At 37.3% G+C, this 72089-nt stretch overlaps 1 protein-coding gene across 3 annotated transcripts in view; it reads left to right on the top strand.

Moving 5' to 3' along the window:
- The first annotated feature begins 70165 nt into the window (after positions 1 to 70165).
- The window catches only part of LOC5579127 (nephrin), a 655956-nt gene continuing 654032 nt past the window's right edge, over positions 70166 to 72089 (top strand). For all 3 annotated transcript variants that reach the window (XM_021849148.1, XM_021849147.1, XM_021849146.1), the window contains exon 1: positions 70166 to 71471. The gene's annotated coding sequence lies outside the window, so the exon portion shown is untranslated. The remainder of the gene's footprint in view (positions 71472 to 72089) is intronic.

Raw genomic sequence — 72089 nt, 5'->3', positions numbered from 1 at the left:
CTAATAGCTTCTTCGTGGGCAATATTGAACAAAAAGTTCGAAAGTGCATCTTCTTGCTTCAAGCTATCTAAGGTTACGAAGGAGGTCAACATACCATCCGCAACCCGCACACTTGATTTCGATCCATCTTACGTTGCACGAATCAGTCTAATCAGTTTTGTCGGAAAACCATGTTCTATCATTATCTGACGTAACTTATTTCTCTTTACTGAATCGTACGCCGCCTTGAAATCAATGAACAGATGGTGAGTCTGCAAGTTGTATTCAAGGAACATTCCAAGGATTTGTCGCAAGGTAAACATTTTAGCCGCCGTTGATCGGACCTCACAAAAACCAGCTTGGTATTCGCCGACGAAGGACTCCTTCAGCGGCTTCAAAGTGTTGAACAGAACACGCGACATTATTACGCTGAATTGAGGAGCGTTATTTCTCGGTTGTTGTCACACTCCAGTCTGTGTGCCTTCTTATAAAGAAGGCAGATGGTGGCCCCTTTCGCCCATATCCTTAACAGTGTACGGTGCAGTATTTCGTACAGCTGCTCACAACCGTGCTTGAAAAGTTCGGCCGGGAGCTCGTCTTTTCCAGCAGCCTCTACAATTCTTCCACTCCTTGATCGTTCTTCCAACCTCATCTCGTGTCGGGGGCTCCACAGCTTTTTTTCTGAAGGTGCTCACATCGATGATATCTGAGAAATGCCGGCCCTCCACCGGACCACGTGATCTATTTGGTTGCATAGCTCGCCATTTGGGTGCATCCAGGTATGCTTTCGGATGCCTTAGCGAGCAAAGTCGGTGCTGCAGCGAAAATTATTTGTCTTAGGCTGTTATCATTGGTGGCTGAGTGAAGTCTCACCGTGCCAATTATTGGACGGAAAAAATCCTCTCTTCCGACCTGAGCGTTGGCATCTCTGACAACAATTTTTACGTCACGTTTTGGGCACTTTTCGTAAGTCTTGTTGAGACAATCATAAACCGCATCCTTCGTGTCGTGGGATTTATCGTTTGTCAGCGTATAGATGTTGATCAGACTATTGTTGAAAAATTTGCCCCTTAGCCTCAATACGTACATTCATTAACCGTTTTCCACCTCATAAAACGTTTCATCCGTTACCCGATCACTATGAATCCGACACAACGTTCTGCCTTATCGCTGTTACTACGGTAGATGTAATATTTGAAAGCTGTGTTGGCGACGGAATCCACCGTCATGAATTCACGTTCCCCAGATCTAAGCCATCGTATTTCCTGAATAGCAGTCACGCTCACTCCAACTTTCTGCAATTCACGAGCCAAAAGGCTAACTCGCCCGGGTTCATTTAACGTTTTGAAATTCCAGGTACCGTAATTCTGGGTGTAGTTGATCAGCGGGGAGAAGTTGATCATTCCCGTACCCACATGTATAAACTGCCAAGAGAGCTGGTCTTGATGTTTCTAAATTCGGTTTGCCGATTTTTAAGGATATGTTTGTTGAACTGTTAAAGAGTTGTACTCCAAACATTCGACTATTGCCAAGGCTATATAAAGACACCATTGAAATAAACCGTTTCGATCATTTCAGATACGTTCTGTGAACCTAGTTTTAAATTTGCATTGAGGTTTAAAACTCATTTTCAAAGAAAAAAAAAATTTGTGAGCGAGTTGATAACTTCAAAGAAAATTACATCCCTTTACTACCCATAAATGCATGTCAGTCCCATGTTTGCTGGATTTCCTATTCACATGGGACAATTATACGTTTATGGGCAGTTTAGGTATGGGACAATTATGCGTTTAATGTGGTGCATTCTATAATTTACAACATTCAATTCTAAAATTGACCTATTTATCACTAAGTTGTAAGATTTTTGAGACTTGATTCGGGATCAGTGACCCCAAATTTAGTAAATAGCATATGCATATGTTTCTTTATTTTAGGAAACCTGTCGCAGTAATTGATCAACTTCACCCCGGAATCCATATGCTACTTTACCAGGGTCGCGCTACCTACACGTTGGTAGGGCTGCCACCTTAAGTGTAGCTGATGTGATACAGCATTTCATGCTCAGCCGCTGGTTACCAGAACGGACGTTGTTTGAGCCGTGCTTCCTTAGTGGACAGACGCTCGAGACGCACCTACTCGCTCTAGCTGATGTCAAAAGGCTGTACTACCAACTAAGTTCGTAATTCTTAGCTGGCGGTCTTTGTCATCGTTTGACCCGTGGAAGTGTGAAGTAGGGACTTGTAAAAACTAGAGCTATGTTGGACACTCCTTCCTGATTGTTGGCTCATCATTTCACAGCCCAATCCCTACATTACGTGTTGGAAAAATATGGATATACATCCTGGAAATAATCGAGGAATAACTTGGAGCTGAAAAAAAAATTTGGATCAAATTGCCTACATTAAACAAATGGAACTAACTTGTAATTCACGGCATTCTAGGTACAATAGCACAATAAAAAACCCAAGGGAGCTTAACTTTCACTAAAAACTAATTATTAAGATCATATTTTGAACAAATCTGATGATCGAATGGTACTTGTAACTCCTACCCTTAACGGCAAAACAGGAATAACGATTATAGCTAAACAGCCTTGAAAAGCTGCTTGCTGAATAAACCATCTAGGTGTTACTGAGTTTTCAAACAATCAATCATTTCAATATACTTAAAATAACTATTACGCGTACCAATAAAATTGGAACATATTGGTGACTTCTTCGGTATTCCACGTGATCACGAATTTTAGATTCACCGTCTTTGATATTCTGATTCTTTCTTTCAATTGCCACGTCCCAACTGGATCACAGTCTGCTACTCAGCTTACAGCTTAGTGTACTTACGTTCTTCTAAAATAACTGAGAACTTTATTTGCCAATTGACCATTTTTTCCTTGGTAGTAGAGAAAATATCCTTAAAGAAAAGATTATCGACCAGTGGGGTTCGAACTTACGACTCTCAGCTTGCTAAATAGCTGCGCATTTACCGCTACGGCTATCTGATCACCGGTAATCTAATCTATATGCGTGATTCCTTCAATTCAATTTATTTTTTTCCAAGGAACAATCCGTGACAAATCGCCATAAGATCAGAGCTCAATTGAGTCATATCTCTTTGGCCAAACAATAGATTTATCAAGGTACGTAGATTTATTCCATCAGATTGAGGTCATCAGCACAATAGCATCATTAGGCTCACCGTTGGTAACCTTCCCCCGTTCGATATGGTCACCTACCTGTTGGCAGCATCCGCGGCTAATTGATTCATTGTCAAAGTAACGACTCGTCTCAGCCGTCCGTCGTGCCGTTCGAGAGTCGTCGTCGTCGTTTGGCCTCAGCGCTGATTTACGAAGCAATTTTTCAAATCACTTCATGGCACGATGTCCACGGCGGCGGTGCGCCACGCACACGATTCGATGGCACAAGCCATAAGTACCAGCAACTAGCGAACCGGCCAACAACTGCACCGACTCCCGACTGTGCACTATGGGCCAGTAATCGGTATTTTACGACAAATGTCTAAAACACTTATACATATGAATTTCGCATTATTTGAAACATGTGTAATTCATTGAAATTCATTCATATGGGAACATTTACAGGAGGAAAACTCCAGAAACCCACTCATTGTCGTCGGTGCCAAAAGTGGGGTCATAGTACCGAACATTGCTGCATGGATACTAAATGCATGATTTATGAAGGTTCTTCTCATGCTAAGCACGTATGTCCTGTGAAGGAAGATATCAAAAAGTTATATGCGTTAATTGCAGGGCAATCATAAGTCTATCTTTTGGGATTGCCCTTCGTGCAAACGAATCGTTAAGACCCGAGCCAGGTAGATTAACGACAACGTTTCTCGTAGCCGAACTTCCCCAGTCAGAATTTCCACCAATTCTAATTTTTCATTTAACGAAACCCAAGGAAATTCCTATGGCATATTTGAGTTAATATTACTTTCGAACATTAAGAAAGTGCTTGGAATTTTGTCGCGATATTTCAATTTCCGACCCACAGTAAACTGGATGGAATGGACGACGACGAGGTGGATCACGACCATTTGAGCAAACAATCGAGAGCGCCCGAGTGGATGGCGAAGTGGGAAGTTGCAGCCGCTCAAACAACCATGTCAACGCTACTTGGCTTTGGCTTGTCTTGTGCCTTACCTGTGCTGGAGCTCGGCCGTTTCTCAAGTGCCGGGCGTTGGTTGGATGGCGTCACCTATAACTGAACGCGGGCGCAAGGCGATTATAGGCTCGTAAATACACACCATTCCGTTAAAAGGCCTCGCGCCTCCGGTTGACGACGATGGACGCCGACGCGCGAGAGTTCGCTCAACGGTGAAAGAAGAGGTGTGAAAATAAACCGCGAGCTCCTCGCTCGATTAAGGGCCGGCAGTTGGAGGGAAGTGGTACAAATTGCACTCATGGAGTAAAATGGTCCAGTTTACATTTAAGTGTTTCACTTCATTAGTAGTATGATGCAGCCCACAGACGCTCAGACGGTTTGACCAACATTGACTTTTCCACAAGTTAGTCAAACCGATTCATGTTGATGCAACCGTTTGACCGACTGTCAAAGTTCGTAGCAGCAACACGATATTTCTTTCGAGTGATCTCGGCAAGTGTAGTGGATGCATGATTATTATTTTCCCGGATTCTGTGGGGCAATAATCCTTGTAAGGAAGATCAGAACTTTCAAATTTTAAGCATGGAAGGAATGGATATTCATGAGGAATCCAGGTAAAAATTAGCACGAAACATTCCGGGGCTTTCATTAGCCGTGTGGTTAGAGTCCGCGGCTACAGAGCACAGCCATGCTGAAAGTGTCTGGATTCAATTCCCAGTCGGACCAGGATCTTTTCGTAAAGGAAATTTCCTTGACTTCCCTCTGCATAGAGTATGATCGTACCTGCCGAATGCGAAAATGACAACTTTGGCAAAGAAAGCTCTCAGTTAATAACTGTGGAAGTGCTCACAAGAACACTAAGCTGAGATGCCGGCTCTGTCCCAGTGAGGACGTAATGTAAAAAAGAAAAGAAGAAGAATAATATTCCGGCAAAGTGATAAATTATGAGGGGGCTCTGTCAGGGATTATTCTGAACAATCATCATTTGGGAATGGCTATGGGAATATCTCCAAATATTCTATCCAGAATCTTTTAGTGGTTTCCTCTAGTTATACTACTTTGGAGTTTTTCCAGGAATTCATGGGTTATACCAGGGATTCCATACAAAATTCTTCTTGAGATTCTACCAAGAATTTAATCGATAGTTTCTCTGAAAATTAATCCACAGATTCAACCAGGAATTCCTCCGAAGAATATCTTTCAAATAAACTTTTAGAAATTTATCTTGCCATTCTTCCAGAGATTCCCTCAAATGTCTTCTACAAACTATTCAGAATTATTTCATAAATCCCTCTCCAGTAATTCATCATGGATCACTCTAAGACTGTCTTCAATAACTCCTCCAGAGATTGCTGTAACAAGTTCTCCAAAGATTTCTTCAGAAATTCCTCTAAAAGTAAGATACAAGAATTCCATGCAGTGTCGTAAAAATTCAGCCGAATGATACCCGATCAGTGCGAAAACGAACAAAAACAAACTCCGCTAGCAAGAAGCCAATCTGACTTCGAGTGCGAATGCGACGAGAAAGAGTGTGGGTGCAACACACGCACACATTCAGTTTCACCCACTGCACATTGGGGAATTCCGAACTCAAAGGTGGAAAAAATTGATAACTTTCACAATAGAAAGATAAAAAATAAGTTTTATAGCTCATTCGAAAGGAAATTTTCTCAGGAATCTATTGGTGATGGTTTCATGAATGTGAGGCCACTCTAGGATAAGCTATGGTGCCCGTTTTGCCCCAATTCCTTGAAAATTTTAGATTTTCATGTTGCTTTGAGTAAAACTGTTTTATTGTGGAGATTATTTCCCATGAAATTAATCATTTCTAGTCCATTCAACAATGCATCACAGCAGTAGCGCAACCAGGATTTGGTTCTAGGGGGGGTTTCCAAGATTTTAACATACTTCTTAAGAAGATTTTTTTTTATGAAAAATTCGTGACGTGAAAGTCTGTTCTATTTGTTTGTATAGTAAAATTAATTAAGAAAGATTACCATAAATCAGAATGATGACATTCAGCCGCTCTTCTTCTGTGTTGTTCCAGAACATATGCTTCGAGTTTTTCAACAACAAGAATGAATTTGAGAATGATCTTTAAGCGCAGCAATTTGCAATATAAATCATTGCCACTATTGTTGCAGTAAGTCGATCATCATTGCAAAACTCAACTACCGATAGAAAACTAGTAGTCAAATCTTACATAATTGACAATCTAGAAAGTCGAGTCCAAAGGTCAAAAATTATTTTTGCTTTCATTGTGAAGATTTTATGTTATTGTATATTATAACACCTTATAATTTCCAATACGACCATCAAACTTTGTTTTTGGGTGACTTTGTAATCCGATTGATTTGATATTGTAAAGGGACGCTAATGCATCCATATCTCTAATGGCCAAATCCAAGTCACATTTTTCCAACATGTTTTGCATGAACGCCCCATTTTTATGATTTACTCAAAAAACAGAATGTGATTCATGATTCACTCCTACAAAATATCAAAATTATTGAAAATTCCTAATGAGGCCGAAATGCTTCCATCGGCAGCTAAATGCTTCAATAGCATTCGCAGATTTTTCTTCTCCGTAATCTTTAAAAATCAAGGAATTCGTATGCTCGGAAGGTCACAAAAATTGGGAAAATTATGAGGCATGTGCATGAAAAGGTTTCAATATACCTGAAGATTGAACAAACTGTTGACACAACGCCTTCAGTTTGTTTTTAAAAAAAGATTAGAAAATGTTGCTTTAACATTTTTAACGGGTCAAGGAAGTCACAAAATGAAAACTACATATTGGAGAACTAGTAAATAACAATTTTCAATGATTGCTAATTGTAAATTATTGATGAATCAATATAGTGCTCGTAGGGCAGATTTGATATCGATATTTTAATATCGACAGGAAGAGCGTTCCAAACAGCTACTCCGTAGTTTAGCAGACTCTTCCTTGCAGTGATTGTGTTCGTTGGCATCGTGAAATTTTGCGTTCGATCCATTTGGTTTCTGGGAAGATGTTGTTGTAAGTATTCTGGTACAGTGTTAAACCATACTTGTCTCATGAAGCAGCAAATGCGTTGTTATTTATTAGATTACTATAGTTAAAATTTGCAACAAAAATAGTTTTTATCAAGCCCTTTCAAGAGTTCAAGATTAAAAAATAAACACATTTTAGAATAATATAACAGTGAAAACTACTGACATTCCCAGTGTTAATACGGATCAAACTAAGTTGCTGCTATGTGGTTGTGTGAAGTGTGGCGTTGAATTTAAAAAATATGCTTGGCAAGCCTTATAATTTTTCGGCTCTGGGGGGGGGGGGGGGTTTGACCCCCAAAACCCCCCCTTGGTTGCGCCACTGCTTCACAGAGAACGTTATAAAAAGATGGAAATTTAGGGGATTATGGGGCCAAATGTGCAATGAAATATTTTTGAAGAGGAATTTTTGTTTAAAAATTTTTTCAACGTGTTTTTATATTGAAATAAATTTTAAAATAGTCTAATAATCATGAATATAGGTTGCAGAAATAAGTTGTATTAAGTTTTTTAGAATATGTATGATCATTATTTATGCTCTATGCAAAATATTTTGAATAATTTACCTTCTTATATCACAAATTCCAAACATTTCCAAACGATGTGCGATAGTTTGGGTAAACGATATTGATCTAAATAATCGATTGCCGTTAGCCGCATTGATAGGAGATAGTGGGAGCATATAGTTTTTTGGCTATTTTTGCCCCAATTCCCCTAAACACGATTTCTTTCGTAATTAATTCAACTTTTTTTCCCAAATCAAATGTATTGTGTACTGAATTGTTTATTCTGTATCTGATACAATATTTAAATCATAAAATCACCTATATTTTGGGGATCTTTTACACATACACTACAGAAAAAGTTATCATAAAAGTAATAATGCAGTTGTTAATAATGCTCAATTCTAGATTTTTCCAAAATCGATCATTCATTGCATTAGTATAATTTATAGTTACTATGTTTGTTATGTTGCCTCTACATTTGCTGTTGACAGATTGCTTGTTGGTTGACATCAATGTTGCTCATGGTGAACCACACTTTGTTAATATTGTAAACACTAAATATGGTTACATCTGTTTGACTGAATTTCAAGCATGTTCAAGACCCTTCTAAAATGTATAACATGAAGAAATTTAAATTAATTAACTCATTACGCGTGGTAAAGATGGACAAATTATAAGTGAAAATATGAAAAAAAAAATCCACGAGCTCGGCTGGGATTTGAACCCAGGACTCTTGTATGCTGGACGAGCGCTTTACGGGCTCGGTAGCTTAGTTCGTAAAGCGCTCGTCTAGCATACAAGAGTCCTGGGTTCAAATCCCAGCCGAGCACGTGGAATTTTTTCATAATTTCACCCATGATTTTTCCATCTTTACCACGCGTATTGAGTTAATTAATTTAATAACCATGCGGATTGGATTACCGAACAGCTCAATATAAGCGTCAATTTATTTTGAATTAAGCATTATTAACTACTACATCTTCAATCAAAATGTGCCATATTGAAATTATATGGAAGACTTTGTTTGTTTATGATCTTTTTTGAGTAGTAGGGTGCAGGCAGAGCTACTTGGGCACTTCCACGCAATTTAATTCTCATGAAATTTCTTCAGGTATGATTGTGTAACTAATTTAATTCTGAGTGATTTGTTTCAATCAGAAAAAAAGCTGCTGCTGGTTACTTAATGGATCCATTTTTGAGTGTTTTTATTTGTTTTTTTTTTTTTATTTATGTGTAAAAGATCCCCATAATCACCTATGTTTTAGGATTTGAATACTGTATCAACTACTGAATAAACAATTTAGTACATAATAAATTTAATTCGGAGATATCTGTCCAATAATTATGAAAGAAATCGTTTTTAGGGGAGTTGGGGCAAATATAGCCAAAAAACTTTATGCTCCCACTATCTCCTATCAATGCGGCTAACGGCAATCGATCATTTAGGTCAATATCGTTTACCCAAACTATCGCACATCGTTTGGAAATGTTTGGAATTTGTGATATAAGAAGGTAAATTATTCACAATATTTTGCATAGAGCATAAATAATGATCATACATATTCTAAAAATTTTAATACAATTTATTTCTGCAACCTATATTCATGATTATTAGACTATTTTAAAATTTATTTCAATATAAAAACACGTTGAAAAAATTTAAAACAAAAATTCCTCTTCAAAAATATTTCATTGCACATTTGGCCCCATAATCCCCTAAATTTCCACCTTTTTATAACGTTCTCTGTGAAGCATTGTTGAATGGACTAGAAATGATGGATTTCATGGGAAATAATCTCCACAATAAAACAGTTTTACTCAAAGCAACATGAAAATCTAAAATTTTCAAGGAATTGGGGTAAACGGGCACCATAGCTTATCCCAGAGTGGCCCCACATTCATGAAACCATCACCAATAGATTCCTGAGAAAATTTCCTTTCGAATGAGCTATAAAACTTATTTTTTATCTTTCTATTGTGAAAGTTATCAATTTTTTCCACCTTTGGGTTCGGATTTCCCCAATGTGCACTGTTGGTGTCATTTCAAAATTCAGTTTCACCTAGAAGCACTGAAATTGAAAATTGAATATAAAAAATTACAAATGAATTTTATATTACTGGTGTAAGAAAACGGCAATGTGATGCCTCCAGTTGATGAATCATGATTGTCTTTTAATGAAAAAATACAAATTTTGCAATTTGCGGATGTTTTGTGGGGTTTTCTGACGGAAATGATTTTTTTCACTAGTGAAATTGAATTTGAATGTCAGTAGTGGATGAGAATTAGTGTAGCAAAAGTAATTGAAAAACTGAATGCACGTTCTACCAGATTCGTGCATGTATTGTCAAACAAAAATTCACACAAAGAAGAATTCAACGATTACGGAGCCTACTGAGGATCGGCGTTTTTGACTGTATATTGAAATATGCAGACACTGATTCCATGACGCATTTCCTAGGAATCAATCACATAACGAATTCTTTGAAAAACTTTTTCAGAGATTCCTCAAAATAATCGCACCAGAAATTTCCTCAGGACTTTTCTCTGGGCTTCCTCCTAGGAATCCTTCTTAAATTCTACCAGATTGATTATTTCAATGCTTTCTTCAAGAATTCTACCAGTAAAACCTGTGAAGATTTATTTAAGAACTCCTCCAGCGAAACTTCAGGAATTTCAGAAAAGATTTTTTCAGGATTCTTTTTCTGTGATCCCACCGGGAATTCTTCTAGAAATTTTTAAAGAAATTTCTCATGGAAACTTTCCCAATAAATTACCTACCAAAATCTTCCAGTGATTTTTCTAATGATTTCTACAGGAATTCCTCTACAGATTTTTCCAAAAAATCCTTTAGCGATTGATCCAAACATTCTTCCAGAAATTGCTTCTAGGTTTCCTACAGGATCTCTTTAAATTCCATCAAAAATTTCTACAGAAATACATGCAGAAATTTACACCAGAAATTCTTACATTTACTTTATCCAGAATTTCTGCAAGAATTCATCAAGGAAGCTCTCAGGAATCCCACTAGGAAGGTTTCGGTTCATTTGTCCGAATGTCATTTGGCCAAATACCATTTGGCCGAATGCCATTAAGCCAAATGCCATTTGGCCGAATGCCATTTGACCAAATGCCAGTTGGCCGAAAGGGTCATTTTTTTTAATGCCATTTGGACGAATGTCGTTTGGCTGAAATAGAAAACAATAGTGAACTACAGTTAGCATGCAATTGCAATGAATTTCGATGTTGAATTTCAAAGAAAATATTCAGAATTTTCTTATAGAAGTTTAAACATCATTGGTATTGAAATAATCGGCTCTTGCATTTTAGTTCAAAAACCAATCCGTGCTGGAAGAAGAACATCCTAAATGTAAGCAATAGTTCATTTTCCTGCTAGCGGTAATAGCTGCCAGCAGAGGTATTTTTTCGCATTGTGTCGACAGTCGATAATCAGTAAGTTAATCGGTTTACAACTTATAAGTCCTTCTGCAGGACCGGGTTGCTTCGATCCATCGAATCAAATTAAGTAAATTATTTCATAATTCTAGCAACCACAAATTTTGGCTTCTTCTTTTTACCACGAAGAAACAGTGAGCTTTTTTGACGTAAGTGTTCACCGAGTCAATGGGTTTACTGCTATACACAATCAACGGTACAGAGCTCAATTCACACGTTGCAATCTTAATCTTGGAAGAGAATGACATCTCACCTAAATTAACTCTTGTGCTACAGAAAATGTTCGAATAAGACTTTTTATAAACGTTTTATGAGCCTGAATTCCAATAACTATGTTTTATTAAAAGAACAGCTTATGATCAAAAGAAGGAAAAATCTCTTATGAAAATTTTAACAAAATCGTACTACAAAAAATTTCCGATGATCCAAAGAAGGAAAAATTCACAATAAAAAATATAAGCTAAATTATTGCCAACAGTATCGAAACCAGTATAACACGAAAGAATAGCCTATGGTAAAAAAGGAAGATCTTCTGATGAATCATTTAAAATCTGGAACCGTAGCACATCGTTGGTAGGGGAACTGGGGGTAATATGCCCATAGGGGGCAAAACGCGCCACCATCGATTTGGACGAACGATGTGTTTTGGAATGCTTTTTTTCACCCTAGATCATAGAAAATTGATAAAAATGCTTAACCTAATAAGTTTTTAAGTGTTTTTCTCAACCAAATTGATAAAATCGTATAAAAACGTTTTTCACTGTTTTCGTTGCAATTTTGTGCGAAATTCAATGTCATTTTTTTAGGTCGATAAAAAACCAAATTTCTTAAAATATTGCCGAGAGCCAACTTGTGCACTGTCATAGTTTGTATTACGTGCAAAACATATGTTAAATTTGCCCTCAAAAAGCTTATTGAAGGACCTAAACTTGAATCAACTCTGGGGGCTAAACGCCCACCCCTTTTTCAAAACACCAAAACAGCCGTTTGAATTCAAATTCTACCAAATGTAATGCCATGTTGAAGTTACGCAAAATTTGGAACTTTACAAATGCACATTTTTTGCATCAGCATGTATACTATTATTGAGCAATAACATCTGAACAAACGCCCGGATGTATGCAACCTGTTAACAAGCATGATTGTGTGCGTACGTTTACAGCATGGCTAACGCCGGACTGAAGCGGGGCATTTTACCCCGCAAAACAATACATATGCAGTTAAGCAAGCATTTTTTAAAACTTAATTTATAAACCCCAGAAAAGTTAAAATGGATAGCTGTTTCTACTATTGGGTAGAAAACATGTTTGTCTATCCGACCATAATTAAAAAAGAGCATTAAATAATGTTTTTCACATCTAAAATCGCTGTTCTCCTTAACGTGGGCAAACTACCCCCAGTCCCCCTAACCCAGAGATGAAACAACCATCAGCTTAGAGTCTTGACGTGATGCGTGGAGTTCAAAATTTCGTTCCAAATAACGGGTTGGTTTTATCAATCTCTTGGAGCTATTACATAGCGACAAACATGACGTCCGATCACATCATAAAGGTCAATAAAAAAAAGTACTGAGATCAATTATTGGGCCACACCTAAGAAACATACACGTCAGCTTTGTAGCAATTTGATATTTGTTTGTTCGTGATTCGGCTAAACGACCCATTCGCATGCAATTTTTGAAGAGGTTCCTCCAGGTTATCCTCTATTGATTCTTCTAGGGAATCTTAGATAAATTCTTTTCTATACTTTTTAGCGTTTCCTTCAAATATTGTCCTATTTGAAGGAAATGCTAAAGGGACCCTATGAGACATTCTACCATAAATTCCTCCAAGGATTCCTAAAGGAATTAATTAATCAGTTTCGTCCAGTATTTTTTGCAGAATTTTGCCCCTAAAATCTCTATAAAAATCCATTTGGAACTCCTACAAGGATTGCTTGAAAAGGAATTTAGGAATTTCTCCAGAGAATTCTCTGGGAATTTCTCCAGTGGTTTCTTTGGTGAATCCTTGAAGGTTTTGTGAAGAAATTGATCTATAGATTTTGCCAGAAATTTTCCACTTAGTTCTTCCAGTTTACCTCAGTGATTCAACCTGGATGCATTCAGAGAAATATTTTGTTTAATCATCTGAGTAAAAATCAGTGGAATCCCTGGATGAGTAATATTTTGGAATTTTGTAGAAGTTTCCTGATGAAATACCTAGAACACATAAAGGAAAAATTTCTTGTACAATTGCTCGTGGAATTTTTGCTAGATTTTCTTGCGCAAACATTTTGGGTTTTCAAAAATAAAAACAAATCTTGTGCACTCTTTGGAAATCTGGATAAATTCTAAGAAGAGAAATCTTAGTGAAACCTTTGAAGTATTTTCTGGAAAAACCTCTGATGAAACTCTGGTAGAATTTTTTGGTAAAACATTCTGACCAAACTCTGAAAATGTTCTCAGTGTTAATCCTGGAAGAACTCTTTCGAAAGTTTCTTCAAAAACTCTCTCAAAAAATTACTGGTGAAATAAAAAAGAGAAACTGATTAAGTCTCTAAAAGAATTATTAATGGAATCTTTATGAAAAATTGTGGTCGAATCCCTTGAGAAATCTTGAGAGAACATCTTGGCTGAATCCTTGGATGATTTTTCATTTTCAATTATTTGGTATTACATTGTTATTAGAATAGAACTTCGTCAACTATTCCTCGCCACACAACTCGATTGCAGTTGCCTCCCTGAATCCTCGGCTGCGGCCCACACTCGCCAGATCTTGCAACCCCTGGTCGGCCTACCGTGCCCGCTGTGCTCCTCGTCTTCTTGTACCTGCCGGATCGGAAGCGAACACCATTTTTGCAGGGCTGTTGTCCGGCATTCTTACAACATGCCCCGCCCATCGCATTCTTTCAGCTTTTGCTACCTTCAGGATGCTAGGTTTGCCGTAGAATCGGGTGAGCTCATGGTTCATCCTTCGCCGCCACACACCGTTTTCCTGCACACCGCCAACGATCGTCCTAAGCACCCGAAGCACTTGAAAGTATCCCCGGCAATCGTAACGCTGATTCCTAGGCCAGCCCTGTCAAGTTCGGCTTCACCCAAAAGCATGTAGGTACTTGGTTTTCGACGCAGTCACCACCAGTCCATTCATGTTGCTTCGCGTCTCAGACGGGTGTACATTTCAAATGTTTTTCCGATTACATATATCCATGTCATCAGCAAAGCAAACAAATTGACTGGACCTTGTGAACCTGCACACCGTCCATTGCCGCTCTTGGGCATTTTTTTAAATTATCGGACAGGTTTGGGCCGGAGGTTCTCCGATTTGCATGATATTTTCACCAGAGGTAGACCTCGTGGATACATGACCAAAAGTGAAATTCAAAAAAATTATAGTGGCCTATTTTCCCGGAAAACTCTAGATGAATTTTCACGATTTCTCTATATACCTCAAACTTTGAAAATTCATATCTCCTGAACTATACATCGTAGAACAAAAGTTTTTTTGTGAAATCGAAAGGAAATTTTCTTAGCAATCTATTAAAAATATAAAAAGAAAAACATTTTTCGGAAAATTTTTCACCATGGAGAAAATTGTCGGAAAAAATGCGAAAAACCTATCGTCTGTATCATGAAAAATTTTCAAAAAAATATTTTTTGTTTCATCAATCCATACTCTAACTTTCGTCCATAGACGCCAAAGTGGTATCTTTTACCGTTTTGCCGACAGAACTGAAAAACCGATGACCACCCGCACGCTTCCCATAGGAAAATGTGTTCTATTGTGGGCCTCATAACCGTGCGCTAACGGCGGCAGTAATTTACACGCATTGTAAGTGTAACACAGTAAACCATCCTTTCCTCTCTAGTCAGAAGAAGCTTTTCGTCAATCGGACCACTCTCCATTGGTCAGTTGGGTGTTTTGTGTGCCCTTCATCAGCAACGTTATTTAGTATTAAAGCTAACAGCCTCTATGAAAGCCGCACGGGAAGTTCTTGTTACAATCAATCATTTTGGTAACGTTTGAAGGATCAAATCTCAAGATTCACTTTCTTTGAAAACTTATGAATATATTGTTAATATGTTGTTTCGGCTGAGACGTCTTTCCTACGTTGTGTCTTTTACGATACAACGGACGGCAAATCAAGCGAACGGCTTCACTTTAACAGATTTATTAATACCACTGAGAGGCAGCATGCCTAATCGGTGGAGAAACGAAAGAAACTACATTCTTACAAATTCAATGGGTGCGCCTTATATAGGCGCACGATACGGCCAGACAAAACATACAATAATTATTCATTACGCGCGTACGCTTCTCAATACAGTTTGGCGCGCTATTGGGTTGGTGCCAACTATAGAGGCTGCACGCTGACTGGCAGTGGAATATTCCACAGCAGCCATCGATGGAACAATAGATAGCGTCCCTGAGTGTTATACAGTTGATTGATATTATAAACATGCAAATACTATACTATATTCTTCCAAGGAATAATCAGAATTTATATCAAATATATCACTTAATATAGAAAACAAAACTGAAAATTTATTCGCGCGCTTTTAGTTAATTATCTAATCATTTGATAAATTGAACAAAATTTGAAAAAAGCAAGAAAATTACAAATAGCACTTTATGTATGCACTCAGTTATTGTGTTTCCCTCACTCGCTTCCACGCACAGTCGGGAGCGAGAAAGCCGTTTTTTTTAACCAAGCCGAACGTTTCAATTTCCAGTGCCCATTCTACTTCTTCGGCGAGCACTAAGCGAAACAAAAAACGGCATCTGATCAGTCGAATGCAATACCAAAATTCGGACAAAGGACAAACATTTGAAAAGGGCCCAAGAGGTCTTGAGCCTTTTTTCAGAAACGTTGCTGTTGAGCCCTTTTTAGACCGCCCACGCAAACTAACCCCACTATCAGAAAGATTGGTGTTAGCTCTTCCTGATAGTGGTATTGGTGAGCGTGATCGAGTTGAATTGGGTTCAACAGCGGCTTGCAAAGCCAATGTTTACCAATGTCGATGTGCCCTTTTGAAATGTTTGTCCAGGAATGATTGTTTACATTCTGATTCCGTTCGAATGGCATTCGGGTTTGAGTGCTAATGAGCGTTCACTGACTTGCAGTCCACACCACGGAATGATTCAGTGAGTAGGAATCCTCTCAGTCAGTTCAATGCATTCGGCGAATGGATGCTAAGTGCATTAACTCGTGCCACGCAGATACAAGTGTATTGGTATTCACTTCTCTTCGCGTTCCTTCCGATTGTCGCTTTTACACAATCGGTTTCGACGCTTTCATGCTACACTCCGCCTAGGACGGTTCAGCTATCACTGAATGTTCGATAGCAGCAGATTTGTTGCTATTTTTCATCGGTGGCGTTCGGGTGAGTGAGTGAATTTTCCCATGCTTGCTGAGGGTCAGTTCCTATTACCTATATTATTAAATGTTAGGATCGTTTTCAATTAAAGACTGTTGGCCTCAATAGTAAAGGTTACGAATACAGGACATACAAAATACCCAACAGACCAAAGGAGAGTGCTCCGATTGACGAAAAGCTTCTTCTAACTGGAAAGGAAAGGATGCGTGTAAATTACTGCCGCCGTTAGCGCACGGTTATGAGGCCCACAATAGAACACATTTTCCTATGGGAAGCGTGCGGGTGGTCATCGGTTTTTCAGTTCTGTCGGCAAAACGGTAAAAGATACCACTTTGGCGTCTATAGACGAAAGTTAGAGTATGGATTGATGAAACAAAAAATATTTTTTTGAAAATTTTTCATGATACAGACGATAGTTTTTTCGCATTTTTTTCGACAATTTTCTCCATGGTGAAAAATTTTCCGAAAAATGTTTTTCTTTTTATATTTTTAATAGATTGCTGAGAAAATTTCCTTTCGATTTCACTAAAAAACTTTTGTTCTACGATGCATAGTTCAGGAGATATGAATTTTCAAAGTTTGAGGTATGTAGAGAAATCGTGAAAATTCATCTAGAGTTTTCCGGGAAATAGGCCACTATAATTTTTTTGAATTTCACTTTTGGTCATGTATCCACGATCTCTACCTCTGGTGAAAATTTCATGCAAATCGGAGAACCTCCGGCCCAAATTGTCCGATAATAAAAAAAATCCCCTCTTATCAGTCTTGTAAGCTTCCCGGGCAAGCTGTTCTCAGAGTCCTTGATCCTCCATAGCTCTATGCGGTTGATACTGTCGTATGTCGGTTTAAAAGCAATGAACAGGTAATGCGTAGGGACCTGCTTTTCCGGCATTTTTGAAGGATTTAAAGATCTGTACTGTAAAGATCTAGTCCGTCGTCGAGTGGCCACGAAATCATTTGCTATTGGGTGATAGACGACGGAAGATGATCTGGGATAATACTTTGTTAGCGGTATTTAGAATAGTGATCGCTCGACAGTTCTCACATTCTATCTTGTCGCCCTTTTTGTAGATAGGGCATATAACCCCTTCCTTCCACTCCTCCGGTAGCTGTTTTGTTTCCCAGATTGTGCCTATCAGCCGATGCAGACAAGCGACCAACATCTCCGGGCCCATCTTAATGAGTTCCGCTGCGATACCATCCTTCCCAGCTGCCTTGTTATTCTAGAGCTGTAGAATGGCATCTTTAACTTCCCTCAAATTGGGACTTGTTTGGTTGCTATTGTCCGACATTCCGACCTGGTCATTTCCCCCGGTTCTCCAATGCCTGTACCCTTTGAGCCATTCAAATGTTCGTCGTATTGCTGCTTTCACCTTTCAATCACCTTGCGTGCATCCGACAATATGCAACCATCTTTATCCCTGGTTCGCGGTAAGAAGCTTCTGAGACATGTGTTGAGTTTCTGATAGAACATCCTCTTTTCTGGGGTGCGGTACATCAGCTCTTAAAACAGATGGGTCTGTTGTTTCCGCATCGGTCTATTACGTACCTTGCAGCATAATTACTGAATACGCTGCGTTCTTCTCTTTCAGAATCATTCTGTACTTCTCGTCGAACCAATCATTCTGTCTACTTTGTTCAACGTACCCAAAAATGTTCTCGCCTGCGTCGTTGATGGCTGCTTCTAATGTACTCCAGCAGTTCTTGAGAGAGCAAACAAATCCTGTTCTGATCTCGTTTATATTTGAATGATTCATTAAAATCATTATTTTACGTTAAATAAACTATTTTCTATGGAATAGTGTTTGACTGGGCAATATAAACTGTTGTGAACTACTGCAACACGCCACAAGTTTTTTGTAGAATTTTGTTAATTATCTGTACAAAGTGATTGAGCTTGGGTTTTAGAGTACTGACCATCAAAACGTGGTATTAACTTTGTAGACATAAGGTATGAAGATAATAAAATTTTATTCCTGTAAGTTCCGAGCCATATCTATTTTTATTTTTGCGGATCAAATGAATAGCTTATTGCTATTGGCTAGATCTTGCCAAAGCTTAAGGTGAAACAGTTTGGAATCAACTTCTAAGATTGCACTGAAACTTCAAAGGCACAAATCATTCGAAGAAAGCATCCAACTACAGTGAACTTTTTATTTTGGCTTTGTGCACTAGCAGAAAGCTTAAAATAAGAAGATCAGAAACGTTTGCCAACTATTTCTCCAGTTTAGTGGCTTTGAAAACGTGAGTAGGGGCACAAGTCGGCCATTGTGACGGCCATCTTTGGATTCCGAGATGTTTCACCTTAATATGATTTGATAGTTTGAATTCAGGCCTAAATTTGAGATCATTTTCAAATCTTATACCTCTTGAATCCACCAAGTTACCATCACTTTCAAATATCCATATCAATATATATTTGCTATTCTCGTTCGCTCGAGTTGGCATTTTGAACCATCCTCCCCTGCTACATCTACACACTGCTTTGGTGCCGCTCGTTATGTGGACCGAATGTTGGCGCTCCAGAGGCGTTGGCGGTAATGCTCGATGTAATTTCACTTCCAGTCGGGTGGCGACGAACCGTGATGATGGTTTCGTCCAGCCGCCATTCGAGTGAAGGTACATTTGGCACATCGTCAATCGTTGATGGCTTGTTGCGCTTTACCCAGAAGTTGTTGTACCGAGTTCAACCAAGGGCTCACATGTGCCCAAATAAATGACCGTCATCAAATGGTATTAGGATGACACAGGTCCAGGAAGACGGAGGAGACGACGCTTCATGAATTTTGGAAGAACCATTCGTTTCGTTTTGGCAAGACTGCCGAAATTAAGAACTGTTCATTGGTATCGAAAGCTCTGTTGGCCCCGAACGGCATCTCGATGACTTCAATGTATAGCTCGGTGGTGATGGGTTGGGGACTTATCGAAGATTTTGCCGTCCAACAGTTTGGACAGCCCGAGCAAGTAGTTTGATGGGTCTTTGCGTGGGCGCAGTCATCGGAGGCGGTTAACCCACGCGTCAGTCAGTCTCCACGGGAAACGAAAATCGACGAGCTTATGTGAAGGCCTTCCAGCTTAGAGTCTCGCCGCTGATTTGTTATTCTTGCTGATTCGAGTTTGTTTGGCTGCGGCGGCTGGGCCCCAATCGAGTCGAGATTTCATTCATAATTTCCCAGCTCAAGAACCGGTTTGATTGAGTCAAGTCTCTCCCTCTTGGAGTGTCTGATTGGCGGTTGCACGAGATTGGAATCGTTTATTGATTTAAGACCACTTCAGTCCAAACGAGCAAATAGCTTAGCTGCTTTGCCGTCGTTGAATACAAAATCGACGACTTCGGGGTGACCTCCAAGTTAACAAGCGAAACAGCGGTGAAACATGAATGCCCTAGTGAGCGACATAAATTCTAATCTACTGAATCAGCCTGGCGTTGGAGCCTTCCAGCAGAGGCCCGCCATATCCTGCTTCCGACTGGCAAACGAATGTGGTTTACGTTTGGCCCGTCGGAAAACGCGGTCTCTAGCATAATAAATAAGCAAATATACCAAATTTATGAGTCTAATAAAATTACCTTGATTACCGCAGCGCGCTGACGCTCTAAGCCGTCCCACAGTAACAATTCGAATTGTGGCATGTCGTGGCACAGTTACCGCCAACCTTATTTAACAATTGCAGCACAGCGTAATCCAACCGTCAGAATGGTTTATCGTGGAAACTGAAACCTGCTGGTGGCAACTGTCGCAAATCCATTGAAATTTTGAACAACCACTTTCGTCTAGACGTCATCTCTTCATCGTAAACTTCCACAACTGGTTTGCAATCAGAAACACTCCAACCCCTTTTCCTCAACATTATGAACCCGCATCCAACAACGGGGTGAAATCATTCGGTCAAGCCAACAATTGGGAAACTATTAATAGCCCCAGTGCTATCGGGGGGTGGCGACAGACTCGGCAACTGTTGCTTGGGGGTGTCGTCCTCCCATCGGAATGACGACGACAACGATTACGATGCTCATAAAACTGGTAGCCACCCCCTACGGTAATATCGAGCGAACAAGAAGTCAATTTATTCATCACCTGACCGCACCCGAGCATGACTGTCGATGGAGGTTTTGAAGCTTTCCGGTGAGGACCAGGGTACGAGTGATGAGTAAGGTAGATGCAGCATTGGCGTTGGTCACAAATTACACAAGGTTTAAAAAGGAAGATTGAGAACATCACAAGTGTTACCAATTATACAAAAAATGAAGTTTTCATTATTAAAGTACCAAAAACTAAAAGTGTGTGCTTTTTTTTTTATTCTGCTACATGCTTATATGAGCATTGCCGAAGGAACAGGGGGGCCTAGCCCCCTCCAGAATAAGCCAGGCCCCCTCCAGAATTTTTGATAATAATAAAAATAAAAATTAAAAAGAAATAACATGAAGCAAAATTTTCTGAATGTAATGTACATGACTCTTGTTATTGACAAAAATCTCTTCAGAGGTTACGTTATTTTAGAGAAAACTTCGCTTGTCTAACATATCATCAGCGTGTCGGTTCTGACTTCAGTCGATCGATTGGTTATTGTTAGAACTAACTACTTGTTGAATGCAACAAACGCAATTTTTCACCTTCTCCGTTGCAAAAAATACCGAGATATAAAAAAAAAGTCAATATCCTGGAAATTTTATTCCCATAATTCGTTTTTTTTTCTGAATAATCCAAAGCTTGTTGTTTCAGCATAGTCACTGTATTCTCATTTCTCATATTTTCTGGAGATACCCTGCCTGAGGTGTCCGGTGATGATGATTTCCTTATGAGAATTCACTAAAGAAATCCATACATTAACTTCAGCGCGCATAATGACCAAGAACATAATTGGAAAAATAGACAAACTTACTAAAGGAATTTCTCAGACAATACTAAGCGGGAATTTCTATCGAAAAATAAGACGTAACTTTTAAAAAACTTTGGCATGGCCAAGTTTTCTTCAGACGAATAGCAGAAATTTAACCTGGTGTGAAAAATGTAACAAAATCAATAACAGTCTTTTATTCCAGCAAAAAAATCCTCTTCTTGATTTTATTCCAAATTTTCAAGTATTTTTGCATGAATTACTTTATTGCTTAATCTATATTTTTAAAAAAACTTGTTTCATAAATTATTTGATTATTTTCCAACAAATTTGTTCCAAAATTTAAAAAAAAGCTTCTCTCTATAGAATTTTAGTGTAATCAAATTCCTCAAGGAATATTGAACGGTCGCTTCAGAGCTTTTGCAAATCTCTTGGAAATTAGTCAAACAATATAGTGGGGCTTTCAAAGCGAATTCCTTCTGGTGGTCCTCCATCCCTCTTTATTAACAAATTGATTTCGGAATATGTTCCCGGATTTACCTAAAAAATGTTAATTAATCTTTCAAAAATTCAGTTTTCCCTCGCGATTCCTTCAAAAAAAATCATTGATTCTGTCAAATCGAATACTGACTTGTTTCATTGGAAGTTCTACTAGAATTTCCACTGTGAATTTTGTTGAAAAATTTTCCCACAAATTTTATAACAAATTCTTCCGCGAAGTTCAACAAAAGTCCTTGCGAAATGTTCCAAAAGTGCATAATAAATTGCGTCAAAAATTCTTCTTTGTTTCTTTTAGAAATTTTACAAATCCTCGGATTATTTAAGAATTAGAAGTAAATTTGTTTTTAAAATGTCTTCTTCTTCTTTCTGGCGTTACTTCCCCACTGGGACAGAGCCTGCTTCTCAGATTAGTGTTCTTATGAGCACTTCCACAGTTATTAACTGAGAGCTTTCTTTGCCGATTAACCATTTTTGCATGTGTATATCGTGTGGCAGGTACGAAGATACTCTATGCCCTGGGAATCGAGAAAATTTCCTTTACGAAAAGTTCCTCGACCAGCGGGATTCGAACCCACGACCCTCAGCATGGTCTTGCTAAATAGCTGCGCGTTTACCGCTACGGCTATCTGGGCCCCTCTTGCCTGTCTCTTGCCTTCGAATCTTCTGAGAAAATGTGTTGAAAAACTTCGAAAAAACTTTTGCTTCTGAAGTTAGCATAACTATAGAGGAATCTGTAGAGAAACATTTACTGGGAATGACTGGGAAGACAGAAAGGATTTATAAAGATATTCATAAAGAATTTTGAATTGACCTTCTTTAAACATAATTTTACCAATTACTGTAAGCATCAATATTCTTGGTTTGAATCCTTGTGCGATACGAGGGTGAAATTTCTAGAAGCTTTCTGGCAGAATTCTGGAAAAACCAAAAGTCAAGAAAGGATAGATTTCAAGGATAATTTCTAAAGAAGATTCTGATGGAACTCCTTGAGAAATTTATTTTATTTGCAAATTCATTATACCGACTATAACTATTCTGTAATTAACCTCTAGAGAAAAGAATATTAATAATCTTCATAATACCATTGCACTTCTATTTCTACCTGCTTCAATTTTTTTCTCCATCCTTCGCATGACGGTTTGAGGAACTTTGTAAACAAATCTTTCCATACTACATAAAAAAGGTAAATTATAGGAGTTTAAAAATAATACTAAATTTTTATTCGTATGATTCCTGATTTGTGAAAGTCCATCAGGAATTCCTCAATAAATTTTCAAAGGAGTGCAAAAAAATCAGTGGGGGTTGTGTACAAGACACGACCGCATGACGTTAACTACGCCATTTAATTTGCTGCATTTGTATTATAGTCAAATGTCATAATTGCAACCTTCCTTTAGTTATAATCCAGAATGTAATGGTTTGTGAATTTAGAAAAGATATATATTTAAAATAAAATTTTGCGTCAGGTAATATTTGAATCATTCCTTAACAATAGAAAATATATTGCATCCCAACGGCACAGCAGCAGCGTCCTCGGAAACATCCTCAAATTGCCGTATTGTCAATTATTCGTAATAAATTTATTGTTGTATGCTGCTATGAGATGAATTAAGAAATTATAGCAAGTATGTGGTAAACACATTAGGGAATATTACACAATTACTTCTTTAAAACACATTTGTTGGCTCTGAAAAGGGCCGATTGAATTGTTGAATTTGCGTAACACGGACACATTTTGACGGCGCACTGGTAGAAATCCTCCTCGCCCGATGAGGTTTGCGGTAGCGATGACGATGGGCGCTTCAACAAGCGGCTTCAGTCGTGGCGGCGTGTTGTTGTTCCATTCGCGTTCCATTGAAAACTGAGCTGAGAATGCGAAAGGCACTCGAGACTTGCTCGCCAACCATGTTCACAGTCTGACGGCAAAAAGAAGAATGAGCGAAGAAGCAGGAATCGGTCTGCTTTTATAGTGCAAAGCGGAACGCAAAAGAAGCGTGGAAAACTGCTTACACGTGATTGGTTGCGTAAGAAAGGGGTCGACATTTTCCAAATTTTCAATAGTTTGATATTCAATAGTTTTCTCCATTCGAAGAAATTGCTGTATACATTTCCGACCGATTGGTGGGAAAATTTTTAAAATCTATCGATAAATGACTGAGTTATTAGCGCTCAAAATCTTTCATAATTTCGTGACGGTCGCAAAATTTTAGATTTTCAATTGACACCCAGTATATTGCCGTAAGACGTAGTTAACGTCAAAAGTTTGATAATAAATCTTCGAGCTGTTTAGTAGAATACCTATAAGTAGATGAAAAAACCGAATTTAGTACTATACCATTTAATTCCACTAGAGTTTGTATCCTTTGACAGATACGCGTATTTCGACCTCAACTGTAAGGCCGTCTTCAGTGTCGTGTACTAGACTCGTGTAGTCTAGTACACGACACTGAAGACGGTCTTACAGTTGAGGTCGAAATACGCGTAACTGTCAAAGGATACAAACTCTAGTGGAATTAAATGGTATAGTACTAAATTCGGTTTTTTCGTCAAAAGTTTGTTTGAAATTTAGGAAGGTACGGAAAAATGGGTTCATTCTACATCAATATGTTCACCATAGTATCATATAGCTTTGGAGTTCATATAAAATATTATCGAAGATTTCAATTACAAATAATTGCAATAAAAATTCCATCCGTTTTAACACCAATTATTTTCAACTATAAAAGACGAAGAACAAAGAACTTGAATTTTTGCAGTAAATCCTAGAAGACCACTTAAGCTTTCTGTGAGGTACATTGTCAACAAAATTGTCAAAAAATAACTAATAAAGTTCTTGCAAAGAATTTTTGTATGTGCTTTTCTAGAAATTTGATATTGAGTGATTCGTAGAGGAATCTGTAAAGCATTCCAAAAAATATTGAGATATTCCTGGAGCAGTTTATAAACCAAAAAAATAAACAGTGGTCAAATTTTTAAATGTTATTTATAGAAGAATCCTGAGATTATCATTCCGAAAAAAATTGGAATTAATTCGAGAACGTGAAAGAATACTTGATGAAGCTTCTGGAGATTATTTTTGAGAAGTTCAAGAAAGAACTGAAAAATCTTAGTAAATTTGATGAAAGTTCTTCAAAAAATTCTCAAAAAATCGTTAGTGCGGTTAAAAAATCTTAGGAAAATACTTAGATGCATTTATGGTAAATTTTTGGGAGAATTTAAGGGAGAAAATAATATGATTATCTATGAAATCCCTGAACAAATTACTCAGAAATTCTTTGAGTATTTTCGCGGAAGAGTTTTCGAAAGAACAGTTGAACTGTTCCGCTAGGAACTTTATAGGAATGATAGACTTCTCGAAACATTTCTTAGTTAAGCTCTTCCGAAAAATTAAAAAAAAATATTTTCGAGAGAGTTTTGAACGTTTTTATGCTCCTTGATTTGAGTGAAATCTCAAAAAAATAATTATCTGTGAATAAAATTCAGATAGATCTACGGAGAACTTCTTTGACAAATCATGAACATTATTTTCCTAATTGAATTCTTTTTAATTGCTCATGAAATTCTTGTGGAATATTACGAGGAACGACACCTGGAAGATTTTTTTTTTGCAGGAAGTCTGGATAAAATTGCTCCGATTGTTTAAAAACAATCCTGTAGAGAAACTTGTGGAAGAACTTCAGTGGCAAAGTTAGAAAAACTGTTGGCAAACTCTTTAATGAAATCGTGGAATGAATCCTTGCTTGGTGATCTTGAAGACGCTTTTGGTTGACTAGCATTGTTTGTACTATTTTATGGAGAATTCCTCAGTAATTCCTGAAAATCCTAAACAAATTAATGATCAAAACTGGAGGAAACATTAAACTAACAATTGAATTCTTCGAGAGATTTTCAAGCGGTTCAATAGAGCTTTTTCTAGAAATTTTCTGGTGAGATAAAATAGTCTAGGAATGATTTTTCGGGAGAATCCCAGAACTCAGGGTAAAAGAGTTCTGGAAGAAAGCACTGAAAAGTTCAAAAATAATTCATGAAGCACATTTTGTAGGAATTTTCAGAGGAATCTCTTCAAAGCACATGATTTAAAACCTTAAAAAAATGTAGAAAAATCACGAAGGACATTTTGCTTCAATTTTTGACTGCATTTCGAAAAGAATGAATCTTTTCAGTAGCGAAAATTTAAATTTATAAACTGATGTGCCGCAAAATGAGACAAAATAACAAATAAATAATATCGGTACAATCTGTTAAAACAACGAAATTAGTGAAAGACCTGATTTTTGCGACCGACATTACTTTTGTAAAACACCTCCTTTAGGCCCCCTCCAGAAAAACTATAAGGGTACATCCCTATGGGGTTGTACGAACTGGTGACGTAGGACCACGATGGTTAATTTAACTGAATGTGATGTCCTTGTTGCTCGTTTTGACTTCATACTGTTTTCAGTGCTCGAAACTTTCGTAAATATTTATGCATATAACGATTTGCAGCCAAGTGTACGTTTAATCATGTTCCAAATAAACATTATCTTTATCCGATGAATTCGTCATATTAATCTATGAAAATGTGAAATTTCACTTCAGGTTGTATGATCATTTTAAAATTATATTAGTAACCTCCTATGAAATATATGGTAGCATTGGAAAGAACAGTAATGATTGAGGTTTGTTCAGTAGGCTGAAGCAAAATCTAAGTAATTCTAATTAAAGAATATTTAACAGCAATGTGTCTATAGGAAGTTATTTAAGGATTATAATGAAAGCTTCAGTCATCGCTTTGTTGATCTTATGGTTTGAGAGAAATATTATTCGTTGCTTGGCAATGTGATAAATAAAGTCGGAAATATTACTCTGTTAACTCTCTTACACACATTTGGTGGCCCTGAAAAGAGCCAAAGGCTTTGTTAGCTCGGATGCTGTCATAGATGAATCGCACTACATGATGTTATCAGTTGATTGCCATGGTTAAACGAAGAATCCCCAACGCAAGTGTAGAAATTTGTATAGGTTCTCTGCTTATAAGACGAACCAGTTGAATGCTTCGTGGTGTGGATGGCACACATCAGCAACAGGTATTAGGTCACACGGCTGAAGCCGAAATCTGAAAACGTAGCTTAAGTTTGAAATCTTGAGCGATACCACAAGCCGGACGCTCGATTTGTCTAATAATAGTAGTAATGATGCTTAACGAGCTTGATTCTTGACTGCACCACAGATGAGTTTATCACGAGCCGAAATCTCATAAACCAGATGCTGATCAACAGCTCAGCAGGCTTCTGGCTACGAGGAGCTCCTCGCTAAGCAGGTTCGGAGGAGCTCTCACCAGCTCGAAAGCGAAAATGGAATGAAACAGAATCCGGCGAAGGAAGCATGCCAATAATGTGCCAATATGTGTTGGGCTTAGAATTACTTGAGAAATTGATCAAACATGAATAGTTGGAATGCTTGACATTTACTAAATATTCTCTAGTTAGCTATTGATAATCAATAGTTTTCTTTAGTATGAAGGTGAATTTCTGATGAATGGGTGCCAAAATGACGAAAATTGTTCAATCAGAATTTCTCTTGAAAACCATTCTAAATATGTCGCAATTTTGTTACATGTGATAATTTTCATAATCGAAGTGTTCCCATAAAATATGGCAAATCAAAGAAACTGTTGGAAATGCCACTCTAGTTAAAAATCGTTGTGAAATGTTGAACACTCACCCGACGGCACAGCAGCAGCGTCCAAGAATAGTCTCAAAATGTCGTGCCATCAATTATTCATGACAAATTAAATTTTGTACGAAACTATGAGATTGATTGAGGAATATAAGATGTAATAAGGTCGGAAATATTATTCTTTCAACTCTTTTCCACAAATTTGATGGCCCTGACAAGGGCCGATGGCTTTCTTAGCCTCGATGCGGTCACAGATCAATAGCACTGCGGGATTGATCAGTTGATTACCATGGTCCGTGGATGGCGCACAACAGCAACGGGTAGTGGATCACCGGGCACAAGGCGAAATCTGGAAACGATTCTCACTCTTGAAATCTTGAACGATTTCATAAGTCCGACGCTTGATTCGCTGCTCTTTTCTCTTCGGATCAGCTTCTGGAATTTAGCTCCTAACGGGCTTGCTTCGTGACCACCGATCACCAGACGCTGGATCGCTAGCTTGAAGGACGTCGCTGCGCAGGATCGGAGGAGCTCTTGCCAGCTCGGAAGTCGAAACGGAATGAAACCGAATCCAACGAAGGAAGCATGCTATATACCCTTAGATTAGCAGATTATACTCCTCCCATTCGTGCTCTTCTCTTTCTAATCGACCAATCTGGGAAATGCATATGTGCCAATAATGAATTGGACTTAGAATTACTTGATAATTGAGGAAAATGATAATGCGTGAGAAATTGGTCGAACATGAATGAAAGGGTTGACATTTACTAAATATTCTATAATCAAGTTTTCTTTAATATGAAGGTAAATTTCTGATCCATGGGTGCCAAAATGATGAATATTGTTCAATGGGAATTTCTTTTCAAAAGCATTCTAAACATGTCGCAATTTTGTAACATGTGATCATTTTCGTAATCGAAGTGTTCTCATAAAATATGGCAAATCAAAGACACTGTCGGAAATTCCACTCTAGTTTACAATCGTTGTGAAATGTTGAGCACTCACCCCGACGGCACTGCAGCAGCGGCCACGAATAGTCAATTATTCATGACAAATTAAATTTTGTACGAAGCTGTGAGGTCGGAAATATATTCTTTCAACTCTTTTCCACAAATTTGATGGCCCTCATAAGAGCCGATTGCAGATAAATAGCACTGCGGGATGTTATCAGTTGATTGCCATGGTCAAACGGGAAATCCTCAACGCAAACAGCAACAGCAACGGGTAGTGGATCCACGGGCACATGTCGAAATCTGGATACGATGCTCACTCTTGAAATCTCGAGCGCTTCCGACGCTCGATTAGCAGCAGCTCCTCGGATCAGCAACTCTGGGGGCTTCTGGTATCTGGTTCCAATCGGGCTTGCTTCTTGACCACCGATGCTGAATTTATCACGGGTCGAAATCTGGGAGCGCGGATAAATTTGCGGCAGCGACGACGATGACTTGGACGCTTCTCCGAGCAGCAGTAGTTTGCCGCTCGGAGAAGCGTCCAAGCCATCGTCATCGCCGCCGCAAATCAATCTTGCGTCTTCCTCTTCCGACGACACAAATTGGACTGTGACGCGGGTGCAAAAGCAAAGCGAGAATGACTCGCCCGATCGTGTTCACAGTCCGACCGCAAAAAGAAGACTGAGGGAAGAAGCAGGGACCCGTTTGCTTTTATAGTGGGAAGCGACACCGTCGAAAAGTGCTCGAACGTGATTGGTTGGATAAGAAAGGGGTCAACATTTATCAAATTTTCAATAGTTTAACAACAAAATTCACTTATCGGATATATGACTAACGATGCGTAGATACATTTCTGATCGAATGATACTAAAATCGTAATAATTGGTTCATAAACAACTGAGTTATTAACGTTCAAAATCTCCCCTAATTTCGTTACATGTCTCATTTTCCGTACTTTTAAAGTGCACCCCAATATAGAAAACAAAGACATAGTCCTACGTCAAAAAAATCCTAGCTACGACAATGCCTATGAAGCGAGTGACAGAATCAAGATGAATCGCGTCCGGTTTGCGTTGTACTAGTGCATAAAGATATTCGTGTTCAGTCAAGGACGGATCAACTGGTGAGCTCGTTTCATATTTATAATAACATATTTTTATCGTGACAACGTTATGTTTATGTAATTAACAAACAAACTATGGATGGCTCGTCACTACAAGTATTAGCATAAACATCTTATTTCTGTTTTTTTATAAACCCTTGTTTTGTTTGACTACAAATAACCTTTGAATAGTTTGATTTTATAAATTTCGACGTACTTGTTTTAATCTTCTACCAATATCTCTTCATCGCGAAAATGTAAAACTACTTTAAGTAAGAGACTTATATTTTCCTGCACAGTTAAAAATAATGAAGATTACATGTCATGTAAACTTCATTTATGCGATGTAAACATAACGTCATGTAAATTTAAGTCTTAAAACATGTAAAAATGTGTTATATGTCATGTAACCACACAGAATCCTGCTGTATTACATGACATATAATTGAAGTTTACATGGCATATCATGTAAATATCCATGGTATTCCACGCTCCAATTATGTGCATTATAAGTCTCAGAAATTTACACGTTTCGTTCGAACTGTGTGCTTATCCATGGATCGCATCTACGACCAAATGGGGTTTCTTTTCTCTCCCTCAATAATAAACACTCTTCTCATGATGATTGTGGAGATGCAGAGGTATTCTTGCTCTAGAAGCAACAATCATTACACACTAACATTCTTACCTCATCCCAAATGACTGTAAGGACTTGCCGTTATTGATCAATACTTTGAGATCTGCTAAAATGTGCACTTTGAGAAGAAGTAGCAAGTTTTATTCCTTATTAATTTTGATCGAAGTGCAATTCTCACCAGATCTTATCAATCACGGAGTCAAGGATTGGTACGTGTCGTACATTTAGTCTATGCCATGCCATGCTATGCTTAAACTATAATTTAGAGGACCAACTTAAGTAACATAGGTACCTGAATAAGTTGTTAAATTTTGTCTTTCTGGGCCTTCTGGCCTACGAGTCTAAAAATGCCACTCGTTAGTATTGCACTTTCAGTAAATACTGAGTAGCAGTACCCGTGCTATATATTTGACAGAGGTCTAGTTTTGTGCTCGAGAAAACTTCGTCCTTTAATGTGTTATGCAGGGTTGAATTTAAGATATTATTTCTAACTGACTTTTATGAAGACTTTAATGCAGATCTTATTCGTGCCTTGATCATCTACCAAATCAAATGGTGTTTTTTTTCCACAGAAAATGCCAAAATTTTGGGATCTGTATCCCAGCTCTTGGTACTGCGAATTATTCTATCCATTCTAGAAAATAACATCATTTGGTTACTAACTTCTGAATGTACTTCTTATTCTTCTTCTTATTGGTATTACGTCCTCACTGGGACAGGACTGCTTCTCAGCTTAGTGTTCTTATGAGCACTTCCACAGTTATTAACCGAGAGGTTTCTTTGCCAAAGTTGCCATTTTCGCATTCGTATATCGTGTGGCAGGTACGATGATACTCTATGCCCAGGGAAGTCAAGGAAATTTCCTTTACGAAAAGATCCTGGACCGACCGGGAATCGAACCCAGACACTTTCAGTACGGCTTTGCTTTGTAGCCACGGACGCTAACCACTCGGCTAAAGAAGGACCGTATATAAAATTAAATATCGATGAGCAAAAACTTTGTTTTTCATATTTGTTAGGGAGAATTTATTGTATACATCAAAATGACAAAAATCTTGTACTTAAGAATAATTTTAGACAAACTTTCAAGAAGAACAACATTTCCAAGTCCTTAACGTATTCGTATTCTGAGCAGTATCTCAATCAAAAGAATTAAAGGAGTAAATTTGAGTATACCGTAAAACGGGGTAACTTTGATAATGCGGGTAACTTTGATAGTGCGTAACCCACCGCATACTAAATGAAATATCATAATTTCTGTTAATCAGTTAAGCAAAACGAATGCAAAACTAAAGAATATTAGTATGACACTTCATGTAAGAGCGGTTTTCATTTTAATCAAGAACATTTTAGGCTTTTTCTACGAATTTAAAAAAATTACACAATTTCAGCATTTTCAAAACGCTTACAAACAATCTGTTCTACGATCACTATTTGAAGTAGTTTTGAATAGTTGGCCACTTATCTTTGATAGCCTAGTTATCATAGAACTTGAATACGGTCTCAAATCTCTTAGCGAAAAGCATATTCAAAAAACTGGGACCATTTTTGTAATCTAAGTCAGAAATTTCCATATAACGTTAAACGCCTAGAGGTATGCATTCCCCTACAAATGTTCGTTATTCATTCAATTTTGTTCGAATCATACTCCATTATCAAAGTTACCCCAAAACAGAAAACCAACTTTCGATTATATAAAAAATTATATATCCATTCAAAATAAATCTTTTGGCAATTTATCGACTGTAATCGATAGATAGGATGCCAGTACTTGTTTTAAAAATATAAATTGTAAATCTTTGAAACAGCATGCAAAAATATTCAAGTTTTCTTCGAAAAAACTATCAAAGTTACCCCGTTTTACGGTACTACCTTTTATTTCCGTTCTTATTGCTTATCTTTTAGCAGACATGCGTATTTCGATTAACACTTGTAGTCGTCATCAGTGTCAGTTACTTGTATCTACAATTTCATGCCAAGTTGAAAGTGGTCCATCTTACCTCGGCGGGCGCTCTTATCTCGTCTTCCGCGAAATATACAGTTGGATTTTTATCACTGTCAATATATCCTAAGGCATGCTATTGTCTACTTCCAAAAAAATCGCATTTACTTACCTGTAGCAAATTTCTAAGACTTTCCAATATATTATTTATCCACCTTGCTGTAGCATTCACTCCCGTTTGCCCTCTTGTACACATAAAGTGCTGAGCTGCCCTTCGTTTTCGCTCTCTTTCTCGATAACCCTCCTCACAGATACCCAACACAACACAACACAATGATGCAATGACGCTAATAATTTAAGACCCGGCAATTAACTTCTCGTTCTTCTCGTTGCTCATTCTCCCACTGGCTGACTGACTGCATAAGCACTTTCATCGTTGTGTTTCTTCCATCGTTACCCACCCATACCCATACGTTGATGATGCTTGGCAATGCAATGCCAGCTTGGTAAAGGAATTGCATCGTTGCATCGGACTAAGCCGAACGGATGGCAACCACCTGATACCGACGAGACCCATCTGATGATCCCTCTGCTGCTTATGCCCGCACCTTGGTTCATATACGCAGTGATGCCAGAGGTTTTGTTTTCGTAGATTTGAGTTACACGAGGATCGATGTACCAATAGCCGCATAGCAAAAGAATAAATATTCGTATAAAATTGAAAAATAACGCTAGCGTAATTATTTTTACATCATCTGAAAGCTTTTTATCTTGGTTTTGTGGGAAAAATATTGTGGGTTTACTATAGGCGTAAAGGAGCCCAAATTTTAAGCAAAACTAATTATTTCGATCATTTTTTGAACAAAACCAAGCTATGTATCAATGGTACTTATATAAATAACTCCTGACCTTCATGTCAAAAAATATTTTGAAACGATTTATTGCAAAACGGCCGAAAAAGGCCACTAGTGCGACTATAGGGGACTGTCTACTAAGGGAACACCGACCCTAATAACACTAACAAAAAATAAAACTAGAAGGAATTGTACACACAAAACATGCCGCAGTCAACATGATCTGGCTAAGGTAACTAAACTAACAATTAAAATTTAAACTAACATCTGTTAACTCCAAGTTTGGCAGAAGACAATCAGGGTATTCAGAAATATTTAAGTTACATTAACAGCGAAAATTTTCTGCAAAACTGCATACTGTAACTGTAATAAAAAAAGTGATTGAAAACAGAAAAATATTTCAGAAGAAATTTGAATTATTTTTAACAGGCATGACGGTAAAGTTGAGGCATTTTTGGTGTTGAAGATGTTTTCGTTGGAGTTGAGAACATTTGAAGCTTTATATTCGTATATTGAAAATTGATGCGATTTTTGCATTTTCAAACCGCCTACAAACAATTTGTTAGAGGGACATTGTTTGATGAAGTTTTGAAAAGCCCGACACATAATTGACAGCCTTGTTTGAGTAAAAATTGAATTTGGTTCACCCTCAAAGCCGCGGGACAGACCTTTTATTTTGAATCGACTGGTGTTCAGAAACAAAAAAGCTTAATGCAATGCGGTTTCAGGGCTGGACATGTTTTCCAACCGGAAATAAGTGTTCCCTAGTCGCATTTTTTTACATTCTAGGCAACATAACCAATATTCAAGGATAGCTTTCAACCACTTACAGACTTTAAGCAACGGACCAATTCACTTCCAGTGAACCAGGAAACAAACATGAATGAAACTTAAAAATAGGCAGCTGCTCAAGCTCAATGAAATAGACTAAGCGTCCTATATGGACCAGGGATTGAATTGGCGGGACGATTATCGTGCCAGCTAAGTAAAATACCTACCACCAACGGTAAACAAGCGAGAAAAATGGGATTTATCATCGCTCTCTCTTTGGGGCTCTCGTTTGCTGCTTTTATGTATCAGACTTGTTACAACTTGCGATACGTTGCCGAACGTGGACCGCAACAAAATCAAATGAAAGCGAATTCTACAATGCCTGATATGGACACTTCGGCTAGATTACCAGACAATGACAGAATTTGAGGTCACTTCAAGCTTCATGAGATGACCTCAGAGTAGCTGTAGAAATACGCTTCTCGTCTGTATGGACACATCGGCCAGAAGATCCAATAATGATCGGATTCCCCGGGATATGGCAATTTTATTTCCTGTTTCCCGGGAAGTCAAATCCCGATAAAATTGAAAACTCTATATCCTACTGAGATTCATCCAGATATTCCTTTATAAATTGCTCAAGACTCCAGCAGTTGGTCACCAAACACAGTTGGTCACCAAACTCCAATGATTTTTATTTTAGAATTTCAACAGATATGTACTAACAGAAATTATTTTGTTAATAACCAACGTGACCTATGAACTTTTGAAAATCTTTGCATATGCAATAAAGTTCACAACAATATGGTGCTTTGATTTCATTGTTGTATAGTTGTGTTATATTAACCCCTCTAACAACAGCATTGTTTTTAACCGCAAAAAAAAGAAAACAAACCGCGATAACTTTTTTTTCTCGATATTTTTGCACGATTTTTTCACAATTTCTCTAAAAAAAACTCTTCTAGTTAAAAAATCCGTGTCGATGTCAATTACTGGTGATCTGTTTTTTAAAATGAGTCCGATGTTCCTTGGGGGACCGACATTCTCCATATTAAATGTCTTTTGCAGCCATTTTGTTTTTGGTCAATTTATCAACAAACTCAAATAGAGATATTTGAAAATTACGATGTGATGTTTTTTGAAGTTTTCAAAATCTTTATTTGAACAGCGTGATACCAGATACCCAAAAGCTTATTATTTTAAGATGGTTGCACCAAATTGCTTCATTTTTTCACAACATACTATCTTCTATATATTGTTCTGGTGAGTAAATATCAGAATACGATAAAGTTCTGTAGCCTGAGATATCATGACTACGCACTGGTCCCCCAAGGAATTTTGGAATATCTCCGGATTCAGATGACCAATGATTAACCGATACAGATTCTGAAACTAGAAGAGTTTTTTTGAGAACTCTTGCGATTTTTTTTGCGGTGAAAAAATGAAGATACTAGAGGAGGGGTTGAAGAAATATCTTGAGTCATCCTGGAACGTCCTGAAATTTAGGTTTCAAGATCTACATACGTAATAAGTAACATAATGGTCGATTATTGATGAAGTACATTCTACTGGTAATTTAGCGAAGTAAGTTGCATAAAATCTGAATCTGATTGCAGTTGGAAAAATTAATTGTGGGCAATCTGGTTCAACCAAGAACTTTCTGAAAGACATAGTGTTGGTCATACCTGCCCCAAACTCCAGAATACTCTGGAATATTGTCTTCATATTTACAAACGTCAGATGAAATATTGAAAATCTTTGCAAATGCAGTTCAAGGTAATATGTTGCTTTGATTTTGTTGTTGTATTGTCGAGTTATATTCAGAAGATGTTCTGAGCCTTCCAAGCATTTCCTGGAATATAAGCGTTTAAGTCTGCATACATAATAAGTGACATGTTGGTACATTATTACTACAGTACATGCTCATAGTAACCAAGTGATCCAAGAACTTCCTGAAGTACAGGTCTTAGAATCAATTTGTTACCAATGAATGCAGTAGATACTTAGAAAATATTCAAGAATGTTTCGGGGAAATTTTCGGGTTTCGGGTCGGGTTCGGATATGCTTTTCAATTTTTGTCTCGGGTTCGGGTCGGGTCCGGGTTTGAAAGAATAAAATAAGTCGGGTACGGGTCGGGTTCGGGTTTGAAAAATGTGAAACCCGACCATCTCTAATAAATAACACGGCACCGCTAAAACGTCAAATAGTGAAACCGTGCATAGGTCCATAGCCATGTTGGACTTCAAACTCGTAATTTCAAATTAATGAAAATCAGTTTGCAATGCGGATAGTGATTCTAAAAAGTATCACTATATGCGCTTACTTGCAGAAAATATGATAAAATTGATTCCCCATTCATTTTTGACGGCATGAGCACGAGCAAGTGGCTGTACATCAAAATTGAGTGTGAGTCTACCAACACTGGCCTCCATACATGCCTGATATAATACTTTTCAAAATCATTAAAAAAATAGCTGTTTAGTAACGAAATTAAAACATCTTAGTTGTTTCGTATACTTTAACACCTAAAAATAGATTTCTGCAGTAAATTAGTCACATAAATCAGCGTACAAGCTGGAAAACTTACAAAGTTGTCCAAAATCATCACACAATGCTGTCGACCTTTTTGATAACGGCAAATGATTCAGCGACTTTCCGCTGTGAAATCAATGCAAAGGATTCGAGTCCCTATTTCAAAGTCTGTACAATTTTCCAGCAAATAATTTAGTTAATAATACAGAATGGTCTTCAATCCAGGGTGAGTGTACGGCTGTCAACTACAAACAAAGCTCGCCTACCAATCATCTCTCGGGCGGGCCGTCCAAAACAGCATCATCGAGAGATGGGCTGGGCCGACCCAAACAGCACAGGTCGAAACGTGGGCCATGCCAGACAGCAAATGCTGATGGATTTCAACACTCAAATAACGGGATGCCTAGCAGCGTTGTGAGCCAAAGGCATACACCCACAAAACATAAACGTTAGGCGCACCTCGTTCAGTATACCTCTCCTGCTTCAATCTTATGTGTAGAAATTATTTTGAAACTTTGAAAAAGTTCATTCAGATTTTAGCTTGGTACTTTTCATATGTTACGCTGAATATGATATGAAGTGTCACTAGTGTCACTTTGATGAGCTCGAATGTTTAGAGTGTATTAGTTGCCACGTTTGCCTTGTGTGGCGCTACAATTGCAGAAAAGGGGTCGCCAGAAATATATGAGAGTGACTCATATTGTTAATATAATATATTTGCTAATTATCTACATCGCTTTCTCTGTGCAGCCTTTGGCTGTAGACGGTGTAAATTGTCTGATTGTACCCCGTTTGGCATAAAGTCGTTTGGCATAAGGTCATTTGGCATAAAGCCGTTTGGCATAAAGTCGTTTGGCATAATGGAGGTTTGGCATAATAGTCGTTTGGCATAATGGTCATTTGACATAATGGCCGTTTGGCATAATGGTGGTGTTCGTTCAGAGATTTTTCAAGCTAAGAATTTCAAAAATTATTGTGACATTAGAGAGCATTACTAAATCAAACTAGTGGCGGGTCTCTAAATCTCAGAACATAGAGTATCTTTGAGCTTGTTGTGTTATACATATTTGAAAACAGTAAATTGGCAAAGAAAGTTCGCAAATATTCATCAAGGGAACGCTCATAGAATATTTCGCTGCAGATCAAACTCTGTCCCAGTTTGGACGTAACACTCGATGAAAAATACTTGATAAAAGAATTTTTTTTTGCGAAATATCAAAAGCTCTAATCCAAAGATCTATCATTGCGACTTAATGCAAAAATAGCCTATATACGAGAGCAGATTATTTTTCGTTTAAAATGTTTAAGATTCTAACGCAAAAAATCTGTTCAGAACATAGGTCAAATGAACAACACATCTTTAAAAGAGAATATTTGTAGCAAAACTTTTCAACGATTCCATATAAATTTTAATTTTGGAAGTGAACATCAATCATTTGCCCTAAAAAAATATATGTTGAATATTGGCAAGTTCTAAAGTCATTATCATCACAACACATCTGGCAAAGATTGATAAAACATCAAAATAAAAAATGGTTAACATTTAGCTTCACTAAATAATAAAATTTAAAAAAGTATAAATATAAAGAACAGCCTATTTTTTAAAGATGGCAATATTTATAATTAAACCAATAGAAGAATGGACGCCAAAAATTAGTTAGGCATAATAAAACGAAAAGACATTAAAAAGTGCATTCAGAATCATCGAAGTGATTGTGCTAACTACTCATTTTTATAGTCTGCACTAACGTAAGAACTACATGACATTCACGAGACGCGACGGAGTCAAGACATAACACTTATCGTTCTTACAAATCGTCTAAAAGTTTTAAAAATTACCTTTTCGTCGACCGATTTCGGGCGCGATATAGCCCATCTTCGGGACAATGTCCAAGTTTTTTTAAAACTTTTTGACGATTTGCAAGAACGATAAGTCTTATGTCTTGTCTCCGTCGCGTCTCGTGAATGTAAGTGATTGTGCTAATTTTTCCCGAATGCCATTTCCCCGAATGACTGGTTTCCCCGAAAAGTGGTGACGAGAAACGATAAACAGTCAAAAGAAGGAAGTATTCTGGCATTCTCCGCTATACACATGCTGAGTACGGTAAAACTCGAAAGAACCGCCAATTAAATAAAGAAGGGTGCATATTAGATAGTCAGTTCGTTCACCATCCTGAAATGTATAAAGTTACGACAATTATGAGTGCGGAAAACTTTTCGAGGAAGTGGGCTAGTCGGGGAAACGGGATATTCGGGGAACTGGCATTCGGGAAACTGGCGTTCGGGGAAACATCATTCGGGGAACCGACATTCGGGGTAAAGTAGCTCAACCCATCGGAGTTACTGCAGTAATCGATTTCTCTTTTCGCTGATAATTTGAGCATATCAGTGTTATCGATTGCCGCCCTTATGTCAGTTGGAAACCAAAAAAAAAATACTTTAAAATATAGCTCCAAAGAACAGCCTATGCATAAAAGAAGGAGAAATTTATTGAAATTTTAAATAAAAAATTTTCATAGTTATAATCATGGTTACATCATATATAGAAAAATATAGAAAGAAGGGTAAATTTGTGCAAATTATATAAAAAACTTCAGTGCAAAAATTTATTCCAATAGCGAAACTCAAATGAAAAATTAATATTTGAAAGAAGGGTTATTTCTGGATAAATAATAAAATACTATTGGCAATAACTTTCCTAATATGCTTAAATTTATTCAAAAGCGAATGATTGTTTAATAAAGTGTCATTTTATATCAATTGATTACAAAACAAGCCTGATGTCATCTGAAAGATTCAATAGAAACGTAAAAACGAAAAATTTAGAAATTCTTGGTTTCAAACTCATTATGCCAAACGACTATTATGCCAAACGACCATCATGCCAAACGACTTTATGCCAAATGACCTACCGCCAAATTGTCTTTTTAATAGTCTTGTTTGATTTTTTTTATTAAAGTGTAAGTTCGGTAGGACTCATTCTGGAACAGAAGTCCTTAGAACTAAATACGTAACAAGTGACTATGCAATGTAAAACGTTTAAATATAAAATTTTTTTTGTTAAAAATGTAAATTTGAAATCTATAGTTCAAACGAAAATTTTCTTGATTCAATTCACCTGAAGAATACAATTGCCCTTAAGCATACATTGAGTTTGCTGCAAATAAAATAGACCTTCATTTAGTTCAATGATGTTGCAGACCTTAGCGGTGATTTGCTGACCTTAATCTACTTTCAAAAACTTTCACGGATGATTGCGCTCTTTTGTAGATCTTCGTAAAACTTCACGCATCTTAACATACCCTTGCCAACGCGAATCTTCGCGAAATAGGCTTTTATTCGATGGAGTTCTTTATATTTTATGAAGTCCAAGGAACGTCCGGATCTATCAATGTAATACTACTATAATTATTATAAAGGGTTAAAACTACGTGTGATGTATATTTGATTGAGATTTCAGAGTACCAAGAACATTAGTAGACCTTTATTCGATAGAAATCTTGGAGGACCAAGAACATCCGCACAAATTTATTCAATACACCGTTTAATCACATGAATGGTAAATACGCAAGTACAATTCAGGTAGTTTTTGGACGAACTAGAGCACCTGTTGTACTCATCAAGTTGTCAAAACGGGGGCATGATGAAATAATGGGTTGTGTCGAAAAGAAATTCTAAGTGACCAGAGTTAAGAGATGTTGCTCAGGCAGAGCCCCAAACTCCAAGGAATTATTGGAAGACTTTGGCTATCTTAGATCGACAAGAATCAGTGATCATAACTTTTTGTTCTTAGGAAGCGAAATATCTTGAAATATTTACGATAAATTTCTTACGAAAAGACAAAATCTCGTTTTACATATGAAAGAATCCGGCTTTAGGACATTTCGTCGAATGACATTTGGTCGAAAGTACATTTGGTCGAAGGGACATTTGGTCGAAGGGACATTTGGTCGAAAAGGTTTAGTTTCAACACAAAACATATTATATTTTGTCGAACCGACATTTCGCGGAAGGGGTCGAATCTGAATAGTATGGAAACAAAGTTTTACGTTCAGTCTGACTATTGTCGAAAGTAGCATTTTGTCGCTAATACAAGAGTGATAGAATAATTGAAAAAGTATCAGTCTTTTTACCAACAATCTATTAGGCCGGAACAAATTTGGACTTTTGTCACCCCCCCCCCCCCTTCATTTTTTTCAAAAAGTCAGAGGGGGGAAATAAATAAATTGTCTTATTTTCAGTGTTGGTTTTCATTGTATTTTTTTGTGTTTTATAAATATAAAACCGTATTTAGAAAAAGTGCCATCAAAGCTGCTTTTCAGGACAATTACAACTAGGGACTATGGAAATTCGAGGTTTCGCGGAATCCGTAAAATTTGGCTTTCGACGCAAAATTCAGGAAAATCCGCGATATTCGGTTGATCGATTTAATTCATATGAAAAACGCAGTAATTTTCAGTTTATTGCCTATGTAAATGGTTTATTTATATTTAAGTCAAGGTTCCTCCATTATCTTCACGGCTTAAAATATGTTGTGAATTTCAGTTTATTTTCATGCACATATGTAAAGCATCAAAATAAACTGAAATGTCAACGCCAAATCGCTTGTTTTTCAATCAAATGTACTTTAAATTTACACGACCATGTAATATTCAACGCATTTGTCTTTCGACCAAATGTCATAGATTCAAGAATCCAATGAAGGTATTACTTTAGGCATTCAGCAATAAAGCCCTAAGAGCTTCCCAAATATTTTGTAAAGTGAAGTTTTTTCTTAAAGGAATTCACGTTAACATTCTTCGACATTTCCAGAGAAGTGCCTTCGAAATAATTTATAAATTCTTACAGAAAAAATTGAGTAGTTTGTTAGCACATAAGTGTTCCTAATATTGGAGGATTAGATATCTCATGTTCCATGTTTCATTTCAACTTTGCCGAAATAATTAAATATGTGGCGCCTAACGATGGGGTGTATTAAAAAACATTTTTTTGTGATTTTTTGAAACCTCGCCTCCCCTCCATGTATGATTTTTTGTATGAAACATTAATTTTTTCTATATGGCAAGAAATATTTTTTCAAACCCGGCCAATCTCCCCGCTCTTCCCTCCCCTTAATTCTTACGTTATTAATTATCGAACCCTAAAATGCAAATACAACATCTAAATACGACGACTAATTAGCTCCAATTGGGAAAACAATGCTTCAGTTGGACTGAACATTTATGAAATCCATTACACACATTATTACTCATTATTGGAAAATTACGTTATTTTTATGGAAAGTTTTACTTAAATATTGGAATTTTCTACAACATTTTCATGTATTGATTGTCATTTTAAATTGCTCAGTTGGGTTTGTTTATTGCAACTTTGCATTTACTGCTATTGCTCTTTTTGATTTTTTGAATGGAAATTTTTGATTTATTGTGGGCGAATTATTATTTATTTATTGCAAATTTTGACTTTTTTTGTGGAAAATTTACAATTATTTGTTGCTTTTTGTGAAGAAAATAGGGACATTTTGAGGTTTTTAAATGTAAAATTCGATATTTTTTTGTGAGATTATTGTCGATTCTACTGCACTTTTGAATCTATTTATTGCTCAAATTTTTTTATTTATGGAAAATTTTGTTTTTTCTATGCACTTCTTTATTTTTTTATGTAAATTTTTAACTTTTCTGTTGACTTTACCCTTGCTTCTATACTGGCAAATTTTGCATTTTTTATGGAAATTTTTATATATTTTTATGGGACGGTCATTCCCGTAGATCTGGCACTACTGCAGATACGATGCAATCTCCCGTCGCTTGCTTGGTTTTGTGCACTTCGGTGTGCACAGGTTACTTGCATCAGGTTAACTTCAGAATAGAAAGAAAACAGGAAGCGCTCCGTCCGTGTAGTCCTCGTCTTCGTCGTCGTTGTTCCGGGTGTAGATATGGGTGCAGGCAGCAGCAAGTTGGCATTATTGGATCAATGGCAGGCAGGCACACGTGTGTTCGGCTCGGAGCGGCTGATGGCTTTGCTTCCCCCAACAACAAATACGGTAAAATGTTACCTTGATCTCGTTGCTTCTTGATCCTTGTTACCCTTTGTGCGCTCTATACCAGAACGGATGCAACAACGATGGGAGAAAAGCATCGAGTTAATCCCTGACACTTTTATGGGCTCCTGGGGAATATTCGATGGTGAGTGAGGTAGGTTCATTTTGTTATTTTGCGAGGGAAACAATGTTGATGGGATTTAAAGTTTCACTTCACGGGAGAATTTTTTTCCGGCGAGTGGCATTTCTCGTAACAAAGAAACTGAGACGCAACTTCGGTTTAACGCGCAATCGTTCGGATGGAAAAGAATTCCTCTGGCTTGCGCTCTACTAGTTCCGGTGGACTGCACTTTCGTTTTCCACTTTCGGTTTGCTGCTGCCTTTACAGTAGTTGTTGTTGTTGACGCTAACAAACCTGATTCCGGACGACAGGCAGACATAGGGAAAGCAGGGGGAATCGGGGGACATGAGATAAAATTACTTTGCAACAAAGAACGCTTTCTTCTCGCTTTCCGTCCAGTCAGTGCCAGTTGGAAACTTTACCTCTTAAGAGAAAAACTTTAAACTATTAAATAAAAATTTCATTAAACTTTTATCGCTACACTTGGCTGAACTGTATGGGGAGCTCTACACAGGACCAGGATGGGCCGAATGGATTTGAGCGTCATTCACTGACGAAGGGAAAAAGTTGATCCACTTGCTCTCAAGGAAGTGACATTGGCCTGGTAGCCGATGCTGAGCGGATGCGAGGTTATGGTCATTTTCTGTTGTGGGTGTATTTCTTCCGCATCGATTGATTGCTTGCAGATGTCAAATCGAGTTCAATCGGAACCTTGACTTCCCTGGGCATAGAGTATAATCGTACCTGCCACACGATATACGAATGCGACAATGGCAACTTAGGCAAAGAAAGCTCTCAGTTAATAACTGTGGAAGTGCTCATAAGAACATTAAGCTTAGAAGCAGGGGGCCGTAATGCAAAGAAGAAGAAGAAGAATTCAAAATTTTAGTCTCATAGACCAAAAGTGCATTAATTAAAAACGCATAATTTAAATGTGTATTGACAAATAAGAGTGAGGTTAAAATTTGAAAAATCTTTTTGGGAAACTGAAATTTGACATTGGCCAGACACCTTCAATTGTGATGAAAAAAGTAGGAAAAATGTTTTTTATGTTAATCTCGACAAATTTTTCGACAGCATGCCAGAATAAGCAAATAAAATTTCCAAATTTTCAGAAACAGAATCCAATTTTTATTCGTCAAAATGATTGAAAAAAATCAAAAACTCACATTGCAAATCCTATCTTCCATTTATTGTCACGCATACGAAAACCGCGAATGAACAAAGAAACTCCACCCTACTCTTCCCCACTTTTTTGTCATCGGCTTCCAGTCACCCGTAGGAACACATGCGAAATCGCACAAATCCCTAATAAAGCTATTGGCCTAAATTTGATCCCCTTTGGAGAGTGAACCAGAGGATAAATTCCTGTCGTCGTTCGAACAGACAATTGTCGTCGTCGTCGTCGTCATCAAGCCGGTATTGTGCAGATAGAGACCAATCAAAGCGCGGGTGATGTCTGTGTCGACTTGGGGTCTTTGCTTCTTCGCACAGTGGTCGTAATCCATACAAATGTTGGGGCAAAACACAAATCCCTCTCGAATCGTTCCAAATCAAAGTGTTCATCAATAGAATTTAAACTTCGGGGAATCGCTATTTTCGACTTTTGGTCAACTTTGACCCACTGTGCTCCGGGAAGGAGATAAAATGCCCACCGGCCCATCATCTTAGCGCCGATCAAAACGGGTCCCGCTCGATCACCATTCGATTCGCTGGGGTAGGTTCCGATATGTTTCAGTATATGTATAAGTGAGTGTGGGCAGAGCGCAAGGAGGATTGTTTGCGTTAAGCCGATTAAATGGAAGACCCATAACGTTCGTCGACAAACGCCAACCGCAACCGGGCAGCAGAAGGACCGAAAGACTAATCTCTGCGAAATAAAGAGACTATGTTTCTACGATTCCGCTGCGGGATTGATTCGGATTCTTTTTTTTTTTTCCTGCTTTTATATTGACGTCTTAACTCCCGGGTGGACGGAACGGAGGAGATCTTAGCGAGCGGAGGACGCCTACGCTGGTTATACTGTAGGACGTCGTAGACGAGTTTGATGCAGGGGTTCTCGGTTTCTGTTGTAATGTTGGATTTTGTTACAACATTGCTATTTTATGTATAAGCATTAGGAGAAATCTTCCTTTTTTGCAAGTGTAAAGAAAAAATACCCAAACTTTTTTGCAATCTACTACAGATGAAACGTTGGCTTCGTCCTTTGGCGGAGAGTACTGTGTCATCCGCAAACAAAAATTTTGACATCCCTGAGGTAACCCCAAATAAGTCAGATGTAAAAATATTGTATAATATTGATCCCAAAACGCTGTCTTGAGGAAGACCAGCCCTTACAGGAAGTCTTTCAGACCTAGAGTTCTGATAATTAACCTGAAGTGTACGATTTGACAGATAACTTTGAATTATTCTAACAATGTATGGTGGAAAATTATTTTTTTTTTATTTTACGATCAAGCCTTCATGCCAAACACTTTCGAATGCTTTTTCCATATCTGGAAGAGTAAGACCAGTAGAATAGCCTTCAAATTTGTTGGAACGGATCAAATTCGTTATACGTAGAAGTTGACGAGTGATCGAATGACCATGGCGGAATCCGAACTGTTCATTGGAAAAAAATGAATTTTCGTTGATGTGGGCCATCATTAAGCATAAGCATAAGCATTGATGACCGTAAAATTCGTAGTTGCTACTCCGTGATTGACCAGAATAATCAAAGTTGCACAAGGAACCAAGAGATGTAGCTTGGGTGTAGCTTCCCATCTTCAATGTACACTTTCGAGAACTCCAAACATTAAAAGGTCAATAACGGCGCCGGCCACGTTCTTACGATCATCGGGGAAGGGAAGGAATGTTAGTGTGACATCCATTGTTACTAGAGACCGAGATCACCTCTGCATCTCCATGGTTGTCATGGGAAGGAGTTTTTTAGTGGGGAGGGATCATAGCTGCATGATCAGGATTCACCTTGGTAAGTGATGCGATTCATGCAACCTTAGTTCAAAAAATCACCTATCAGTACTCTAAAGAGAACGTAAACATACGGTAAGTCTATACTTTTTGCGTCGAACCATTCAAAGGTTATTTTTAAAAATGATAAAAATCAGGTAAAAGGAAAGGTATGGGGGTTTCAATATTAATGTACAAGAATCTATGTCGACACTTACAGCGACGAACTGTTCATATTTTGTTAAATCAATTAATTTATGTAACACCGTTGTCATGATAATAATACGTTTGATATTAGATTGTACATTTAAAATAAGAGCATGAAACAAATTAACATCAAATTGATTATACCCGAGTAAACCGAAAAAAAATAAAAACACATGAACTAAGCAATTCAAACACACAAACAAAAAATGCGGCGAAGAACCGATTGGTCATTGATTTTTGCCCCCCGTAGGGTTTCTGTTTCGCTATATTCGTAACCACACAAGGCGAAATCGACCACCAACGAAATATAAATTATCAAATAATTGGCGCTAACTCGATCAGGGATAATGAGTACCGTACTTAATGAAATATAAACTGAGAATTATCCATCCCGGTTTACATCCTACATGAGAGCAAAATACGTCATCAGAAGATTAATCCATACTGATTACGATGACGGATTCTTAAACGTTAAAATGAAATGAACAATGTCACTTTTCAGAAGTCCGTTAAAATTATGTTAAGGTTTGAAACCAAAGTATCATTATCATTGAACAAAACACCAAATACAAACATTTAGTTTCAGCTAAAAATGGTTCCACTACTGGTAACTTTACCCTCAATCGAAAATGTTGCATAGTCCGTTTTACGAGACGTTTTTGAACATCTGATCACTTATTTTATGATAGAATTGACTGTTCAACGAGAAGCCTGCGACGATCGACGCGCCACCATAATTCATGTAACGGAGGGTATTAGAACTAACTTGGAGGTGTTGATTTCGCAATTTGGATGTTGACGTTTGATCACGAATACTCTTATACTCTTAGCAGGCACAACCACACACACAATCTCGCCACTCAAACCTCTGCAGCGATCATACACATGTAGCCTTGAGACAGAGACTCGATTCCTCACTTCTTGTTAATTTCCATCTTTGTCGATTATTTCCTCTACCAGCAATAAGCATCAATCAGGTCAATCCTCTCAATCAGTGTCCAATGAACTCACCCACCGGCGAACCCAACTCACTCGGTCCAAGAATTTTGACACCTGTGCGGGTCGGATCACGTGGTAGCATTAAGAAGCTTTCCCCGCTCAAGTGTCAAAACTCCTGAACCGAACACACATACATTAAAAACTCAACATGCAACACTCAATTATGGACCAATGCACGAGTTTTCTTATTTGACGTTTGAGCGGTACCGTATTCACTCGTTTCCATGGTTCCATAAATAACACGACTCCGCTCAAACGTCAAACAACGAACCCGTGCATTGGACCATTATCGCCTTCAGGAATGTGTCACACCGCAAGGTGACACTATCACCCTACCTTCATCACACACACTACCGTGCCGTATCACACAAACTATTCATTCTCACATGCATTTGAAGCATCCATCCGTTTCATGCCACAATGATTCAATAAAACCATCCAACTTTCACTGTATAGTACAAAATTACCATTTTCGCTGCAATCTTCACAAAGATAATTCCGGAACAAATCAAAAAGTCATCGGAATGCAAAGGCAACATTTGTCAACCTATTCTGGGTGGGTAGGAGTACGAAGATTGTCACTCACTGCAGTGAGAAAGCATGCTTTCTCACATGCTCACAACACCTGCTTTTTACACGCTCACGCACACAAACACAATACATGAAAAGATACTCCCTTGATTTCGGCGATTCGGTAGCCATATTTTTCGTCACTGTTTCACAATTTTCCATCCACAATTTCTTCTATTATCTATCACAATTTCTCTTCAAACCTTCACACTTTTCAAAAAACTTCGATTACTTAAACTAAGGAACATAAAAAAATATTTTTTCAAGGCAAAATCATCAAGAAATTAACTAGAAACAACAGACATATTCAACGTTATCACATCAGCCTATTTGTACATTTGCCAAAACAAATTATTCTTGCGTTGATGTGGGCCATCATTCTGTTCAAAATGACCTTTTCAAAAAGTGCGATGAAGGGAAGCAAACTGATTGGACGATAGCTAGAAGCTTCTGCAGGTTTTTTGTCTGGTTTTAAAATTGGCACAACCTTAGCATTTTTCCATTTGTCAGGAAAATATGCTAATTGAAAACATTTGTTGAATATATCAACTAAGAATGATAACCTACTTTCTGGAAGTTTCTTGATGTAGAAAATTCCATCATCGCCAGGAGCTTTCATATTTTTGAATTTTTTTTATAATAGTTCTCACTTCTTCCAAATCAGTCTCCCAGGCATTTTCGAAAACGTTCTCTTGATTTTGAATATTTTCGAAGTCCTGAGTAACTTGATTTTCAATTGGACTAGTAAATCCTAAATTAAAATTGTGCGCGCTTTCAAACTGCATAGCAAGTTTTTGAGCTTTTTCGCAATTAGTTAGTAATAATTTGTTTTCCTCTATCAATGCACAGTGGGACGGATTGGGGTTTTAGGAGGAAAGATGGAACTCACGCCGTCAACTGTGATTTTAGGTAAAAATGATGTTCTACAAAGTTGTTTCTATTATTAAAACATTTTTTTTGGTCGGACCGAAAATTAGGGTGGCCCTTTGTAAAAAAAAAGATAATCATCAAAACTTTTTTATTTTAAGGAATATTGGTATAGTTTGTTCTACAAATTTGAAGATCAGAAAATTTTAAGCTGATTTGACCAAAAAAGTTTTTTTTAGCTCAAAAATTAACTGTTTTAGAGAATTTTTCGCTATTGATGTAGGGTGGCCCTTTAAAAATAGGTTTTAGTGTTTTATTTTTATAATTTCAAGTTTTGTCGAAAAAGTTGCCATCCCATCACTTTGAGAGCCTATTGAAACGCAAACATACAAGATATAGCAAGATGAAACAAAAAGATACAAGAATCTTTTCGTGATGAAAATTTCAATTACTGTTATGGACATGAAGTATCATCGATACGATATCATACATACGATACACGAATGCAAAATGACAAATATGACAAAGAAAGCTCTCAAAAAAGACTGAAAAGTCAGCATCATAATCAGACATCACAATCATACTTCAATAATCAACCGTTTCATGTACGCTTTATCTCCTACGGTGTACAAATTACTTATAAACGGATTTCCGGTAATTAAACATTTGTTACTTCCAATCAGAATGTTTCCCGATGACGCTAGTGAATCCCAAAGCAAAAGTATTTAGAAATTTAGGAGGATGGCATAATATAAAATTCAACCGTGCAAGAAATTTAGAAGAAATTTTCAAAAGACATTTTTTTATATTTTTTATTGCTTAACTCCTTTGAATGTATTCACAAGTATTTTAACCCCTCTACCGGCAGCTTCATTTTTTACCGCAAAATAAATATTCAAATCGCTGTAACTTTTTTGTTTTTCAATATTTTTGCACCATTTTTTCACAAGTTCTCAAACAACTCTTCTAGTTTAAGGATCCATGTCGATATTAATTGTTGGTGATCTGGTTTTGAAAAAAAAAATATATATATAAAATGCCTTTGGTGGCCATTTTGTTTTTGATCAATTTATCAAAAAAATAAAATGTAGGCTATATAATGCCAGGTAATGAGGAGCTTCTCTGAAAAAATCATACAAATCGGTTCAGTATTCTTGGAGAAATCTGAAAATTACGATATGATGTTTTTTGAAGTTTTTAAGATTTTTATTTGACCAACGTGGTTCCAGAAACCTAAATGGTCATTATTTAAAGACGGCTCCATCAAATTGCTTCATTTTTTCACAACATACTCTAATTTATGTATTGTTCCGAAGAGTGAATATCCGAATACGATTAAAATTCTGTAGCCTGAGAAATTAACGAGAGGTTCTAGTTACGGGTCGGTCCCCCAAAGGAATTTTGGAATATCTTCAAAACCTGATGACCAATGATCAATATCGACACAGATCCTTAAATTAGAAGAGTTTTCGAGAGCTTGTGAAAAAATGATGCAAAAATATTGAAAAACAAAAAAGTTTTAACGATTTGAATTTGAGTTTTGCGGTAAAAAATGAAGCTGCCGGTAGAGGGGTTAATATGAAAATGAAACAAAACATTTTGTTATTCATATTTAAGCCGAAAGGAAATTATTTTCATGCAAAAAAAAACTTTTTGTTTGCCTCAAATACATCATTGTTTCAATCGGCTCTATAGGTGATGGGAAGGCAACTTAGCTGAGAAACTCTAAATAAAAATAATAAAACACAAAAACCTATTTTTGAAGGGCCACCCTACATCAATAGCGAAAAATGCTCTAAAAAGGTCAATTTTTGAGCTAGAACAAAACTTTTTTTGTCAAATCAACTTAAATTTTTCTGATCTTCAATTTTGTAAAACAAACTATACCAATATTCCTTAAAATAAAAAAGTTTTGATGATTATCTATTTTTACAAAGGGCCAACCTAATTTTCGGTCCGACCAAAAATATTGTTTTTATAATAGGTACAACTCTGTAGAACATAATTTTTACGTAAAATTACAATTGAAGGCGTGAGTTCCATCTTTCCTCCTAAAACCCCAATCCGTCCCACTGTGCAATGGCGGTATTGGCTACTGAGGTTTTTTCAAAATTTTAGATAATTTCCAAAAGGGCTTAGAGCCAGGGTCCAATTGAGAAATCTTATTTTCAAAATTTTTGTTTCTTAATTGCGCAAAACGTTTCTTGATTTCTTTCGGCAAATCCTGACATATAATTTTCATAGCAGGATCGCGAGTGCCTTCTCCTCACGTTTTTAAGACGAATCAAGAGTTTTAGATCATCGTCTATAATCACGGATTCAAATTTCACTTCACATTTTGGAATTGCAATGATCCTGGCTTCAACAATGGAATTTTTCAAAGTTTCAAGAGCATTGTCAATATCAAGTTTTGTTTGTAAAGAAATGCTAACATCAAGATTAGAATCAAGATATGTTTCATATGTATTCCAGTCGGCTCGAAAATAATTGAAAGTGGAGCTGATAGGATTGAGAATCGCTTCATGGGATGTTTGAAATGTAACAGGCGGTTAAGACCAAATCAATCAAAGAAGCATTTCTAGAAGAGGAAAAACATGTAGGACTATCAGGGTATTGAATTGAGAAACATCCTGAAGAGCACTCATCAAATAAAATTCTGCCGTTGGAATTACTTTGAGAATTATTCCATGACCGATGTTTGGCATTAAAATCACCAATGACAATAATTTGGACTTATTGTGAGTCAATTTTCGCAAGTCAGTTTGGAGCAAATTAACTTGCTGTCCAGGGCATTGAAAAGGCAAACAGGCAGCTATGAAAGTATATTTACCAAGCTGTGTTTCAACTGAAACACCTAAAGTTTCAAAAACTTTAGTTTCAAATGATGAAAACAGTTGATGTTTTGTACGCCTATGGATGATGATTGCAACTCCCCCACATGCCCCATCAAGTCGATCATTATGATAAACAAAAAAGTTAGGATCTCTTTTGAGTTTAGATCCAGGTTTCAAATACGTTTCAGTAATAACTGCTATATGCACGTTATTAACCGTAAGAAAATTAAACAGCTCGTCCTCTTTACATTCCAATTTAAAATATTTAAATTATTATTTATTGGATCCCTTAGAAAATCGTTACCCAATAACAATTTGATAAGTATATTTTGAAAAGGGGAGAAGTTCAAATTACCTGCTACGATATCGGCAACGGATATTATCTTTCATCTGCCTGGCACGAGCCTCGACGACTCGCCTACGCGAAGGTCATGCCCAAAAATAGGACTTATGATTGCCCCCGCAATTCGAACATATAAACTTGGTGGTATCTTCTTTCACTGGACAGACGTCCTTAGCGTGAGAAGAACCTCCGCAAATCATGCATTTAGCATCAATGCGGCAACTTTTTGATCCATGACCCCACTTTTGGCACCGACGGCACTGAGTGGGGTTCTGGTAATTTCCTCCAGGTTTCTGGAAATGTTCCCATGCCATACAGGCATCGAACATAAGGCTAGCTTTTTCTGAAGCTGTAATATTATTTAGATCTTTTTTGTTGAAGTAAACTAAATAATATTCTTGAGAAAGCCCTTTCCGAACAATGCCAGATTTGGTTCTCTTTTTCATAATGATTACATGGTCTGGGGAAAATCCAAGTGAATCATTTATTCCATTTTTGATCCCTTCAGGTGACTTATATAGGCACTTGAGAGACCTTTCAAGACGACTTTGAACAAACGTTCAGTTTTGTCACCATAAGTAAAAAAAATGTGCTTCTTCTCTTCAAGATGTTTGAGAAGAAGTTCTCGATCTTTAAGAGTTTCCGGAAAAACGCGACAGTCTCCTTTCTTTGCGATTAAGAAGGAGACCTTGATTCCCATAATGGAGTTCAAGATCTCCTGCCTGAATCCCTCAAATTCGGAACAACTGATTACGATAGGCCGCACTCTTTGCTTCCTCACTTGAATCAAAGAGCCTGGGCTAGAGGCTGTTTCGATTTGGTGTTCGGAAAATTTGTCTAGAGCATCGAACTGATTGTTCATTTCGATGCAATTACTAACATTATCCATTTCACTCTTGGAAGAAAGCGTTTGCCGGAGAAACATCCTTTCTGAAAATTTTGTCACGTTTAGTGATAGCTAAAAATCCAACTTTTTTTGGAAGGAAATTGGGAATTGAGAGATTCAGTGAGACCTAAAAGGTTTTTTAAGAAGATGTCCAAGAAGAATTACCACCATAATTAGCTCTCGCTAATGGGTCCAACAATAAATCGAAGGCAGGACTTTTTGAAATCACAAAAGATGATTAAAAAATCGAAAAAAAATCATATCCTTTTTTTTTTTTTTGGTTTAATTATTTTCATCGAAACGATTAATTGCGTATCAAAAACGATGCAACTACGATGAGCTACACCATAACCCCTAAAACGTGTTTGAAACCCTCTGATCTAATGGTTATAAACTAACCGAGAAGACGACCCCACGAAGAAGGAAACAAATGACACCGGAGCTCAAATGGCTGGAAGGTGCTTATTGTCGTCGTCTTTTGATCCAATCCAGGTGAAACCTGACTGGGTCGACCGGACGGAGCACAAATCATTAATTCCTATACTTTATATAATTTTATTTTGCTTTTTAATGATGCTGGTGTGGATGGTGTGGCAATGCTAAAGGCTCTTGGCTAGTTTGACAGATGTGGGACGATGTGAGGAAGAAGCAGGCCGCTGCCAGGTCATAACGTTAGCTAACAGGTTTGTCTACGCGGAGAGGTTTTCGAGGTTCATCACAGACGTCGAGGCGTGGGTGAACTCGGAAACGAGATTTTGATGGCCAACTGATTATGATTTGGCGGCTGGGCGGGTTAAGATGCGCGTGGTTCGCTGTTTTGTGACGATGAAGCTTGGAAGTTGATGGGATGAGATGAGATTAGTTGCCGCTTTGGGAAGATGTTAATTATTATGACAATATGTACACATTTGAGATTGATTTTCTAATAGCGTGTCTAATTCTTGTCTCTTTTCAGGTATGATGCCTTATTTTGCTAGCCCTCATGAAAATGTGATTAAGTTTGAAAATACTTTTTCGAACCATACAACTGGTATGTATTTGGATTTGGATTGATATTATTACAAATGGTAGGTGTCCACGAAACCCATTGAATTATAGAAGAAATTCTGAACAATTCTAAAAACTATAGAAATCCCAATTTTTTGTCAAAATTTGTTACGGTTTCGGTAAAAACTTCTTTTTGGCATTACTTTCTCACTGGGACAGAGCCTGCTTTTTCAGTATTCAATAAGCACTTTCACAGTTATTAACTGAGAGGTTTCTTTGCCAAAGTTGTCATTTTCGCATCGCATTCATATATAGTGTGGCAGGTACGATGATACTCTATGTCCAGGGAAGTAAAGGAAATTTCCATTACGAAAAGATCCTGGACCGACCGGTAATTGGAGCCAGACACTTTCAGCATGGCGATGACAACAATCGAAACGATAAATATTATGGTACACAGATAAAAATATTTAAATTCCAATGTAGTGTAAACAGAGGCATAGAGTAAAGTTAAACCAAATTCATCTATTTTTATGGCATTTCATTTAGTTTTCAACCAAAGATGCTTGGATGTTACATGATCGTTTAAATATAAATTGCATTTGATTGAAAAATAAGCGATTTATCATTGACTTTTCAGTTAATTTTGATGCTCCAAATATGTGCATGAAAATAAACTTAAAAAAACATATTTTCAGCTGTGTAGCACATCCAGCGTAAAAGGTCGAAAGTTTATCATCGACGTAACCTTCTGCAGTCCACCACTGATCAACAACATGAGCTGGGAAGTCAGCGAAGAATTCACTCATAGTGACCATCAACCATTCTACTACAGCATTGGCCAGGGAATTGCTTATGCTTCTGCTACGTCAGAGTACTTGGTATACCAATCCACTGGATGTTCATGAGGGATGCTTTTTTTTACAAAAACGGTACAATAGGGTACAAAAAAAACTTCAAAAACCTGGCCTGTTGTGTGTTGGCTCGATGTGGAACTCACGTTAGGCGTGTTTAGTAACTAAAGCAACTTTCCCTACTGCTCCTGGCTGTGCTCATGAACTTCATCAGTCTCAACCACTAGCTGTTCTGCTAGTTCGCTTTTGGAGCTTAATGTCTTCACTTGGAGCTTAACCGTTGCTCACTACGACATTTCTACGTTGGAAATCTCGCTGGGGCTTTACACAGCTTTTTCTGTAACGACGCTTTCTACTCTTGGGCTGGCCTCACTTCAGAGCCCTGCTGAACTTCTACTTGACGCTCATGTGCCCTTCGCTACTCTACGACGACTCGCTCTCCGCAGCTGCTGTTCGAGCTCTCCTGGTTGACCAGTTGGATGCCAAGGTCGACGTTCTCCGGATTTACGACGCTTGCGGTTTCTGACATCATCTCGCTTAATTTATCCCTGAATTGAGGACAGTCGAATATAACATGCTCCGGTGTCTCCTAGATATTTAGACAGGCCAGACGATGTGGAGACTCTGCGTGCCCGAATCTGTACAGATACTTTCAGAAGCATCCATGGGCTGACAAAAACTGGCTCAGGAAAAAGTTAACTTCTTCATGCATTCTGGTCGTCCATACCGACACTTTAGGAATGAGTCTGTAGGGCCACCTTCCTTTATCCGAGTTATTCCACTCCTGCTGCCCACTTGACCATTGTATTCCTCACATTCCTTGTGTCCCATTGCTGGTAGCATGCTATGTTCTCAGCCAGAGTGATGCAGATGGGCATTATTCCGGCGAAAACAAACACTGCCTCCGACGATATAGTGCAATAAGCACTCGCCACCTGTATAGCCATCAGCCGGAACGTACCTGTCAGCTTCTCTCGATTGCGTTTGGGACTCCGTATCTCAATATGATGATATGGTTGCCAGAAGAAGCCTAGTACTGCTTCTTGGTCTCCAATGTTGGGCATGATCCTAGCTACAGTGTTAGCTGCTTTCACAGGCATAGTCTACGTTGCTGTTGAAGGTGAGCCTGTCGTCGATCATTACTCCACGGTGCTTCGATGAGATGGCGTGTCCTTCGACTTTGACCGAGCTCGAACTGCTGAGCCGCTTTGCATTTGCTGATCTCTGTTTTGTGATGAGCCAACTGCAGCTTGACACCAGTCATCCACGGTTCAATGATGTCTAGCGATGCCATCGTCTCGCCAGTAGGGATGTAATGGAGTTCAAAGCTCTACCTTTTTCAATTTCGTTCTTCACGAATCGGTAACGGATGGCGTCATGCTTCGTCTGGAAATTACAACCGTCGTCCCGTGTCATATATATTGCCAATTGATTGTCACAAAAGATTGATAATTACTGCTCGCCACAGATCTGCGATAGAAATTGCTGCCATCAGAGCGCTTCTGGTATGGTTCGAGATACGCCGCTGTGGCCCAGAACTTATTCGGAAATTGAGCGTCGTTTAAGATACATCTTGCCATCTCGACTAACATGCGGTTCATACGCTCGGCTACTTCATTTTGTTGAGGTGTATATGGACCGCTGCATGCTCTTCCGCATTCTTGAGTTAACGTTTTCTGTGAAATTATCCGTCCGCAATACATGTAACTTCCTGCCGGTTTACCGTTTGACCTCTGTGACTTGACGTTTGGACTCCAAAACAGTACACGACTACCTTCCGAGTTGCATCTTCGATATAAGGGACAACGAACCGACTTCCTCCAAGTAATGAGACTTCAACAGGATCGCAGACATCCGAATGTACCAAGTCCAGTACGCCTTCTGCTCCCGAAACCTGTCTCGAGCATGCTTACTTTGAAGTCAAACGATGCAATATGGTAGAGCTTCCATCTTCAGCATGGTGCCATCTGTCATCGACAAAAGCTCCACCATACTCTGCTGGTTCAGGTGTACTAATCGCTTGTGCCAAATGTTGGAATCCACCGCTAAAATCGACTTCTCTCTTCTCTGATTCAGCTGATATAGTCCATCTTCCTCCGTTTCTGATGCGATTACCTTCCCCCTCATTGTCCAGAACTTCACATTTCAACGCCATGAAAACAACTTCAACCTTTTCTTGCAAATTTGGCTGATTGATAACAAGTTTGTGGCCAGATTAGGGACAAGCAACACGTACTGTACTTTCTTAGTACTTTGATAGGCTGCTTCTGCGGACATTGTGCAGCAAAGTGTACAGGTTTCTAGTAAGTGAAGCAGGTGCCGCCTTCCTTGTCAATTTTCGCGTGTCTTGGTTTTGAGGTTCTGCTTGGTGTACAAGACGCACTCCAGTTTAAATCATTTTCGCCATTCGCCGGAGGTTTTTCCACATGTCTTAGACTGTTTCAACGTTTTTCAACAGGTTTTCTTCTCTATGCACAGGCAAATTGCAGCTAATGCTAATTCTCTCGTCTCCGGATCAACTGCCTGCTCCTCTCATGTTTGCACTGCTCGCCAAGATTCTTCTATTATCAGCGTCATTTTCATAGCAAAGGCCCATGATGCGTAGTTTTCCCACCCGCGTAGATTCTCCATGTTTGTATCCTACTTCTGCTCGTACCGCTCGCAGGATTATCCAGGTCATCGCGGTTTTGTACCCGAAACTCTTCACAATATTCTTGATAGAAGTCTACAATGTGGCTTTCCCAGAAGTTTCGATAGAATTGTACAGAATGTACAGATGTATATAATGGAGTATACACAGTAGTTTCGACAGAACTCTTATCAGAGAGCTTATATGAAGCCTTCAAAAAATTCTGCCTGAAAATCTTCACCATAGACTTCGAGGTGGTTTGTTTTTTTAGCGTAGCTAGATTTTTTTGTGACAACAAACAAACATACAGCATAACTCTCGTTTCACATATCTTCAGCCCTTATCGGACGCTTACCTACGTTTTTCGCAAAAAAAAATTTGGACATGATAGCTGCAATCTGAAAGACCTTCGCAATCCCTGATTTCTGTGCACAGATAGTCTGGATTTCGGGATTCTTTCTCCGCTGTCGTTTTTGTGTTCCGAAATATTAACTTCCAAAGTGCGTTTTATCTGCCCTTTTCTATTGGGACTTCACATAAGCCTCAATAGATGTCTCCACAGAAGTATTCAGAGAAGTATGCAACACAAAAACCAAAGTCAAATAGTCTCCACATGAGTCCACATAGAGATCTCTGTAGAAGTCTTCGTAGAATTTTTGACAGAATTTTCTACAAATGTTTAATAATAGGTCCCAACTGAACTCACCTCAGTAGTCTCTACAGAAAGAATTTTTCACAAAATATTTTAGATCTCCTTGCAAAACTCACGCATGAGATTTTGGTGCAAATGTTCATGCCGTCAAAACGAGTCAATCATCGAACCCATCGGAAATCTCTCAAAACCCAACGTTATTGTTTGCATCAGAAAGTTTTGTTACAGTTTTAGGAGAAATAAAAAAAAATTCCTACGCGGAAAATCGGTAGAAATATAAGCCAATGAGTGAAACGGATAAGCCAACATGAAAACATGATTTTCGCTGTACATGAGTCTTCATATAAGAAAAGTTGTCTGAAGATAACTTGAAAAAGGGATTGTATAAACAAGTCCAGTGATAAACTATATAGTGAATTGAAGGTTCATGTCAGACAATCAGAAAAGTAATTCATCGATGAAGAGTTGTAGAAAAACATACTTATAAGTGGTAACATTCCTTAAGTTATTTTCTTAGATGAATCTTGAAAACCTCTGGAAATAATTTTGGAAGACTTTCTTAAAATCTCCCGTAAAAATCTTGTAATAATCACTATAAATATCAATAAAGGGACGCTAGGATGAATCCTAAGAGCGTTCCTTAGAATACGCTTTACAATAATCGGTTTTTGTGGTTCCTCAACGACGTTGCCTGCTAGCTTCTTATATCATAAACGAGACAATGCATTGAAATTCAAAGTAGTCCCAAAAGAAAAATTTTTCAAACGATGCTCTAGAAAGATTACTAGAGAAATAGCAGGATAAATTCTTGAAAAAATCCATGGAGTAATGCATCGATCAATCTCTGGAAAATATGAAATTATATTGCAAAATTTATGGGAGAACCTTTGTGGACACAATTGAAGTGATTGTTATAGTGTCTACACAAGCTTAAAAGGAACTCCCTGAACTAGTTTCTGAGAAAACTTCCTCTTATTGAATTTCTTTACACAACTTTTTCTTAAAGAGTTTTGTACTAATACCTAGTGAAAGTTCTAGAAAAATATAAAATAGTTGGCCTTATTTTTGTAAAACTTTTACGTATTCTTGTATAAATCAAAAGAAATTAGGATGAAAAGATTACGTGGAAAATTTGCCTAATACATAGATTTGGAAATTCTTCTACAGAAAATATCTACGGAAATTCACGAAAAACCTGGTAAACTCAAGCAGAAATATCTGAAGAAGTAACCGAAGAAGTTTTTGAATAAATAATTGTATAAGGCGCTGGAGAAAACATGAAAACAGTAAAACCTCCGAAATACACTGGAGTTATTTATTTTTGAAGGATTTCTTTGAACAATCCTAATTCCTGGACTTATCTCTAAACGAAAGAAAGCTTCGGAGCTTTTCCTGGATGAACGCCTTATGAAATTCCAGGAAATATGTGTGCAAGATTCTTTGAGAAATATTGTGAATGAATTCACGAAGAAATCCTTTAAGAAACAGTTTGAGGGTTCTTACAGGAAAACCTCTTGGAACACCTTGAGAAGTACAGAATAAATTCTTGAATTTTTTCGAAACCATCTGGTAGAAATTTCTAACAAAAAAAAAACAATCTACGGTTTTTTCGACATCTATGTAAGAATCAGCAAATAGCAGGAAGAAGTGTTGGAGAAATCCTTGGAGAATTGGCAAAAAAGTCGTGGAGATTCCATAGGGTTCTCCCTTATTAAATTGTTGTTTGTTTTATTTTGACAAAATATCTGCAACGAAATTCGTTAAAGATAAGTTTCTAGGAAAAATGCTTGAACGTGAAGCAAATTTTCGGAACAAGAAATTTCAAATGAATACCTAATCCCTAAAAGACAGATTCAGCATTGAAAAATGTCGTGGAATCCTCTGATGGATAGATGAGAAAAATACTACAAATAGCTTTAAGAATTCCTAGAAGAATTCAATCCTGTGCCAGAATTAGGGTTAATGAGCGGTTCCACAGAAAATGACGACTTTTTTCCCAAATTTCATTTTTATATTTTTTGATTTGGATGAAATTTTGCACATGCTTTTTTTATGCCCAAAAATGCCTTTTTGCATCATCGGCTCGCCATTTTGACTCTAGCCTTACTTTTGAGAAGGGCCTAAGAAAAAAAATACTTAATAATTTTCAAAAAAATATAACTTAGAAACGGTTTGTCTGATCAGTTTGGTGCCTTCCGCAAAGTTTTAGGTTATTGTTGGGACTATCCGGAAAAAAATATACACTGTAAAAAAAATGTTGTAATTTTTTATATATCGAAAATAAAGCTTAAAAATCAATTTTCTCAAAAAATACTATTTTGATTTTTATTATTTTTTTATACGTTAAAGTAGACAAAAAATGAAGTATTTTGCACAGTGGGTCAAGATGGAGAAATCATGGACAAAAAAGTTATGATTTTTTGAAAATAGGTGAATTTTTGAAAATGGTCATAATACACTTTTTAAATATTTTTCAACTCGATTTTATGAAAGTACGCAAAATTAACAACAAAAAAGGTATACGGAAAAATCAGGCTAACTTTTACCGTTTTAAAGATACAGCGATTTTAATACAAAATTATGATATAATTTTCAATTTTCGGTCATTATAATATAACTTAGAAACGGTTTGTCCGATCAGTTTGGAGTCTTCCGCAAAGTTTAAGGTTATTGTTGGGACTATCTGGAAAAAAATATACACTGTTAAAAAAAATGTTGTAATTTTTTATGTATCGAAAATTAAGCTTAAAAATCAATTTTCTCAAAAATAGTATTTTTGATTTTTTTTTATTTTTATATGTTCAAGTACACGCAAACAAATTTTGTTGTATAATCTACCGAATCCATGGTAGAATTAAGAACTGCACCAACGATTTTCAACCGACTACAAACATCTGTTGAGTTTACTATAATCTGGTAAAATTCACTGTGCAGTGCAGTAAATGTGACCATGTTCATAGTAGCATTCACTGCAAAGCATTATATTCCGATCCGTGACACCCACCGTACAACACAGTGTGATCAAAAGTACACTGCGAAACTTGTCAAATAAAGAATGTTTCTAGTCATAAATACCACAACTATGGTTAAATAAACCGAATAATTTTTCTTGTGTATGTGATGTTGACTATGTTTTGGTAGAGTTAACAGATTAATGTAGTCGGTTGAAAATTGTTGGTGCAGTTCTTAATTTTACCATGGATTCAGTAGTTTCTTTTGCAGTAGTCTTTTGCACAGTGGGTCAAGATGGAGAAATCATGGACAAAAAAGTTACGATTTTTTTAAAAAAGGTTGATTTTTCAATATGGTCTAAATAAACTTTTTGAATGCTTTTCGACCCGATTTTATGAAAGTACGCAAAATTTTCAACAAAAAAGGTCTAAGAGAAAATTTTGCTAATTGCTACCGAAACATTTGAAAAGTTTATTAAGACCATTTTCAACAAATTCACCTTTTTTTAAAAATCATAACTTTTTTGTCCATGATTTCTCCATCTTGACCCACTGTGCAAAAGACTTCATTTTTTTGTCTTCTTTAACATATAAAAAATAAAAAAAATCAAAAATACTATTTGTGAGAAAATTGATTTTTAAGCTTTATTTTCGATATATAAAAAATTACAACATTTGTTTTACAGTGTATATTTTTTTCCAGATAGTCCCAACAATAACCTAAAACTTTGCGGAAGGCACCAAACTGATCAGACAAACCGTTTCTAAGTTATATTTTTTTGAAAATTATTAAGTTTTTTTTTCTTAGGCCCTTCTCAAAAGTAAGGCTAGAGTCAAAATGGCGAGCCGATGATGCAAAAAGGCATTTTTGGGCATAAAGAAAGCATGTGCAAAATTTCATCCAAATCAAAAAATACAAAAGTAAACCGACATTCGAATTCAAATGGAACCGCTCAAATGTAACATGATCTATTTCTCTCCATCGATCCTCCCTTCTGTGAATAGAGGTGACAAGATGCAAGTTTGTTGGTATGTTTTCACCTCAGGATGCAAGATTGCTTCGTCGACTAGCGTCCTGAAGTGCAAAAGGGCTTAGAAACTTGCATTTCTTCACCTTTTTTTTCGCAGAAGGATCGAAGAACAGAAATCGATCATGTTACATTCGCCCTAGTCGAAGCACACGCTTGAATCATTAGAATAACCCATTTTGAATTTTTTTCGTTTGATTCACTGAAATAAATAATGGATAAATTTTAAAAGAAATGCTGTGAGGAATTGCTGCATGAATTACAAAAGCTATTATTTTAGTTCTTTTGGTTCTTTTGGTTCGAGCGAGACCTCGTTGTCTAGTGGCACAGTCTTACATTGGACTTCGTCAGATTTCCCAGCAAGCTGCAACCTCTTTTGTTGGCTAGTGTGCTACCCTACTCCACGGGCCAAGCATTGAAGTCTCCTATAATACCTAATTACTGGCGTTCGACCGATCATTGAGTCCGATTTGAGTCAGCGTATCCAGAATCTGGATGTGGTGTTGGTCCATGACTTGGAATCCCTGCTCAGTCTGTCATCCAATGCTGTTATCGGGATAAACTCGATACGGATCTGCAATGATAACAACTTCGCTCTCCGTTTTTGTTGACGACTGCAGCTACAGTTGCTGTGCGGTGTCGCGCTGATTGAGATATACCGTTTTGATTCATATTACGGACACTTAAGGCCTCAGTGAAGTATAACCCAGCTTGAACCATACAAAATAAATCATTCTGTATGATTTTTTGGCGTTATCGAGCGTCGGAAGCCCTTAACTTTCGGATGGTGGGTAAAAAATACGCGTCCGCAACTTGAATAATTTTAAATAAATCAAAACGTGTGGCCTTTTCATGATTCTTATTCCGGACGCTCCCTCACTTTTGCCTCATATTCCGGACGCTTTGATTCGAATTACGGACAGCTCATGAAAATCATTAATGGAACAGTCAAATCATCAATTGAAATCGTTCAACCGCTTAAGAGACGTCTAAGGTAGTTGGGCATTATAAATTTGCAATGATATTTATGGAAAAAACCTAATAAAACGAGCCTCGAAAATGAGAACTTTTGGATGGCGATAATTGAAACATTTCGTGTGAAATGTTTCCCATACAAACGAGAGTGTCCGGAATTTGAAGCTGTCCGTAATATGAATCAAAACGGTACTGTAGGAGATTTAAGTAGGCAATGAGGTATTATATAATTGAAGCAGGCTATGATTAGCAGAATAGGGACATTCGATGTTTTGCTATTCATTAATCCTCGAGACGCCAAATATACAAGACGAATCACTCAAAGCTCTCCACTGTATTTCAATACTTCAATTCAGAAGTGGGATGATGATCACGCGCGATTTTTCAAGACGAGGAGCTGATGATGAGAATTTTTCAACCGTCAAAGGCGTTTCGAATGAAAGCCAAATGAAATTGTCAAACCCAAGAAATATAGACGGCGGTACTGCAGAAGATATTACGCGAGCCGAAACCGATTCAACGGTTGTTGGTGAACGTGGAGTTGTTACGAATGTTGTGAACAAGAATGGAGTTGGAAGTAATTCAAGATCGATGATCGGCAGTACGGGTACGAACAGCGTTCAACTATATTTACATCCTGAAGATGTTCGTAGTTTGATTCCTGAATTCACCCCGGAGAATATCACTGTACAGAAATGGCTAAGAAAAATCGAAAATTTGAAGAACGTGTATAGCTGGGAAGAACGAGTGGCGCTTCATTTTACAACAATACGACTGGGTACGGTTCCTCGGATTTGGTACGAAGGTGTTGAACAAGCTGTCGACGACTGGAATGATTTTAAACGAAGAATCGTACAGGCGTTTCCATCAAGAGTCAATGAAGTGGATATCCATAGTACTTTGATAAGAAGGGTGAAGCAACCGGACGAAACATACGAGAAGTTTATTTATGACGTTGTGGCTATAGCAAGCATGGTGGACCTAACTGATGCAGTTATTATCAAGTACATTATCAATGGCATTCCGAACTCAAATTTGAGGCTGGCGTTGAGTACAGCTGGACATACATCTGTTAATACATTGTTGGAAGCAATTTTACGGTACGAAAATCAAACAAATATGCAATCAGCGGAAGGTGTCAAATTTTCAAAACATTTTCAAGATCATGTGCGAATGAATAATAAACATCGTTGCTGCTACAACTGTGGAGAACGTGGACATTTGGCAAGAACGTGCTTTTGGAAAAATGAACAACGATTTCAAGGAAGTGGCAGTAATTTTCGACAACGTTATGATGGAGATGCAAGATACAGAGCTTCTTACTCAAGCAACGATCAGCAAATTAATAGTTTAGGAGGAGCAGGTTCTCACGACGATCATGATGGAGAAATATTTAGAAACCAACAGCATAGGAGCGATGGAGAAAACCAACGAAAGCAAGAGCGTTACACGATGAAGGAACCTAATTCGATTTCGGCCATAGGAGAAACCGATGCAGACCACCGAGGAATGAAAACTGATGATTTTGAGCGTTCTCGAGGTAGTATTGAGTTTAGAGGTAGGAATATTCTAGAAAAATCATTTTTCAATATTTTAGTTAGATTTTCAAGTTTTAAAAAATAATGTATAACTTTATTTGACACAGAAAGTCCCATTTGTTTGATAAAAAGTAGCGTTGTTCCAAGTAATTTTAAAATTTTTAAATATTCTGAACAAACATACTCCGGCCTAAATAATTCAAAGATTGATATTTTAGGGACATTTGATACAGAAATTGTTATTAATAATTTTATTTACAAATTGCAGCTTAAAATTGTAAAAGACTCTACCATGGAACCGATGTGCATTTTGGGGTCGGACTTCGTAAAACGGAATAACTTGTTGGCTGAATATGACGGTAACGCGATAGTTTTTGGTAAGAAAAATGGAGAAAATAGGAAACTTTTGAACGTGGTTACAATAGAAGGTGATATTCGTCCGGATATTTATGATGTGGAGGTAAGCTCAGGCACTTTCTTGAATACTGATTTGGATCAATTAGATATAGTAGATACAAGTATTCCTTTTAAATATGTTTAAAAACGGATTAAGACCAGTTAAACCTAAAAACTCGTATACTATGAAAGTTGAATTGCAAAATAACAAAACTTTTAATTTTCCACCACGTCGGTTGTCCTATTCTCAGAAGTTAGAAGTAGAATCGCAAATAAATAAACTTTTACAAGGAGTAAGACAAGAAAGTAATTCACCTTACGCTAGTAGAATAGTATTGGTAAAAAAGAAAGATAATTCGTGGAGAATGTGTGTGGATTATAGAGAATTGAATAAAATTACAGTAAAAGATAGGTATCCAATTCCACACATTGAAGACCATTTAGATAGCCTGAGAAGTAAGAAATATTTTAGTACTTTAGATCTCAAAAGCGGGTATCATCATCTTTTGATTGATGAAAGCTCTCAAAAGTATACAGCATTTGTAAGTCATATGGGTCAGTTTGAATATAAGAGAGTACCTTTCGGCCTTTGCAACGCACCTTCAGCATTTATGAGATTTATTAATACAAATTTCAAAGATTTAATTAAAAAAGGCGTGATAAGAATTTATATCGACGACATTATTATTGCAACTGAAACAATTGAGGAGCATTTCGTGGTACTCAAACAGGTATTCAAAATTTTAGTGGAAAACCATTTACAATTCAATTAACCAAATGTAAATTTTTGAAATCTAAAGTAGAGTATCTCGGATACAATATTCATTCGGAAGGAATAAGTCCAAGTAAGAAACATGTTGAATGCATTAAAAACTTTCCGGTTCCTAAAAATGTGCATGATGTTCATAAATTTATTGGATTAGCAAGTTACTTTAGAAAATTTATCCCAAATTTTTCAGTTATTGCAAAACCACTTTATGATTTAGTAAAAAAGGATAAAAAGGATTTCAGGTTTGCTAAAGAGGAAATGGCTTCCTTCGAAATTCTTCGAGAAAAACTTATTGCAGAACCAGTATTAAAAATTTATTCACCTTTTGCTAGGACTGAACTGCATACAGATGCAAGTGCTCTTGGATTCGGTGGTGTTTCAATGCAGGAACAATCAGATGGAGTTTTACATCCAGTAATGTATTATAGCAAAAGAACAGATTCACATGAATCAAAGCTACATTCTTTTGAACTTGAAACATTGGCAGTAGTAAACAGTATAAAGAGATTTCACATTTATTTACAGGGAATTAAATTTACCATAGTTACTGATTGTATTGCATTGAAAGAAACACTAAATAAAAAGGATATTAATGCGAAGATTGCTCGATGGGAAATTTTTCTTTCTGAATACGACTATGATATAATTCACCGTAGTTCTTCAAATATGAAGCATGTAGATGCCTTATCACGTTTGCCAATTATTTGTGCATTAGGGAATGAAAATAGTAGTTTTGAAAGAGCATTATTGGCTAGCTAGATGTTGGATTCTAAAATAAAAAAAATTATGAGCTAAAATAGATAAAAATTATGAGCTACGAGATGGAGTCGTGTATAGGAAAAGCAAAGATAATAAAATATTGTTCTAATTCTAAGAAAGTTTTTAAGAAGGATGGTCCTTTGAATATAGTAGAGAAAGGAAATAGACCTTTTCATACGATACAAATTGACCATTATGGACCAATAACGCTAAGAAATTGTAATTATAGATATATTTTTGTGGTAGTAGACGCCTTTACAAAATATTTAAAGCTTTATCCTTGTAAAACAACAAATACGAGTGAAGTAATTAAGCATCTTAAACATTATTTTAGTGCATATTCAATACCTGATCAAATTATTTCTGATCGTGGAAGTTGTTTCACTTCGAATAGTTTTAGAGAATTTAATGTCGAATGTGAAATAAAACATATTTTAATAGCTACTGCATGTCCAAGAGCAAATGGTCAGGTAGAACGGTTTAACAGAGTTTTAACACCAGTAATAGCTAAACTTGTTGAAAGTTATCCTACAAGAGGTTTTGGTCCAATTTTATTAGATGCCGAACATTTTATTAATAATACTTTCTGTCGGTCAATAGGTAATACCCCTTCGCAAGTACTATTTGGAATAAACCAAAAGAAATCAACTATTAGTATTATCGAGAGAAGTATTAATGAAAATCAAGACATTGAAAGAGATTTGATTAATATTAGAGAAAAAGCAATTGCCATAAATAGAGCAATTCAAATTTACAACAAAAAGAAATACGACTCCGAATGTAAGATTAACACAAAATATCAAGAAGGTGACCTAGTTTATATACCACATCATATTATACCTGGGAGTTCATCTAAGTTACAAGCACAATTCAAAGGTCCTTATATTGTCAGAAAAACGCTTCCAAATAATCGTTATGTTGGTAGTGATGTTGATGGTATTCAGCTTACACGTGTACCCTTTACCGGAGTTTTTGATCCTGTAAATATGAAGTTATGGGATATGAAAAACGAATTAAATGCACATCGGGACGATGTGAATGTCAGGATGGCCGAGTTGTAGGAGATTTAAGTAGGCAATGAGGTATTATATAATTGAAGCAGGCTATGATTAGCAGAATAGGGACATTCGATGTTTTGTTATTCATTAATCCTCGAGACGCCAAATATACAAGACGAATCACTCAAAGCTCTCCACTGTGTTTCAATACTTCAATACCTGCGTTGTGTTCATCATTCTTGACCCGGGCGCAGGCATACGCTCGCCGTATGATCGTTATCATCTTTCGCTTCACAATGAATGCTCCTCAGTTGCTTCGTACAGTCTCTAGCGACGTGTACTTTGTCACCAGAACGGTAATTAATACACAAAATGTAAACCAATCGAGAGCTTGACAAAAAGTACAACATGTATGTATTATGAAAGAATTAAGCTAGTCTATCATTTGAACTCAGAAAACTGATAACGTTTCCGTAAATCTTATAAGGTTACACCTGACATATTGTTCTGCGTGTAAGAAATTCACTTCTCGAAGACAACATATTTCAACTCCTTCAGACATCACCATTATTGCAACACCATATCAGCATCCGCCAGTGCATTTCAACACTCAACAAACAGACAATCATCTCTAATCGCACGAAAAGACAAGCAACAATAACGACCAACTAAAGAGAGAGAGAGCGAACAGGGCATCATCGGGCCCATGACCATTCGACCCAGATCCCATAAATCTTGCCCTTCTTCAAAGTTGCCTGCAACAAGCAGCCGGCAAGCCAGGGAAAAGCCAACGCGCGGCGTTAATTTCACCTCGCATCTGCAGTTAATTTCTCGCCTACATAGCATAGTGCGCTGCAACCGGCTTCAGCAGGTCGAGTTCGAAAAGACAGGCGAAGAAAAAAGGTCTTCCACAATGTTTCTCTCCCATGAAGCCAATTTCTGCCCTGCATCCGTCCACCACTGCTCTAAGGCTTTAAATGATCCGGCCAAGATAAATGAGAGATCATCGTTGTTTTATTGCTCCACAGGTTGAACCAGTTTTCTCGCTTTACCGTCTCTATTACTCGGTTGGGAGCTGCATTCGAATTAGAAATTGAAGTTTTCGTTTATTTGATAAACTTTAAACGGTTTAAATTGTGTTGTAAATTTCGTAAATTTTGTGAATTTTGTCAATTTGTTAATAACAGTCTATTCACTCGATATTGAAGGGGTCATTGAACTATGGAGTTATCAAGATACTGAATACATATATAAAATTTTTTTGAAAGTTTCGTAAGTTTTGAAAATTAAAAAAAAAATCAGTCGTCAAAAAAAAAAATAAAACTATTAAACATTTTGAATAAATCAAAATATTTTAAAATTTTGTTCAATTTTCTGTAGATAGATTAAATTATGAACAATAATTCTTTATACAGTGGCTCAATTTCATATGCGTACAGGATACTGATTCCACATCAAGTTAGTAAAAAACTATTAAATGAAGTATTGAGCTACAAATACTTTATCCACATTGAAGGTAATAGGTGTCATCTATTGTTTGCCAAGCACAAAATGTTTCCATTTACATTCATCTTTGGATTAATAGAAAAGTAATGAATTGATGTCTAAAATTCACCCAATTCCATATTCGTACACCTACCAAAATTCAAACGCACAACGTTCAAAACTAAATTTAGAAGCTCTATTTGATTACTGAAGTGCTTTATTATGATGTTCAGATGTAGTGAAATACATTTGGACAATTTATTAGTGGACATATATAAAATTTAGGTAAAATTATGAGAAATGCCAGTTTTCCAATGATTTTTGCTATAAAATCCAATAATTCGAACAATTACGTTTATTTTTGTCATTGGATCCAATCTATAGATTATACTCGTAAGCTCTGATAGAAATTTAGTTGAAATATATACACTTTACAGAAATCATAAACAGTTTTTTCCCTTTTGAGTTCAGAAAATTGTTGTGCCATAAGTTCAAAACTCTTCTAAAATGATATATTTAATCAATGTAAACCAAATTTTCATTCTAAACAACAGGTAAATGTTAATTTCGAATTTGTCTGTAAAAATAATTTGAACTACGAACTTCGTTTTACAATAAAGTACCCTAAACTACGCTGTACATACCTCCACATAATTGATGTCATCGTAATATTCAATTATCTTTCAAATAATATTGAAATTATATTCAAAATAGCACCCTATTTTGCAATTTATTGATTTTATAAGAAAAATACAAAATAACTTGAATGAGCAGAAAGCATTGGTACACTATTTAATAGAATATATCCTGTTGTTTTCATCATTTTAAAAACACGTTTGTGTTGCGGTTATGGCAATAATATTTATTCTATAAATCTCTATAATCATGTTTGGTAGTAAAATGTAAATTAAAAATGATAATTACGCAATGTTTTGATAGGAACATTAACTATGGATTATGTATATACATTTAGGAGCCAAACATAAAGAAATTGACTAAAATGTTTGGTTTTGGATTTGTTATAAATGTTATACTACCTAAGATTCAAAAGTATAAGTTGTCGATATCCACTCTTAGCTGCTCTAAAATTGATTATAATTTTTTGAAACTTGTGCAATATTCGCAATTATCATTCTTAAGGAAGTGATGATGAAAAAAATGCAATTTATTTTTCGACTTACCGAATATTTCAGCAAAAAACATGGGAAAACTGGTATTTTTCTTAAATTTACTTAAGTTTCAAATATACCCGTTTATAAATTTTCCAAATGTATTCTACTGCATCTGAACAACACAACGAAGAGCTTAAGTAGTCATCTAGTCCATTAAAAATTAGTTTTGAATGCTGTATATTTCTTTTTTGTTAGGTGTACGAATATGGAATTGGGTCAATTATAGACACAATCTTAATACTTTTCCATTATTCCAAAGATTTAAGCAAATGAATACAGTTTGTCATTGCCAAACAATAGATGACACCTATAACCTTCATTATTGATAAAGTATATCGAAGTCCATGCACCATTTAATAGTTTTATACCAACTTGATATGAAAATAGTGCCCCGTACGAAAATGAAATTGAGCCACTGTATCTTGATGATGACATCTCATTCTCAAAAGAGAACCGACCCGACGCCTGAAAATTGTGATCGTTCTTTCAACGCTTTGCTGCTACTTTCCAACTGAATCAAACTTCTTCAATGATCACGATGATGATGATCCCCTGCCATGAACGACAACAGTAGGCAGCAACGGCAACATATTATCCGAAAGTTACGACCTCCTGCCTGCGCGCGCGAGCTTCTTGCTTCGGTTCGTTCAACCGAAGACGCAAGACGATCGTCGTCGTCGTCGTCGTCGAAAAAGGATCAACGGAGAACCGAAGCAGAAAGACGAAAGGAAAACGCACAAAAACAAGATCAAGCTGCTGCCGGTCGTCCCGTCACACGCAATCATAAATGCGCGAGAGTAGCGAGTTCTCTCCCTCTCTGCTATTCCACCCACCGCACTTCGGCCGCGACCACGCTGATCTGATGCAACGCAACGAGCAAGCATGTGTGCTCGGATCGTCCCGCGCCGGGATCGGCTCCTCAGTCTCTCGGTTGGATTGGAACGGTTCGCTTCGCGTCGGAGTCTCTTCGCTCGTTCGTTCGTTCGTTCGTTCATTCGTTGATTCGTTCGTGGCGCATCTTTGAGCCACCTGTCGATATCGTTTTATGAAATTTTCCGTCGGTTCACTTGCGAGAGCGTGTGTATGAGGCAAAAGAAAAGGGACCTCTTGCAAAGACGACGAATACGGTGAATAAAGGAACAACCAGTGGAACGTGAAGTTAATTTAGTTAACATTTACTGGATCGGTTGGGAGATTGAGGGCTGGAAAGAATCGAGGGGGTCTGAACGGAGGGGACCTCTGGGAGTGAAGCCTGGTTGGCCCGGTGGCAACGGAAAACGGTTCAGGTATAGTTACGATCAGGTTGAGGGAAAAGTCAAGAAAGCAAGTGCACCCTGCCCAAAGGAAGCCTGACGAATAATTTGGGAGTTTTCTTTTGAGTGTTGTTTCGTACCGCGAGGAGATCGGTTCGGTTGAAAACAGGATGTACAAAGTACCCTCTTCGGAATTATTGATCGTTATACGTTGTGATATTTTGTGATTGAAGAATTAAGTTTGTGTTATAATTTTTATACATGCTCAGCGAATAACCTGTTTATCTCGAAAACCTGATACCTGAATTCGGATAGTTCCTGCGTTAGTGAATGCGAGAGCCAGTGTTCGGAATGCAAATGTAAAAAAGCCTCATGCCAAACAAGAATTGCACAAAAAAGCCCTACGACGAATTATCGCCGAAGAAAGTCATAATCAAGTGAACCAACAACGGTTAATCGCTGATGAGTGCTCAGCAAAAGAGAAAAAAAAAAAACGCGACCGAGTACCGGATCCGAAACAATAGAAAACGTGTGAACGCGATTACCTGTCGCAATTGTTTCCTCCGCTGATGATGGTGAGAATTTTGTCGCTGTGAGTGATTCAACCTGTGCAGAAAATCCAGTGCGGAAAAAGCTCGAATGAAATCGCATTCGTCTCGGAGGGCCTTCTGAAAGAAATGTGATATCCTGCTGAGTGTGTGGTGTGATTTGATACTCACCGATGAGAAGGGGAGGATTGAGTGCAGATATCGGAGGAATGATTGTACGAAGCTGAGCCTGTTTTGGAAGTGTGGTTGTGATTCATTGCTAAATTGTACCAGCGTCAGATGATCAAGTGTCAAGTGAATGAAATTGGAGATCGAGATAAGTGATTCAAGTAACAACGAGTGAAAAGTGATAAAAGTTTCAATAACATAGAAGTGACGCAACTTTTTCCAGAGAATAGGAATATTTGTTTGTGATTATTGGCATGGGTAAGTTTAATTTGTATTGTTCAAACTAAACACGTCAAAAAGATTTTTTTTTGATAAATTGAAAACATGAGTGTAATTTTAGCATATAATCTGTCAAGTATTAAGTATGCTTTTGTAACAACCAGATCGGTTTTGATTGAATGACACCAAAGACGAAAAAGCACACAATACACTGTGTAACTGTATTATAATCCATAAAATCAACAATCAAAGTGGAGTTGAAACGCATCCATAATGCCATCCTTATTTAATGTCTGGTGTTCAGTAAGCTCCGTTTCCGGATAATCTTTTTCGGAGGGTCCTCACTTCACTAATGGGGAGTCAACCAGGGATGGGAGAAGTACTGTAGCAAACATTTACCACCTCGACATTCACATTTTTCTACACGACGATCAAAATCCAGAGCAAACCATGACCGTTCAAAACAAAAAAAATGTCATGGCTCTTCAAAACTGTAATCTTCTTCCCAACGTTTTTTCAAAACCGAATGCGAAATGACTCGGCAACAGTGGTGACGCGATTTTTCCGGTTTTCGGGGTTTTGCATTTTTGCTCAATAAAGGCAGCATGAAATTGAACTTGTTTATATGTATCGCAACGGAATGATTGTGCTCTTGCT

Source organism: Aedes aegypti, chromosome 3 (genome assembly GCF_002204515.2).
Source record: "Aedes aegypti strain LVP_AGWG chromosome 3, AaegL5.0 Primary Assembly, whole genome shotgun sequence".
NCBI classification, from domain to species: Eukaryota; Metazoa; Arthropoda; class Insecta; order Diptera; family Culicidae; genus Aedes; species Aedes aegypti.
Note: the sequence above shows the minus strand (reverse complement) of the source record. Positions and strands in the feature narration are given on the sequence as shown.